The sequence below is a fragment of the Myodes glareolus genome, chromosome 10 (genome assembly GCF_982192425.1).
Source record: "Myodes glareolus chromosome 10, mMyoGla1.1, whole genome shotgun sequence".
NCBI classification, from domain to species: domain Eukaryota; kingdom Metazoa; phylum Chordata; class Mammalia; order Rodentia; family Cricetidae; genus Myodes; species Myodes glareolus.
The window spans coordinates 20,848,902-20,911,445 of NC_142035.1; the positions used below are offsets into that span (position 1 = coordinate 20,848,902).

Genomic DNA, 62,544 nt, shown 5'->3' on the forward strand with positions numbered 1-62,544 from the left:
ACACCCTCTACAGGAGGAAGGCTGGCCTGCAGATTGCTCTAGCACCCCTTTCCTCAGTCAACACTTGGTGGCTTTTGACCCTACACCAATTTCTACTTGGTGGACAAAAAGTTTCAAGGTGTGGTGGTCTGAAAGAAAACAATCCCTAAAAAGAACGGCACTATTAGGAGGCGTGGCTTTGTTGGAAAAGGTGTGGCCTTGTTGGAGGAAGTGTGTCACTGTGGAGGGTGGGCTTAGCTACCATCTTTTGCCTGGTATCTTTTGCTCAAGATACCATCCAATGTTTCAGACCATCTCCTGTTGCCGGAAAGATGTAGGATTCTCATCTATTTCTCCAGCACCGTGACTGCCTGCATGCCACCATGTCCCACCATCATGATAATGGACTGAACCTCCGAATTATAAGTGAGTCACCCCAATTAAATGTTTTCCTTGATAAGCGTTGCTATGGCCATTGTGTCTCTTCACAGCAATAGAAACCCCGAGGCTTAAAATTTATTTTTTAAACATGTAGACCCATGTGTGGTGGCTCATATCTGTAACTCTAGTCCTTTAGGAGGTTGAGGCAGGAGGATCAATGATATTGCTGGGAGTTGAAGACCATCAAATAGACAAAAGAGTGGATGTAGCTGGACCGTGGTGTTGTGTGCCTTTAATGCCAGTATCCGGGCTTAGTCCTCAGTGCCTGCAGAGAATGAGCTCCTGCCTTGTGACCAAAAGGCCATGCCACAGGTCCCATGTCATATTGTATGGTATGGTCCAATGCTCCCAGGTTAACAGATGCTCTTATCAGACAAAGCATCCCAAGGGTTTAAAGATGACCTCCCAGGGTTCAAGAATTACTATGACAGCATGGGCAGGGTTTTACCTATACACAGCAGACCTCTGTACCCAAGGGCTCCATACCCATGGATTTAACCAATTTATGATTGAAAATATCAATACAGTATGGCTATTGCCAATGGTGTTTGCATTGTACTAGGTATAAACAATCTAGAGATGATTTTAAGAATATGGGATGTTACCAGCTGGAGAGACGGCTCAGGGGGCAGAATGCCCAACCACTCTGCCCGAGGACCTGAGTTCGATTCCTGGCCCAGCACCGCGAGTAGTTCCAGGCGGCCTGCAGAATGACCCACACACAACCTCTCACCATCCACTGTAGATCCGCGTAGAGTAGTAGGCAAAAACCAAACACCAAAAAAAAAAAAAAAAAGAATATGGGATGTTATGTGTAGGTCATATGTAAACACTATGCTATTTCACACAACCAACCTGCAAAGCTGCAGAGTTTGGTATCCATAGGGATGGAGACCCCTGGAAACCATTCTCCAGGGATGCCGAGAGATGACTATATGCAGGTACCACCTCTTTGATGGTTAATTCTCACCATCAACTTGATTGGACTTAGAATTACCAAGGAGACTGATGAGGGTGTCTCCAGGGAGGATAGATTGAGCTGGGAGACCGTCCCTGGATATGGGCAACACCATCCCATGTGCTGGGGGCTGTGATGGGGGCTGGGTCTATGCTGCCTGGGCCTTCTTGGCCAGGGAACACCAAATCTTCACCGAGGCTAGGAAGCCCTGACAGGAAACAGGGAGCACGGGTAGGCCACTTTTCTATTCCATAAGGACACAGTTGTACTTCACGCGGTAGAACTCACTCATACACATCCTTTAGGGTTTACCTGTTCTGAGTTCAGCCCCAGACCGAGTGGCATTTGGAGGGATGCTGGATTGATTCTGGCAGACACTAACCAAACTCAGCATGACTGTGAGCGTCTGAACCTTCCGCTCTCTCCTTGAAGCCCCCACAGCAGCCACTGAAAAGAAAGGGGCTGAGGTCAAGGTTCAGCCTCAGACTAGACCAGTGTGTGTGTGTGTGTGTGTGTGTGTGTGCGTGCGCGCACACACAATTGAAAGGGTTAACCAGAGACACAATGAGGAAGAAATTGTAGCGACGAGAGAGGCATGACCCCATGATTCTCAGGGACTCAGCTGACCACTTGACCAGAAGAGCAACACTCAGCTCTGAGATGACTGGCTGCCTTTGCTTCCTGTTCCTGTGTGACCTGCTGGCTGGAGATGGGATGCAAAGTGGTTTATTTCCCCTACAAAGCATGTGCCACCGTCCTGGGTCGCCAGCCCTCCTGAATACACTGTAACTCGAAGACTCGATTCCTGTGGCTGCTCACTGGCATTAGTGGTGGTGGGCAGCAGAAAGTCCACAGTTCTGGTCACCCTTGTACAAATAGGGCCTAATGAAGTGACCAAGCAGCCCTAAGATGTGACTCCTGTCACCATTATTTTCATAGACAAGTAGAGCAGGGAGGGAGTGACCTGCCCAGGGCCATGGGAAGAAGCCTGAGAGCCCCTCCCACTCTTCACAGGGTCGGCAAAGAGGAGGGAGGAGAAGAAGCCATGCATCACCCGGCCACCAGCTTGTGACAGCGCATCCTCCAGTCTGGGAGCCCATCTCTGTCATACGCGTAGTAAATGGGTCTATTCCCCATGAGTTATCTGCTAGCCGGCAGCGCTATCCATCTGCTCATTAACACAATTAACAAAAAACAACTCCAGTGAGCCTGCTGACTCCCAGCCTGGGGGCCTAACTACATAACATGGGAATGACTCTTTATTAAGACTGATCAAAGGCTTATTGTTCGGTAGTTAGAAACCGGGGCCTCTCCTCACAGGCAGTCAGATGAGCTTTTGATTTGGGTCCAACCGAAACCTTCCTTGGATCCCTCTCTTCCTCACTTGCACAGGCCCTGTTGGGGACAGCAGTCAGGGGCGGTGACTTTTGCTTTGCTCTGGACCCGCTGTTGTAGCAAGCAGGTGATGCTGTGAGAAGGAGGCCAGGAGCCTAGACAGGACAAGGGCCTTTGTGCTGGACACCAGACCAAAGGCTGGGAAAGGGGCATGTGGAGTCCTCCATTCACTCTCTGGGTGAGGCCCTTATAGCAGGGACCAACAGCAGAGAGGTAAGCCAAAGTCTAGCCTTGCAGACAACAGCTGGAGCCCAGCATCTAAGATTGGCTGAGACCAGATGGCAGGGTGGGGGGCAGGGAGCAGGGAGCAATAAAGAGTTTCAGCTGGGAATGTCAAGTCATCCTCTAAACATTTATTGAGGACCTACTACGTGCCAACACAGCCAGATATAAAGATTAGATGGTGACTTCAAAATCACAGGCTCTGCTCTTAACCACAGTGCCTGCTTTTAAAGCTATTCCAGGTCAGTGGTGCGGGGGTGGGGGGCCTTCCTGGAAGAGAGAGTCAAGTCCAGGTCAAGAGAGCGCATATGAGGAGGACTATGGGGATGGGGTCCACCAGAGCCAGAAACAGAAGCATCCTTTGTATTCTGGGACTCTCCAGAGTCCAAAATCTCCAGATGCTGCACATCTGGAATTGCAAATGGCAGGTCCAGCTGTGGTCTCCAGGGTCCATCTTCTTGTCCTTAGACTCTTAGGTACTGGACATTGGCACCCAAGTATAGGAAGCCCTAGGGGAAAAAAAAACAGGAAAGAGATTACTCTAAGCCAGACACTGTAGTGCACACCTGCATCCCTGCTCTCAGGAGACTGAGGCAGGAGGACGGATGATTTGAGGCCAGACCTTGTTAACAAAGTGAGAGGGAGGGAAGACAGAGAATATGAATCCTTTACTCCGGAGAGATGAAGCTGCTGTGAAGAGCGCAAGCTCCACTAGAAATAAGAGTCAGGTCAGTGTACACACTTCCAGCTTCAGGTCCCAGGCTCTCCACTGTAGCCTTTGCCAGCCCCTTCTCCCAGATGGCAGCTTCCTGGCAGGCCCTCATAAATGTCCTTTGTACCACCTAAATTTCCCCTCCTTGGCAAAGGACATGAGTTCGTGAGCTCCTGGGCTTCACTTTCTTGCTGTTCTTAAGTTTCCATCATCTGGATGGGGTGGGAACTCAGCCCTCAAGGCCAGCTTGGACTCTGTCCATAGTGATCCACCGTGGTCTTTGGTGGTCAAAAGCATAGTGGGTATTAGCTCCGCCCATGATCTTGGGCTGTCTGGCGGTCCTTGTCTGCCGACTTGGGGAAGAGGGGGCAATAAATCTGATGGTCTCTTCCCAGGTGCTTCTGTTCTTGGCCCCTGACTTTCACAAAAACTCAAGGAAGTTGGAGCTATACCCCGTGTACAGGGGAGAGAGTCAGGGGCCAGATGTGTGAATGGTCACCTAGCCTTGAGCAGCAGTCATATGGATGTTCACCACGGACCACAGCATCTCCAGTGGGGTCTGCACCCCTGCCAGCCCCGTTACCTTATCGTGGAGATGCTGCTTAGAGAGATAACTGAGGCTCGGGGCGCAGATGGGCCACAGAAATGCGCCGTCACAATAATCGTCAGGAGAGTGAGGAGCAGATGGATTTCTTGCTGTATTGATGGAGTCAGTCACCATCCTTGTGTCAAATGGGACTGTATCCAACTATCACTGGGCTGTAGAGGCTAGACAGGAGGAGGAGCAAGCCCAAGGAATGGTTTTTTGTTTTTGTTTTTTAAAGGAAAAGAAATGACGCTCGATTCTAGGAGGAAAGCTGTCAGATACGAGGTCTCTGCGGAGAACTGCAGTCACATCCTGATGGTAAGGCTGCCCCTCTGCAGTTAGGTTGTTCTCTGTTTCAGAAACCGAGGCGCCAGGGCAGCCTCCCAGCCGTGTGCACTAATGAAGGATCAGCATCATGTACTAACCCAAGATGTCTCCGTTATCTCTTGCACAGTGGTTTTGCCTCCCCCTTTTGTGAAGATCTTGGGAAGAAATACACTGAAAAGGAGATCTGGCCTACCATGGTTTTGGAAGGAGGAAGGTTTACCTTAGTCTATGAACGTCGCCCATCTCATATTTATATAAGTTTTCAAATCCACAAAGTAAGTTCCCCTGGTAGCTGGGCACCTTGGGGAAGCCCACTCTGGTCTCTTTGGAGTGTTTATCTAGCCTTTGAAATCATATTTACATTTATTTATTTGGTGTGTGTGTGTGATTAAGCACACGTCACACACACACACACACACACACACACACACACACACACATCCTCATGGTCTCATGGTGCACGCCTTGAGATCAGACAATAACTTGTGGGAATTGATTGGAGTCAACTGTCTCCTTCCACCATGTGAGTCCTGAGGATCCAACTCAGGTCATCACTTGAGGGCCAGTGCCTTCGCCCCCTGGCCCATCTCACCAGCCCTGGCTAAATAAACTGCTCCTCAAACTGTCTGTCTGTTGACTGAATCCAGACAGCTCAGAGCCTAGAACCCTTTAACAGTATGAGAGCTAATACTGCCCATGTCTGAAACAAACAAACAAAAATTAGAAAACCTTAGGGAAAGAGAAAACCAACAAATAAGACCCCAGGGTCCAGGAGACAGGTCCACCGGATTCCAGCCGTGCTTAGGGATGGTAATGCTCCTTCAGACAGTTAAAATAAGGTGTAAAGGCTATAGCGCTTGTTTAAAATAGGGTGCTTTAAGCTGCATTTGGGGTACAGCTCTTCCACTTAAGAATCAATGTGGGGACTGAGGCTGTGGCTCAGTGCTGGAGGGCTTCCCAGCATGTGTGAAGCCCAGGACAGCAGAAAATTAAACAAACCAACCTGGGCAATCATAAAATTTACCAACGATCTTTGGAACATGACCTGCTGGCAAGGCTGGGATTTCCAAAATGAGCCTTTTGGGGCCTCGGGCTGTGTTAAATACCTCCTGCCCAATAGTGACAACATCTGTATGTTTTATCATTAATTGTGTGTGCATATAATTAATATGCTTATTTTGTCTGGCACCTGGGAAGTGACTATAAGATTCATCATACATTATCATGTTTATTAGAGTTTTGAGGTCAACCATGGCCATCTGACTGAGAAAGACAGTGGTGGATCCCTGGAGAAGAACTGAGTTTGGCCCAATTCCCACCTGTCTAGACAACGGAAACTCAAGAACATCAAAAGAAAGTGAGGCCCAGGAGCTCTCGACTTTGTGTCCTTTGTCAAGGAGAGGAAATTTAGGTGGCACAAAGAACATTCATGAGGCCGCCAGGAAGCTGCAGTGGGCACATGCATCTGTGTGTGGGTTTGTGCATGTGAGCCCAGGTATCCAGCAGCCCAGAGGTGTCAGATCCCCTGGAGCTGGAATTACACTACAGAAGGCTGTGAGTCACCCACGATGGGGGCTGCAAACAGTCTAAGGTCCCCTGGAGGAGCAATGCTTGCTCTTGAGCACTGAGCCATCTCTCCTGTCCGCCAACCCCAACCTTGGCTTCCCAGCGTATTTTAACTCCAGAGGACACTTTGTCCTCATTAGTCTTCTCAGCTGCAGGACTGAGCTGGGCCCACTCTCTGAGTGGTGGCTTCCAGACCCGGTAGGTTGCCCAGCTGCCACCCCTCACGTCCCCAGAGCCCCACTGGACCCACTCACCTTGTGGATCTGGAGGTCAAGGTCGTGAAGTTTAATATTCCGTGGAAGAGGCAGGGGGAAGCCCTTGGCCAGCTCACCTGTGAGTTGACAACCCCATTGAAGAGATGTGTTGGTAACTGACAGCAACAGACAAATCTTTACCAAAGCTCAGCGCTCTACATAGGCCTGAGGCAGTGTGTTCCCATTCAGTGATGGCCTAAGACTGTGAGGTGGGTGTTACCACTATTCCCATTTTACAGATATGGAAACTGAGGCACAGAGTGGCCAAGTAACTTGCTTTGGGTTCTAAAACAAGAAAACTGCAGATTTAAACCCAGGATGTCTGGCAGGGCACCTAAGCCCCTAGACATGGCCTGACGGAGGAAGTGGCCCGGACAGGGTAACAGAAAGGTGTCATGGGCAGTGGCAGTTAGTTCTCGGGCTTCTGCCACCTGCTTCCTGTTGTAGCCTGATGAAACTGTACATCATGGATCTGCCCTTGGGCCTGACATCAGTGTATTTGGCTGTGGAGTGGGGCAGTTGCCTGGAAACGCACATTAAGGTGGTTGTCCTGTCTACTGTGACCCAAACCTGGTCTTTCTCCTGTCATCCCAGGAAGTATGGGCATTTCCAGAAGGCCCTCCTTCCCCATAAGGAGTTTGCTGTGCATCAAAGAACTGTCTCAGGAGCTGGAGAGATGGCTCAGAGGTTAAGAGCATTGCCTGCTCTTCCAAAGGTCCTGAGTTCAATTCCCAGCAACCACATGATGGCTCACAACCATCTGTAATGGGGTCTGGTGCCCTCTTCTGGCCTGCAGGCATACACACAGACAGAATATTGTATACATAATAAATAAATAAATAAATATTAAAAAAAGAACTGTCTCAGTCCCAAATCCCCACTGGAGCCTAGACAAACGGAAGATTGCCTTCAATATTCTATCTCACATAGGCCACTAAGGCTCAGTCAGGTGACTTCTCAGGGTCACCCAGCTCTCAGGAGACCCTGATTTCCAATCCAGGCCAAAGTCTCTCCCCAGAAGTGGCATCTACTCCAGACCTAGGAAGGCTGAGGGCCATTCTTACTGTTGGCATCAGGGTAGAGGGTGTTGAGAAGGTAGTAGTTGAGGAACGCCTGAAACAGGTTCACCTGGGGGAGGAGAGAAGAGGTGCACGGTGACCACACAGCCATTCTGTGCCCCACTAAACAGTTACGTGCAGTTTACTTAAGCCCACGTGGTGATGGTGAATGAAGCTCACTACAAATCTTTGCTCCTTTAATCCCAGCACTCGGGAGGCAGAGGTAGGCGGATCTCTGTGAGCTCAAGGCCAGCCTGGTCTACATAGTGAGTTCTAGGACAGCCAGGGATACATAGTGGGACCCTGTCTTGAAACAAAACAAAACCCACACCTAACCTTAATCTAATGAGAATTAGCTTAGGGATTTTTTTCTTCTACAGGAGACTCTGGGGTTGCTACCAATGGAAGCACCTGTCTCTGAATGAAGCCAAGACGGGTGAAATTAGACCTGAGGGATGGGCAGAGGCTGTTGATGAATAGACCTGAGCACCTGGGTCCAGTTCTACCTGAAATGCCCACCCTTAATTTGTGATGCTAGTTGTCATGTGTGTGTGTGTGTGTGTGTGTGTGTGCATGCAGGTGTGTGTGAATGTTTGAATAGATAAGTACACGTGTGTGTGCGTGCGTGTGTGTGTGGGGGGTGCGTGCAGGTGTGTGTGTGCGCAAACGTGCGTCTTTATGAAGGACAGAGGTCAGCCTCAGCTGTCATGTCTCAGGAGCTTTCCACCTTATTTTCTGAGCCTACTCTCTCACTGGTCCTGGGACTCACTGACTAGGCTGGCCAGCGGGCTCTAGGTGTAAAATACGGCGCTAATTCTAATACCAGGGATCCACCTGTTTCTCCCTAGCCCTGGGATTACCAGGCTTGGCTTTTTACTTGTGCACTGGGGAATTTGAACTCAGGTCCTTATACATGGCAAGCACTTTGCCAACTGAGTCATCTCTCAAGCCCTGCCTTTTATTTTTAGTTCTGTGACCCTATGAATCCCACCTCTTTGCTCGAGACAACCTGAGATGGATTTCTTTCCATTGCAGTTAAAATAATTCTGACCCACAGCCAATCTTATACTGGGACATAATTATTCATTGATCCTGTATTGCATTCTTGAGAGGTTTGACAGGGGCCTGGGCAGAGATCTGCTCTTCTATTCCCGGTCCTATTCTAGGTGCCATGGCAACCGCTTCAAAAACATCTCAACTAACTGGCGTCTTAATCACGTCATAACTCAGGACAGTAACTCACGTTGAATATGCCGACTTTGGACTCTATCAGTTTCACTTGGGCCCTGTAACAAAGCAGAATCACAGGGGTGGGCATCACGAGGGGGGCTAAGTGGGTCCCCAGAGAGGAGGAGGTGCAGGTGCCAGAGGGACAGGAGAAACAGACACAATGGTGTTGGGAAGACCAGTAGGGACTGGGGAAATGTCGAAGCACGGTCTTTAGCATTCCAGTACAATACAGCTGAGAGCTAAAATCCATAGACTAAGCAAGCAAGAGCAGTGAGTTAGTTATTCAGACATTTGAAATTTGTGGAGCAGTAAAGCAAAAGAATTAAGCCAACCAGAGTAAGTAATACTTATATTTCCTTCCCAAGTGGCAGGCCCTCAACATTGACAGGGGTGTCACATCCCACCCCGACCCCAATTACGGAGTCCAGATGGAGCCTGGCTAGACACCCACACACAGCTTTCCCCTGCTGTGATGCCATTCCCTGTTGAGGCTCCTTACTTCTCTGGATGCAGCATCCCGGTGACCTTGCTGTTGTTGAAGGTCAATGAGGCAAACACATTGGCGACCTGGTAGAGGCAGTAGAAAGGAACGAGCTTAGCCAGGTGGTGGTGGCACACACCTGTAATCCTAGCACTGGAGAGGCAGAGGTAGACAGATCTCTGTGAGTTCGAGGTCAGCTTGGTCTACAAGAGCTAATTTCAGGATAGGCGCCAAAGCTACAGAGAAACCCTGTCTCAAAAAACAAAAAACAAACAAACAAACACAAAAAGAAAGAAAGGAAGGAAGGAAGGGGGAGAGAGAGAGAGAGAGAGAGAGAGAGAGAGAGAGAGAGAAGCTTTACTGATGGTGGTTGCCATGCACAGGCCGAGGCGGACACCAGCAGCCTCCGAAGCTCACCCGCTGGGCTGCAGCCTCCCACGGCACTCAACGTGTTACTAAGTAAGGGACTGAACTTGGACGTGAACAGCTTTATTTGAAATTGCTGAGAATCACAGCAGTTAAACTTTGATTGGGGTACCAAGAGAAGACCTGGGATTCACATCCCTAGTTAGCTCTCAGAAGTCAGGGCCAGGTCCCCCAGGGCCCTGCTCAGCTCTGGCATTGATAGTGATGAATTCTACTTTATTTAAAAACAAGTTGATATCAGCAATAACACTCGGAAAGACGGGTATGCCCTCTGAGAGGAATTGCCCTTCAGGATTTTGGCCTTGTTGAGTTGAAGCCTGAGAGAAGACAGCAAATTCTTCATCCAGGGTACAGGGTCCCCTAAAGGACTCTGAAATCCATGAGCCAGAGGCCATCAAGAAACGAAAAACACTATTATTATTTAATTTAGAAGGAATCTGGTTCAGGGGAATGGTTATGTAGATGAAGGAACCTTAATAAGCCAAAAAAAAAAAAAAAGAGGAAGAAAGAAAGTGGGTGGGAGGGGGGCATGGGAGCATCAGAACTCAGTGAAAGTGGGAAACCAGATAGTATTCTGACAGTGCAGCTTTTGGCCAATAAAACTGGAAGTCAGAATGCAAGGGAGCTTGGGAAATGTAGTCTTCAGGGACTGGCTACACGGCAGAGGTAACAGGACAAAGATTCTCCCCACGACAGTCCTGACTCAGAGGGAGACATGCGCATTTAATAAACAGATCTCCAAATAACCACACAAATGCCTGGGCAATAAACACCATGGAGAGAGTTAACAGAGTGCCACAAATTTTTAAAAACTCAAATGGTCAGACAGATTGGTGAAAAGAGAAAGCCAGGAAGCCTTTCCCGGGGCTGTAATCCGTCGATTGAGACCTGAGGCAAGGGAGGAGAAAAGCACTTGTGAAGAGGAACAGCATTTGCAAAGACTCAGAGCCTTACCACATCAAGCCGGAAGACAGACTCCGGGGTGGAACCGGGCAGGAGCACAAAGCCTTCAATCTCCATCTGAGGGGCCAAGGATAGATTCCCAGGACTGACATTCAGGAGTGGGGTAGAGACCACTGCTCCACGGAGCTCCAAGTTCATGTTGGGGTACCTTCTGGTTATCTGGGGGTGGGATTTGAAGATCATGTCAGAAGAAGGAAATACATCTACAGAGTCTCGAGGGAAAACATAAAGGGGACACTTTGGGTCTGGTTTTACATTTCACAAAATGTGCGGTACCCTGTGCCTTCCTAACATCGATCTGCCCATGTAGACACCCCACCCCATCCTCCCTGGCCAGTAGGGAGAGGGGAGTACCGTAGCATTTGGACTAGCTTTCAAAAACTGGACCTAACCAGATCTCATCATTGCAAGGGGGCTCAGCATTTTATTGAATTATGGTGGCCATGGAATTTAATCTGGGACAAGACTGGGGAGGGCGGAGTTGGTGGAGGAACAAACTCCCATGAGCCTTTGGTTCTATAAGGGCAGATCCATCTATTACTGTCAGGGGAGTTTGGGAGCTGGAGGAGGTGGGGACACAGTAGGTGGCCGCTTTGCTAGGTGAGTATGGTGAAGACAAGAAGAAGGGGGGGGGGTAGTTGGAGCCAAGGGGTGCTGAAGCCAGGGTGTGACCAAGGATGCCACAGAGCTAGCTGGGACAAATCTGTGACTTTGTGGAGGGACAGGGCCTGACAATGTAGGTCTTGGACATTCAAGTCCTCGCTTAAATTTTAATTTGTTTTGAGATTTATTTGTTCAGTTTTATGTCTATGAGTGTTTTGCCTGCATGTATGTCTGCGTGCCACATGCAGGTCTGGTGGCCAGAGGTCAGAAGAGGGCATCGGATCCCCTGGAACTGGAGTTATGGAGATTGGGAACCACCGTGTGGCTGCTGGGCACTGAATAAGGTCTTCTGTAAGAGCAATGGCTCTTCTCCGCTGAGCCGTCTCTCCAAACCAAACTTTTCAATTCTTGGTCACATTTTGAATTCCTTTCTGCACAGTACCTAGCCTTATGCAGGGCACGATTGGAAAAGTTGAGAGAGGAGTCAATGGGAATGTGGGGGCCGAACTGAAGCAACATACAGAAAGGTCTGGGGGTGGCAGAACCACTGGGTTATTCACTGTGATGCCGGTGTCACCAAGGACTGCAAGCAAACCCATGTGTCCTTCTGTGGAGACTGTACCCACACAAGGGCAGGTTGCCTCACTGTGACCAAAAAGGGGGCGGAAGTTACTTAACTTCCAGTATGGAGGGTTTCCCACAGACAGGAAAGAGGGAGAGTGCAGACCAGGCCTTTTGTTTGTGCAAAAGAACCTGGGGGAACACACACTGCCTCCTGCAGAGATTATGAAAGAGGGGCTGTGGAGGGGGGCGGGGAGAGGGCTCAGTGGTTAAGAGCATATCTGGTTCTTGCAGAAGACCTGGGTCCAATTCTTCGTACCTGTATAGGGCCTCATGACCTCTGTGATCTGACACCCTCTTCTGGGATCTCACACTATTGGGAACCTGGGAACCTTTTCATGGGAAGTGGGTGCCAGGGGCCAGCAGGGGTCAGGAATCCTTGCCTCTAAAACCTTTTATATCTCTGGAATGGTGAGATATGAGAACTTCTTTTCCATTCAGAAAAATGTCGGTACTGGGTATAGTGGTGCACATCTGTAATTCCAAGCTCTTGAAAAGCTGAGGAGGGGGATCGTTAAGTTCAAAGCCAGCCTGGGCTGCATATGAAATCCCGTGTTAGAAAACTGTGGGCTGGGTTGTAACTCAGGGATAATGAGCTTTTGTAGCATATGTGTACCCCAGGTTGTAAGAACCCCTTAAAGCAAGCTGAACATGCCTGGATCCTGGTAAACCTTCTCTGGTTGCTAGGCAATATTAACAAAGTGCCCTTCCCACTATTCCCTTGGGCTCCTTAACACCAAAACCAGACGGGAAAACCTGAAGAAGGCTGAGTAAGGGAGCATAGGGCCATGCTACAAGGACTTTGAAGGGAGTCCTCAGGTCTGCAATTCCCAGGATATCCTCACTAGCTGCTGATTCTGTGTCAAGTGGAGAGGGCCACAGAGGTTCTAGAGAGAAACTTTGGCAAACAAACTGGTGGGCTCAAGTTGTGCGCAGAAGGGGCTTTACCTGGGGAGTGAAGGGGCGGAAAGACTTGGTGTTCAGCCGGATGTTGGAATCAGGTGGTAACTATAGGAAGAAGACACAGTGGAGGGGGGGGGGGGGGTTAGAGTGCTCATTAGACGAGAATTGTGGAGACAGACAAGTAAGTCGCGTCTCACGACTGTAACAAAATATTTGACCAAAGCGACTTGAAGAAGGCTCATTTTGGCTCACAGTTCAAGAGTACAGTCTATCACGGCAGGAGCTTGAGGCAACTGGACACCCTACACCCACAGTCAGGAATCAGAGATGGCCCTGACTCAGCTCACTCTCTCCTTTCCATTCAGCCTAGACCTCAGCCTACAGAATGATGCTGCCCACAGGTGACTGAGTCTACACTCTTGGTTAACCCAACCTGTATACTTCCTCACAGAAATGCCAGGGTTTTGTCATTGTTTCTTTGGTGATTCTAGGTCCTGTTAGATTGACAAGCAATATGAACTATGGTGTGTGTGTGCGAGTGTGTGCATGCATGCGCGCATGTGTGCGTGTGTGTGTGTGTGTGTGTGTGTATGTGTGTGTAGATTAGCTTCTCCCCATGGGTCCAGCTGCCTTGGCTACCATGAAGCCTCTGTATTATAGAGCACGTGAACCTCCTGAAGATGGGGCTATAGCTGTGATCCTGTGGGCATCATTCAGAGTTCTCAGCTGAGACCTGATTAAAGTTCTCAGATTCTGAGTGAGACTTTGGGCCAGGGTTTTCGACCTTGCCTTCAGGGACCCGTCACAAGAGGAGAAGCCACTACCAGGTCAAAGTCACCCATCTGTCATCAGATGGCCTTCCATCGTGGCCAGGGTGATCACTCTGTGTCCCTGCCACCTTGACATAGTTCACAGACCTGATTTTTTTAAAATAAAATGTGTAGCCCAGGCTGGCCTCGAACTCATGACCCTCCTGCCTCTGCCTCCTTTAGCAAATCCTACTGGCGTGCGCCACCACAACCGGCCATAGACCCCAGTTTTTAAGAGATGCTACAACAAACCACCCTTGAACCCTAGAAAACCTAAAAGAACTGGAGTGGGGTGGGGTTATAAGGTGTGATTTGCTGTGAAAGTCACTCTCATCTCTGCAAATCCCACCAGTGACAGTGACATCAATGTGTCTTAGGAAGATCTGTTTCTTCCTCCCACTCCAAATTAATAAATTAGGTAACCTGTTCATGTTGGCTGCAGGGAAGCTCCCAGACACATCTGTGATTTAAATAAATATTACATATCTAGTGTCTTCATAACTGTCATTTACTTTTTATTCGGTCTTTATTTCCTTTATCTGTAATGCGACTTTGCTTCATTCATTAAATTATTTTTAATAAGCCTGCAGGAGATCATGATAACAGAAAATATGAGTTAGAATAGACCTAGACTAGAAGGTCAAACAGAGACACATAAACAAGTCTTTGATAGTTATGAGGGAGAAAGAACATTGGCCTTGAGTTTCTTGGTGACCCAAGAAATAAAGAGAAATTATGCTAATATATTTTGCTAGTCTTGATATTTGCTTAGCTATAACTCACGATTTTTCTGGTGTAAGTACCAACAGAACGGAGGGAAGGATGAGCCACACTGTCCCTGGGGAGCACGGCAAAGCCCGCATTCTCACCATGTCATCTGTGATGGTGAAGTTCAGGTACCCAGCCTGGTGATAGACCCGACTGGCCATGTTGAAGGCATGATTGGAGATGGCAAAGTAGACCATTTGTTTACACTTGTTTTCAGGTAGGCTCATCATCGGAGTGGGGGAGGCAGGCGGGGACCGGTGATTCCGATTAAAGATTTCACCCTGGAGAGAGAAGTGGGGACAGTGGACTGTCTGAAGTCTTTCCCATGGCTAGCCATGGAGCTCAGGGCTTACCTGTGATGATTGATTGATGAATAGCACTGGCTGGAAACATTGTCCTAAACTACCCCTTTAATGAGGAAGTCCTTGGGCAAATTTGTATCTCTTATGGCACAAGGGCCCTAGGAACTTTGCTTTACGGAAACAGCAAGCTGTGTGCTGCCCAGCCCCTCTGCCCCACCTAGTTCTGATTACCCTCCCCCCCATCAGGGTGGGCAAGGTGCTGGAGAATTTGGGGAGAGCAAGTGGGAGTTTTGAAGCTGAGGGTGGTATAGAGACACTCTTGTGTGACTCCCACTTCTGGGAAGGCTACCGACCACTCCATAACTCTGGGCCCTGGGCGGAACAAGAACCCCCAAAATGAGGACAGACTTGAGATTAGGAAGTGGAGTGGGCTGATTGTCCCGTGTCCTGTCGCTAACTCCCATTCTTACACCCTCACCTTAAACATCACATCTAGCATCTGCGCCGTTGCACGGGGAGCCTCCACCAAACTGTAGTCAATGCTCAGGACATCATCGATCTCCGCCGTGACTGTAAGTTAGAGCAGGAAGAGGGTGAGGGGCAGCAGGGCCAGGTGGGGTCTGCAGCAGGTGAAGAGGGGGTGTGCCCTAACTGCTTCCCTAAATACCCTCCTTGTGGCCATTGCAAAAACAAACAAACAAACAAACAAACAAAACAGCAAATACTAGACATCTGTGTAGCTTGAGAAAGAATGACTCTTATAGGATTATATGTTTGAAAGCTTAGTCATCAGGGAGTGGCACTATTTGAGAGGATTGGAAGGATTAGGAGATGTGGCCATTTTGGAGGAAGTGTATCACTGTGGGTGAGTTTTGAGGTTTCAAAAACCCATGTCAGGCTCAGGTTCTCTCTCTCTGCCTCTGGGTCAAGATGTAGCTCTCAGGTGTCCCAGCACTTGCTGGTGAGCCACCATGCTCCCTGCCATGATGATAATGGACTACGCTTCTGAAACTGTAATCAAGCCCCAGTTAAATGCTTTATTTTATAGGCATGGCCTAGATCAAGGCTATCTTTCAGGAGAAAAGCTGAGGAGAAAAGGGGATTTAAAATCACTGCTTTCTACTCTTTTGTCTCTGTTTGATAGGATTCAAATCTGAACTTAAGAAAAATGAAGAGAAATAGAGTCCTGAGGGGTTATGTGGGTGCCCCTACCTGGCAGGGTTTGCAGATAAGGCTGCAAGTCAGAGGTCACGGACTTCTGGATCAGCTCACAAACCTGAGAGGAACAGAAGGGGAAGGTTCATGAGTCTCCACTTGTGCAAGCCTTTGGTGACATTGGCTCAGTAATCATCTACCTGCAAATATCTGTAAATGCTTAGCATGTACTAGGTGCCACCAGAACAGAAGTGATCCCCTATCTAAGTAGGCATAGAGGTCATACAGTGGTCCCGTACTGGCTGTCACTGGGCATGGCAGCTTTGGCCTCCCCTGTTCCCTGGGTACCCATAGGACACCCAGTGGTCGTGCGTATGAAACACTTACACACAATTTATTGCCACCAGTGGAGCCGTGAGCTTCTCAAGAGCAGGAAATATGTGTTTCAAACCAGTTTGCTGTCCTGGCTGCTGTAATCACTTGAGAGATTATTTATTATATAAGCCAACAAAATATGAGCAAGAAGAAATGTGTTCAAGAAAACCAGAGATAAATATTCTGAAAGACGAGGTGCTAACCATGTGGTTCCCTCTGGACAACAGAGAAGCCAGGAGGAGGAAAGGGGCCTAAAGATAGAGATGGGGGCTGGTGTGGTGGCTCAGTGCATGAAGAAACTTGTGAACAGTCCCAGCATCCTGAGTCTGATACCTAGGACCCACAGAGTGGAAAGAGAGCATATCTCTCAGATTGCCCTTTATCTTTTATATGCGCACCACGGCCCATGTGCCCCTCCCATAAATAATAAGTAAATAAGTAAATGTTGCCAACATGGGGATGGTCTGCGAGTGAACTCTTCATTTGCAGCTGGCTGAAGAAGTGGAGCTTGCAAAGTGCTGTGCCTGCCAGGAGCCCATCTCAAAGAACAGCTCCATGTCCTATGTCAACTCACAGTTACTTACATCTGAGCCCATGCATTGTTGCAGGAGGCTGCTTGTTTGTTCCTGGCAGCCCGGACTCAAAATAACCACTCAGAAACTATATTATTTAAATCACTGCTTGGCCAATCACTTAGCTAGATCTTTTTTTGTTTGTTTTTCAAGACAGGGTTTCTCTGTAGCTTTGAAACCTGTCCTAGAACTGGCTCTTAGAGACCAGGCTGGCCTTGAACTCACAGAGATCTGCCTGCATCTGTCTTCCGAGTGCTGGGATTAAAGGCATGTGGCTAGCTAACTGTTATATCTTTGGTTAACCCATTTCTATTAATCTGTGTATCGCCATGTGGCTGTGGCTTACCGGGTAAAGTTCTGGCATCTGGCATCTGTTTCCAGCAGGGCTATAAGGTTTCTCCTTAACTTCATCGATTCTATATATATATATCTCTTCCAGCCTGACTTTATTCTTTTAAGCCATTGGCTGTAAGCAGCTTCTTTATTCGTTAACCAATAAAAGCAATACATATACAGGACTTCCCACACCTATGTATAAGTATTTTCTTTGTTTATATGTGCACAGGAGAGTGGAAACTTTAAACAGCATGCCTTTGCTCTCTTCTGTAGGTGTTGTATGTTGTGTGCATGCGCGCACACATATATGCATGTGTGTACTTGTGTGCAGATGCACTTACCCATGCATGCAGATAAGCCGGAGGCCAGCTTTGGGTCTCTCTCTCTCTCTCTCTCTCTCTCTCTCTCTCTCTCTCTTTCTCTTTCTCTTCCCCCACCTTAGGTTTTGAACCTTGACTGATCTCTCTCTGAACCTGGAGCTCACTATTATCTAACCTAGATGGCCAACAAGCCCCTGGGACCTGCCTGTCTGTGACCCCATAGCTCTCGGTTACAGATGTACCACACTGCTGGCTTTTACATGGGGCTGGACATCTAAACTTGTGCAATAAGCACTTTCTCCACTGAGCCATCTCTGCCCGCCCCTCCCTCCATTTTGACAGATTCTTGCTATGTACCCCAGGCTTGAGATCCTCTTGCCTCAGCATTGAGTCCTGGGATTGAAGGTGTGTGCCACCATACCCAGCTATGGCTCTGATTTGTGAGTTCCCACTGATTGCAACGTATCCATCCACATCTTCAATGAAAGAGAGAGACATGGAAACTTTGCCTCAGTGCCTGGGTACCCTATTCTTTCAGAGACATGAGTGGTTGTGGAGGGGAAACATGAGGTCCTCTGTCCCAGATATCTGGGAGGGTCTTTTGGAGGTATAGCAGCATGGTGGCTAAGGGTGCTGCAAGGAGGAGGAAGCCCCTGCTTTGGGTTCAAGTCCTGATCAGTATCTGCTGGCCCTTTGACCTCTGTATCTCTGAGTTCTGGCTGCTTGCTCACAGGACCCAAGGCCAACCACATCCTAGGTGTTTGGGGGTTCAGGGCAACAAGACAAGAGTATTTTTTCTTAGCTTCACTAGTTCAGAAAGTGTACTCTACCCTGAGCAGGGAAGAGTGTGTCCTGTAGCAGCCAGAGACAGGAGCTTGCGGGGAAGAGATGTCTGAAAACTTATAGACAGCAGGGGCCAAGCTAGATCTCCAACTCCCCCGAGATACTCCTAAGGCTTTGGCATATGGGGCCCCAGGACTGGGAAAATCCCCATCCTGGTCTAGCACCACTTAGTTTTCTACACCCCTCTGAGCCTCCCCAGTCTCTCTTTCAAAGTCTGAGGTTCAATCCCAGTTTGCTGTTGATGTTTATAACCCCAGGAAGGTCTTGAGCTTGAGGCTAGCCTGGGCTATGTAGTCAGACCCTGTCTCATAACATTGAAAAGAAAAAATTGGGACAAGATTATGCAAAAGAACCTTAGATCATTCATTGTTTCTTGCCAAAGCACAGGATCATAAAACAGCAGCTGTTCTTTATACGTAAGAATAGTGTACTCTGTACTAATTATATTAATTGAGCAAAACAATAATTATACCCCTGTATTTTGTGATAATTAGCGTGATGTATATTGCTATAAGACATATTGCTAATCATCATCAGGAGCAGCAGCAGGAAGTGTAAGTCACTTTGGTAAGGTGTCATGGCGGAGGCTGACATGCTTATCAAGTTCACCTAGATCCCAGGACCACACAGCGTGTGGGTGGGTATGTTCCTGAAGTTCCTGCTTCAACCATGGGGAGGGACACAAAACTGACTCTGTGTGTGTGTGTATGTGTGTGTGTGTGTGTGTGTGTGTGTGTGTAATAGGCCCACTCAGCCTGTCCAGAGACAGCGGCCTATGAGGAGATCCACCCGGCCCCTTGGCTTTAATTACCTTGTTCTCCAATACTTTTCGGAGCTTGGACTCGATCTGGTTGTGGAAGATATTCAGCAGCCACCTGGGCAGGGGACACAGTACACAGTCAGCTGTTGGCCACGGGGTACAGGGACAGTGAGGATGGAGAAAGCCAGGCTCTGCCACCTGGAGATGGAGAGGTGGCTCAGCAATTAAGAGCGCATACTGTTTCTTCAGAGGACCTAAGGTTGGTTCTCAGCACCCACATCAGGTGGCTTACAATCAGGGTGCCAGAGCCCTGCCATGGCCAGTACGGCTGGTTCAGTCTCCTATCATAGCTGATAAGATCAGGGGATTTGGGCTTGGAACTAGAATCTGATTTTCTAGCAGGGGCAACAGAGACTGGGAGGCAAAATGACTTGACCATAAACTTGAACTTTGGCCAAAGCTACATGATTCTCCAACTACCCAAAGCTTCCTCCCCTGACAAGATTCCCTAAGTCTGTTGACTTGTGGGAATGGCACCTCACCGTTCTTGCCTGGGCCTGTCCCTGTGTTCCAGCAGGGTCCCCAAGGGATAGTCTCTACCGTCAGTGGGGCGCTAAGCATTTCACCCAGATCTGGACACTTACCAGAGCCCAGCGAGGACCATACCCAGGGGGTCCCCGTGGTGACTCACCCCACTTTTCCTGATAAGTCCACGTCCACGTCATAGATGCGGCTGGTGCACCTGGAGGCAGTGACCGTGGGCCGCCCCGAGGGATCGCTGCCCAGCAGGAGGTTCACTGAGATGGCGATACCATTGACGTTCAGGTCAAAGGAGCCCTGCAGTTTCCTGGAGGCCAGAGGGACAGTTATTCATTGTGGCTAGGATCTGCCGCCACTGGGGCGGAAAGAGGAACTTGGATTCTTACTCAAAAGGAGCAGACATCAGGAAGGATTTACAAGTTAATCAGAAGTAAGAAAAAAAAAAGATTTAATCACAAATAAAAGAGCTGGTAGAGCTGGTCGAATGCCAGGGGTCAAACAAACCCCATATATACACAGTGTGAGCCAGTGGGGTTGGGAGGCATTGCCTCCTTAACATATGAGCACGGGGAGAGCGGGGGCTCATTTCTTAGTCCACACAATGAACAAGGTAGCAAGGAAGGGAGAAAGCAATGAAAAGAAACCCAAGCTCTGCCAAGCGCTGAGCACAGGAAAAGTTACGGAAAATGAACCTACGACAATGCCGGTTCCCACCACAAAGCTGAGACTTTTGAAGATGAAGGCGAATAGGCACTGCAGGTGCCGTGGCCCACAGGGGACACGAGAGCACTTTCTGGAACCACCCGGCACAGCTGTCCGAGTTCCAGAACACACAATCAGGCCAGATACCCGACTCCCAACTCTCTCTGTAATGTGTGTGGGGAGTGGCTCACTGAAGCATCATGAGGAGTAGAGAAAACAAAAACAACCCACAAAGAAGTACCTTCAGGAAACAGCCTGAGGGGACCTGGGGAGACCACAGCAGTTAAACATGTCTACTGCTCCTGCAGAGGACCCAGAGGGCCGTCAAGGATCTGTCAGCCCAGGTCCAGTATGATGTAATGCCTATGGCCACCACGGGTGAGCATGTCCCCCCTCACTCACCTACCCCCATACACATGATACAGAAGAAAACCAACCTTAAAAAAACAAACCTGCCTGGGTGCCTGGGCGCTGGTGGTGCACACCTTTAATCCTAGCACACAGGAGGCAGAGGCAGGCGGATCTCTGTGAGTTCAAGGCCAGCCTGGTCTACAGAGGGAGTTCCAGGATAGCTAAGGCTGTTATACAGAGAAACTCTAAAAACGACAGAGAAAGCGGCAAGAACATCTTCCTAAGATTTACTTCTATTTATGTGTCCGTGTCTGCATCAGTGTGTGTTTAGGTGGCCATGGAGGCCAGAAGAAGGCATCAAGTCCCCTAGAGCTGGAGTTACAGGCGGTTGGGAGCTGCCTCGCGTGAAACTAGGAACAGAACTCAGGTCCCCTGCAGGAGCAGCCAGTGCTCTTAACTGCTGAGCTCTCTCTCCAGTCCCCCAAATAAGTGGAATAATGGGTGTTGCCATTTCAGCGTGTAAGCTTCAGTGGCCTGTGGAAGAATCAGGAAGATTTGTGCGCCCCTTCCCCCTCCCCCAGTTACACCAAAGCTGTAAATTTGGCCATCTAGCACTTCTAGTGGGGCTCAGTTTATACCAGACACTTTGTAAAAACACATTGCTGAGCTGGAGAGACGGCTCAGGGGCCAGAGCGCCCGACTGCTCGGCCCGAGGACCCGAATTTGATTCCCAGCCCAGCACCACATGTAGTTCCATGACCATCAGTCAGCGCCGCCCGGTGGCCTGCAGAACGACCCACACACAACCTCCCACCATCCACCGTAGATCCGCGTAGAGTAGTAGACAAAAAGACAAAAACAAAAACAAAACAAAACAAAAAAAATCTAAAAAAAACCACATTGCTGGAAGCTCCCACCCTAGGTCTTGGGAGTAGATGTGACCAGGCCACCAAGCTGAGACTGGTCCTGGGCTTAATTGTGCCCCCAAATGCACAGGTTAAAGCCCAACCCCCAGTAGCCCTTGGTGGTGACACCACACGGAGACAGCCCTGTCGATGTGATTAACAGAGGCAGGGAGGGCGCCTCGTCATAGGACAGTGGCTCTCAACCTTCCTAATGCTCTGACCCTTTCATTGCTCTTCACGTTGTGGCGACCCCCCCCAACCGTAAATTATTTTTGTTGCTACTTCATGACTGTAATTTTGCTACCATTATGAACTGGAATGATAACATCTGTGTTTTTCAATGGCCTTAGGCGACTTCTATGAAAGGTCATTCAGTCCCCAAAGGGTGGCAGCCCACAGGTTGAGAGCCACTGACACAGGAGCTTAGAATGTAGGGAAGCAGACCTCAGTGCTGTCCGGAGTCCACAAGGGAATGTGGCAAGCACATGCCATCTGCAAGCTGAGGAGAGAGATCCCTGGGGAAGCCAGGCCTGCTCCTCCTTGACCTGCTCACCTCTAGAACCCTTACATCACCCACGTGTGTTTTGTGGGGCTGCCCCATTCAGGGGCTGGAATGCTGGTGACCCCAAATAGCTCTTGATGCTGGGCAGTAGAAGGAGTGAGCAGGCTGAGCTGGGGACTTTCTGGGCATCTCTCAAAGTCTCCAGCATCCTATTCCATGAGCTCCATCTGTCTCTAAGCTTACTCCTCTCATTCTGTGCCTCCCTCTGAGGGAAGGGACATTTGGAAGGTCATTTCCCAAGAACAGCCTTAGCTCATGGGAGGTCCTGGCTTTGGGGTCCAGATCTGTGGGAAACAAACCAGGAACAGGCCGTATGATCTCGATCTCATTTAGTCCACTCCAAATCCTCGGGAAGCAGCCCTGTTCCTTTAAAAGACGTGGAAGAGAGAGAAAGAGAGAGAGAGACAGACAGACAGACAGACAGACAGACAGACTCGGGACACCTGTCTGTCCATCGTGTGGTCTTTTGATGACCCAGGAAGAAGAACTGAAGGCTGAGAGAGACCACAGGCCCAAGGGCAGGTGGGACTTAACTTACACGATCTTGCGTGCCTTCCACTTGCCTCGGAGCCTGATGGAAGAGTCAGAGATGGCAAGACTCAGGCCATGGTCTGGGAGCGGCTTCAGGGAGGAGCCACGCAGCTCACAGTTCTGCACCTCCAGGCTGCAGGGAGACAGGAGGATGGCATCAGGCTGGTTTCGGGACACGACTGACCCAGGAACCATGCTTCCTCCTTTTCAGCCTTGCTTGGCAGAGCACAGGGCAGGCTTGGGACACCTCCTGATGTCACTGGGGCCCCTGCAGCAGGCTGGGTGGATACACTCTGAGGAACTGGCATGCTTTCAGAAACACAGGATTGGGCCCTATGAACTTTAGTGGCCACTGACAGTTTCCAGGGGTGGGTAGATACGTTCTGTCTGATGGCAGATCCTTCCTCCAACCCTGGCCTCCTCATGCCCAGTAAGGGGGCCAGATTTAAGAAAGCCTGAGATAGCCCTTAGAGAAGACTGGAAGGGGCCAGGGCTGTCCATGGGAAACAATAGGTCAATTCCTTTTGGGGTGGAGATGCTGGGGGAGCTTGGTACACAGCAAGCGCTTAATAAATGTACACTAACAAAAAGAATAGCAGAAGAGAGCAGTAAGTACAGAGGGCGTTCACAGGCTACAGGCCCGACTGCCCTCTTTCTGCTGTCCACCCTCCATGCCTCTTTAAATAAACACGAGCCCCTTACATCCAGTAAAGCCTTGAAGACTCAGCTTGGGTGCCCCCTCCTCTGAGAAGCCCTCCCTGACTGTCCCACCCACAAAAGGCGACATTAGTGCGCAGGATACTACTTCATTTTAAGTTCTAAGCCTATCTTGCAGTGACTGGATCCTGAGCTCGCCCTCTAAGGAAGAGAGAGCAGCAGCAGCTCCATCATACAGATGAGGAAACTGAGGCTCAGGCCACACACTCAGGAGGTATTAATACTGCTGCATGTTGAATGCAGGTACCCAGCTCACTCCAACAAACCCCCTCTGAACCTCCACTGCCTGCACCAAGAGGCTCCCAGGACCACTCCTGGCCTCTGGCCCCTCCCCAGTCACCTGTGAAACTCATAATGCCCATGGCCCACATGTTTGATCTTGAAGTCCCCGGTGAAGTCGGGCAGCGTGATCTTCTGCAGTTCTGTCTGCAGCACCAACAGCCCCTCCTTGGCCGCTGCAGACAAGGAAAAGATGGGGTCAGCCCGGCCACCCTGCCTCCTCTCTTCTGCTCTCGTTTCTTCGGTGGCTCCCACCTTCCCTGACTCGAGAGGCCGGTGTCCTTGCTGACGGTAATCACGGCACAGGCTGCCCAGCCCACCTGTGCCAGAGAGTCAGAAGAGCGCCTGCAGAGCCTGGAGTCACAGGCTGGTGCCCACACATAAGGGGATGGAGAGGCCCTTACCAACCACATGACCAGGGAAGGAGTGCTGCCGGCCTGGGGTGTGCAAACACTGGTGTAGGTACACAAGTTCCCCACTTTTCCCGAGACGCCATGCAGGGCTGTTCTGCTTCCTGGTTCCACTGCATCAGCTTGAGGGTGTGGCATAGAACTGCCCTCTCCTGTTATGTTAATATCACCTATGGCCCAAGGGTGTAGCTCAGAGAGAACTCTTCTGTCATGGTAATTCCACCTGCAAGCAAGGTTCTCGCCCGCAGGCAAGGTTCCTGGGTCAGCTTTTCTCTGAGCCTGAGCACGCCCACCTGGCTTCCTCTTTTCTCTGTTCAGCTGCTCTCCCACCTTGGGTGCGGCCCCCTGACTTTTCTCTTTCCTTGATCCTGATGGGGGGCTGGTGTCCTTTTGCCCCACAGTATATATACCCGACTTATGCTTAATAAAGCTGCCATTTGCCACTTGCTCCTTGGCAGATGAGCCGGTCTCTTTGTGTGTGTGTCGTCTGTTCAAACCCCTAGGACATGCGTCCGTTCTCGTGGGCTCGAGTCAGGAAAAGCGCGCGCCTGTTTCGAGGTTCGGGTGTCCACAGAAAAGTGCGGAAGCTTACACACTGGAGGATTTCAGGGCTAGAATCCTGGACATAACCGAGTGGCTTTGAATAAGTCCCCAGGCTCAACTTTCTCTATCGGTCAAACGATGACAACAATGGTACCCTCGTCATGGGTGAGATGGGGCCCGGCCTCTCACACCAGTGGCGGCCTAGACCGAGCAGGTGCTCAGAGCTTGTGGCTAGCATAGACAGTGGGTGCTCTGTAAATTCCCAGAACAGCAAAGGGGGATTAACATTACTAAAAGTGTCGAAAGGACAAAACACCCAAACTCAGGGCACGGGCACACACACATGGCACCTGGTACCAACCTCAGAGCACTGGGCACACACACAGCACCAACCTCAGAGTGCTGGGCACACACATGGTACCAACCTCAGAGCGCTGGGCATACACACGGCACCAACCTCAGAGCACTGGGCACACACACGGCACCAACCTCAGAGCACTGGGCACACACACAGCACCAACCTCAGAGCGCTGGGCACACACATGGCACATGGCACTGATCTCAGAGCTCTGGACACACACATGTCACCCAACCTCAGAGCTCTGGGTACACACATGGTACATATCATCAGTCTCAGAGCATGGAGACACACATGGCACACGTGCCCAGGAAGGGCAGAAGACAAATGCACCCGACTTAGGGTTTCCAAACAAATGCCGTTAGTGGTCCTACTAACTGCAGGACCCAAGCGTCTGCCCCAGTCGGGCTGCGCACACAGGTCTCTATAGGCTTCCCTTTCACTGCCTGCAATGCACCCTCTTCTCTAGAGTGTATACAGCAGAAGCCCTCTGACGGACTGCCACCCTTTGTCCCTGGCTAGTTCTTACTGTCTTTTCTATTTTACTTCCTCCTGAATGCCCTCCCTGATTTTACCCTGCCGTTGCCTGTCTGAGATCCCAGCATCCATACCCAACTGAGGGATGTTGTGATCTCTTCAGAAGACGAGGCAGTCGAGGATCTCCAGATGTGGCATGTCGTGGCTGTGCAAGCCCCCCTGGACACAATAATTCTGTGGCATTATTTCAGTAGCTTATCAAATACTTTTTTTTCCCAAGTTTTTTTTTTAAGATCTATTTATTTATTATGTATTCAGTGTTCTGCCTGCATGTATCCCTGCAGGCGTGAACAGGCTCATTACAGATGGTTGTGAGCACATGTGGTTGTTGGGAATTGAACTCAGGACCTTTGGAAGAGCAAACAAAGCTCTTAACCACTGAGCCATCTCTCCAGCCCCTTTCCCTAGGTTTTAAAGTGGGGACCAGCCCGTTGGCTCAGGACTATAACCCAGGCTACTTTGGGAGGCTGAGGCAGGAAAATTGTAACATGTTCAAGTCCTGTTTGAACTGTAGAGTGAGTTCAAAGCCAGCCTGGGTAACTTAGTTGCTATTCAAAATTCTAAACTGAAAAAGAGAATGTGTAGTCGTTGGCTGTAGATCAGTGGTTAAGTACCTGCCTAGCATGTGCAAGGCCCTGGGTTCGATCCCCAGTACTGCAATAAATAAATGAAAAACAAAACCAAAACAAAGCAAACAAAAAATCCAAAAAAACCAAAAACAAAAACAAAAAACGGGAGCAACACGAGTACAGGCGCAGGAGTCGTGCTTGTCTTGAAGGCACCAAGCATGACGTTTTAAAGTTTGGTAAGCCGCGTACCACCACCTCCCAGATCCCAGGGTGGAACATCCCATTCCCCAGAAGGCCTCCCTTAGTCCTTCCCAGTTTCTAACTGCCTCCAGGAATGACGTGAGGATTTTTTAGGCCACGTTTCAAACTCCACCAGGACTCTTCCTGAAGGAACCATCCCAGGCCCCTGCGTGGGGTTGTTTATCAAGCTCTCCGCTGACATCTGCCACCGCTACCTGCTTTTCTCTCAATTACCTCCTGCTTCAGCTGCGGGGACCCAAACCTGCCTCCCCGTTCGGGTGCAGAAGTCAGATCATACAGGTCGTGGACTGAGGTAACACAACTAGGGAGTGACCTGGCCAGAATCGCAGCTATGGTCACATGACCCATGTAGCAGGCTCCCTACCAGAGGTGCACGTCCTCCCTGTCTTGGCTGTGCCTGGTGTCGGCGGAGTCTCCTAGGCCAGCCTGCAGTGCGGCTTCTTACCGTACTCCAGGCCCTTGTCGGTGATCCGGGCCACCAGGGCGGGGTTGGCACCTCGAGTCCCGGGCGTGGAAAGGAGCAGTAGCCCCAGAAGTGTAGAGAGCAGAGACCCAGTCCCAGCCTCCATCCTGGACCCTGGGTGAGTGGGGACTGTGTCAATGTGGGCTGGCTCTGGAGCTCTTAAAGTAGCTGAGGCCCAGGGTTGGGGGTGGTTCTTGAGGGAGGCGGGCTCCTGCAAGCGGGAAAGGGAGCCCTGTGGACTGGAACCTGCTTGCGACACCACTGGGGTCATTGCTGTTGCCACTGCTCAGGTTAGGAGGGTTGGCCCGGCCCCAAGGATTAAGCCCCGCCCACCGAGGGAACCCCGCACTCTTCCTTGCCTTGGCCAATCTCTTGACCTCTCTGCTAGGGCGGCCTGGAGTCACAGACAGGAAACTATGCTCACCCAGGGTCCCAAGCCAGCCCTGGAAAGCTGGAAGAGATAATAGGTGTGGCTCCATCTGGACTCTCCCTTTTCTCAGCTCTGTTTAAATAACCACTTCTCCTCCCAGTCTTGGCCGTGGCATAATTGTCTGGACGGCAACTTGACAAGTCTTCAAATGTTAGTTTCCAGGACCAAGCCAAGCCAAACACCACCCAAAAGCTCTCAAAACAACCTTGTGCCCCATGAGCCCAGCAATCTTCCTTCTGGAACTTGCTGTGCATAACTCAGACAGTGTGCAAATGTGTCAGCGGCTGCACTGTGTGGCCCAGGTAAGGTGTCAGGGAAGAGCGACTGGTCATGCTGCGTGCTTCTCTCAAGCAAGATTGTAATGGCACGGCTCCTCGAAGTGCTGGACCTGGCAGCAGCATCCTTACAGGATCGTATGTCCTCCCTATTTCCTGGTATTCTTCAAAATTCTTCCTTTTGTTTGTTTCTTTGATTTTGGAGATGGGGGCTGCCTATGTAGCCCAGGTTGGTCTTGAACTCTTGATCCTCTTCAAGTCCTTTCCACTTCGCTAGTGCCAGCATTCAAAACCCCAAGAGGTGGTAGCTTATAAGATAGATTTTAACTGCTAAACACACTCAGATTTATAGAGTAGAAAGCATCAGGGATCTTCACCCAACATCAGAGCATCAGGGACCCCTCACATGACATCAGAGCATCAGGGACCCCTCACACGACATCAGAGCATCAGGGACCCCTCACATGACATCAGAACATCGGGGACCCTTACAGGATGTCAGAGCAGGCAGTGCCTGCCTTCTTCAGTCTTTCATTCTGAATATAAACTAGCACAAACCCCTGAACTTCCTGGAAGGCTAACAGAGAAGTTCTAAGTATGTAAAGAGAATGGAGCAGGACCGTGGCTCCATGGTACAGTACTAACCCAGCATGCACAAAACCCTGTGGGTGTGTGGATATGCCCACTATGAGGAGCTAGCCCCATGAAGCCAAGGCTGCAATGTTCCACAGCCAGAGGATCTCGGAAAATAAGAAAGATTCACACCCAGGTGTTGTGGAATATTATTTTAGCTAGGCAAACGTGTGTTACATTTGTTTATGCTACAAAATATTACTTTAACGTGCAAAGGTGTGTTATATTTGTTTATGATGCATTTGTTTAATTATGCAAAGGTCTGCTGCATTTGTTTCACCTTGCCCTGAATGGCTAATAGCTAGACAGGAAAAGGATAGGTGGGGCTAGAAGGCTAAGAGAATAAATAGGAAAGGAACGAGAAGGAAGAGGAAGAGAACAAGGAAGAAAGACAGGGACATGCCTGGGGCAAGAGGCTAGGCAGCCACCCATCAGCCCGACATGAGAAACAGTGAAATTGAGATATAAGAAGGAAAGAAAAATAAAATGTCCCAAGACAAAAGGTAAATAAAGAGAAACCGGTTAATTTAAGTTAAAAGAGCTAGCCAGAAATGAGCCTAAGATAGGCCAAGCATTCATAACTAATAAGAAGTCTCTGTGTCATGATTTGGGAGCTAGTTGGTAGGTGGTCCAAAGGAAGGAGCTTGGTATATCCAGGGCCGTGAAGACCCCGAGAAGCAGGTAGCCTTCCTGACTACAGCCTAGTCTTTTCATCCCTATGAAGCCCCCTTGGCTACTGAGTTCTGCGTTTTGGAGCGTTGAGAGTGAGCTCTCTGAACCATTCAGGTTGCGGGCTTTTAAATAAACCCGGTTTCCCACCCACCAATTCTCATCTCCCAAGGAACGGCTTCCAGGAGAGGAGTGGCCCGCCTCTGGGTCTGGTTTGGTGACAGAGCTACAGAAATAAATGGAAAGTGTCATTCCAATGATACTATATTGTAAGGTTCTAGGCCTTACAATAATCAAGATTAAAATTATCAAGGAATTATGAAGGTTAGTTGGGTAGGATTGTGGGTGTTTGGGGCTCAAGATAGAACTCCAAGGTAGAGTGCTCACTCAGCACACACATGATATTTACCCATATTTTCCTGGGTATTGGTATATATGATTAAAGTAAAGATAATAAAATTTCACAGCAGGAAGCAAAATTTGCAGCAGGGATGGTCCTGTGTGTTTGGCATCGCCACATCATCCTCTCATTCCCAATATTTATAACTTGTTTCACCTTCGTCTCCAGGACCACTCCCATGTGCCCCTGGAGTCCCAGAATCCTTTGCACCTTCCCCAGCGTGGCGTTAACTACATTCTGCTTTTTGATAACTGTGGTCACTTAGAAACATGATCAAAGATCTTCGGGTATTCTTCATCAAAAGATGGAGCCTGGGTCTAGAGAGATGGCTCAGTGATTAAGAGCACCGGCTGCTCTTCCAGAAGGACCTGGGTTCGATTCCTAGCACCCACATGGTCACTTACAGATCTGTAACACCAATCCCAGGAGCTCTAATGCTCTCTTCTGGTCTCCTCAGGCACTGCACATATGTGGTGCGTAAAACACACATGCAGGAAAAATAACTATGCACGTAAAAAATACTTTAAAAAGATCCTTATAGGTGGAGCCTGCTCACTTCCCATGGACTTGGGGTGTCTTGGAATTGCTGTCGGGCTGATTGCTGTGGCTCACGGGAAGGACTGAAGGCCCCGGGTTAAGATACAAACTCTGGGGCTGGAGAGATGGCTCAGTGGTTAAGAGCATTGTCTGCTCTTCCAAAGGTCCTGAGTTCAATTCCCGGCAACCACATGGTGGCTCACAACCATCTGTAATGAGGTCTGGTGCACTCTTCTGGCCTGCAGAATACACACAGATAGAATATTGTATACATAATAATAAAAAAAATTTTAAAAAGAAAAAAAAAGATACAAACTCTGCATGTGCAACTCACAGCCCAGGACTCTCTGCGCGCCATGTACCACCTTGTTGTTATCGTGGGGCAGCCCCCCATGTAGGGGCCTTAGTCGCCGGCTCATCCCCAGCTTGGTATTTCCTGATGACATATGTCTTCCTCCCTGTGGCTGCTGTTAAAGATTGATGGGGGTTAGAAGGAAGCTATGTTTATTGAGGTCTATACACGCCAGACACTTGTTGGTCAAGCCTGCACTCCTTCCCGTGCCTGCCCAGTACTCTAGGGTGCATATTCTAATCTCTGGTGGGTAACTGGTGGAGCTCATGGCCACCAGCAGGTCCTGAGTCCGGGACTGTGGGGTTCCATCCCGAAACACTGGTCAAGAAAGGCCTGTCTGGGGCTGAAGAGATGGCTCAGTGGTTAAGAGCATTGGCTGCTCTTCCAAAGGTCCTGAGTTCAATTCCCAGCAACCACATGGTGGCTCACAACCATCTGAAATAAGGTCTGGTGCCCTCTTCTGGTGTGCACGTAAACAGAATATTGTATACTTAGTAAATATTTTTAAAATAAAAAAAGAAAGAAAGAAAGAAAGAAAGAAAAAAGAAAGAAAGAAAGGAAGGCCTGTCTGAGGAGGTGATATGCCATGACCAGCACTAGGATAAGAGGAGTTGTTCCAGTGACAGGGACAGATGCTGGGAGCAGGACAGAGTTTATAGGCATGTCCCAAGGGTCCCCAGGGAGCCTCTGCTTCCACTGAACCTGGCCAGAACGGTGTGTTCCCATCATGCCCAGATCCATGCCCAGACCTTGAGTGGCCTCATCTCCGGTCTAAGTTTCTCCTGTGTGAGGTGTTGGGGATGAGCAGGAGACTCTTCTGGGCTCTGCAGCTTAGAGGACAGAGAAGGACCATGGAGAGACTGGCGACTTGGTGGCAATGGGAGTTCCTTCTTCCCAGTTCAGGTGATTTGAGGACAGTCCCAGCTGGGAACTGTTTGCAGAAATGGGAAATTCCCACAGCAATGACCTTTGGACCTCAGATCTGCCAGTCAGTGTGCTACGACCCCAGGTCTAGACACCACCCCCTCCTGCCCACTGATGGCCTTTCTGGCTTAGGTCCCTGCTAATACTCCAAAATTCATCAGAGACCTCAGGGAGCACATGGCCCTGATGCTGATACTGGTAGACCCCGGAGTCTTTCTTCCAGCAGGCCGTCTACATCCACAGGAGTGGTGGTGTGGGGACTGTGGACCCCCAGACCCTGAATTTCCTGTAAACAATTTGTTTTCCAATGCTTGCAGCTGCTCGGAGCATGAGATCCTCAGGAGTTCCTGATGGCAGGGGAGTGGTTTCTGGTGGGTTTGGCTGGGGCATGGCTAGCAGTTAAGAAGCCCTATATAAGCTGCCCTGGAACACAATAAAAGGGGGGCATTCTTCGGGAATTCAAGGATGATCCGTGCCCTCATGTCTCTGTCTCTGTCTCTGTCTCTCTCTCTGTCTCTCTCTCTCTGTGTCAATCTCCAGGCCCTTGCTCGAGACTCGCAAATCGCCACATAGTACAGGTGTGTACCACAGTGCGTAGTGAATAGCACGAAGCAGTGCAGACGCAGTGTTGTGCTTTACATGGTGGCCACGCCTCAGTCCTTTGCTGAGAAAGTTCTCTCTCTCTCTCTCTCTCTCTCTCTCTCTCTCTCTCTCTCTCTCATGTTTGCAGATGTGTAAATGTGTTGGCTGGAAATTCCAGGAATGGGAATTCGCGGTGCTGCAGAGCTCACAGTAGGAAGTAGTCGAAAGATAAACATTATATGAGTCTTATAGTCTCTGGGCCTAAGGCCTGGCTTTGTGTTCTTTATGACTTAGTTTCTTCATCTGAACCTGGACTCAGCCAGAGGACAGAGTGCATGAGGTCAGAGGTCAGGACACTTCTCCTGACCCACAGTCTGGTAGCGGTCATGTTTTCCTGGTTCACTCGGCGTCCACACTCCTGCCTCCTTGGGTTTAGATATCCGGTTACTCTCTTGCTTCCAGGATGCCCCACCCTGTGACAGCACCTCATTCGGGTTCCTGCCTGGACTCTGATGGACAGCTTGGTGCCACTGAGCCTTGCTTCTGGACTGGAAACCCTTGGTGGCAGAGCTCTCAAGCCTTTCCAAAGGCTTAGCTGGTGTTTTGGGAGCAGCAAACACTGAAGACAGAAATGTAAAAATCCCAGCAATTGTTCTTTGGCAGAAGAGTCAGGAGCGCTAGAGAAGGCTTGAGAGGGGTGGCGTGGTGGTACTGCTGGACCTGCAGTGGCTGGGTTTGCTGAGGAGGCACGGACTGGCAGTGAGAGGAATGCTAAGAAGGCAGAGAAGCCCAAGTCCTGGCCCATTTCTACTTCCTTGAGGTTCCCTTTGTGCCCCCTAGAGGAGTCAGGAGCCTGGGACAGGGGCTTGAACCTGTGGTTTATGGCAGACCACCCAGAGAGTTCGTGCAAATGTAGACTCTGACTCTAGCCCACTTCATACTGCTTCTGCTTGGGGAATGGGACAAGTGAGCCCCCAGCCCCAGTCCCAGCTCAGGCCATGACCTCTCTGGAGACTCTTCTAGAATGTGAGGTGCTCAATCTACCTTGGGCATTGTTGAAGGGATCAAATGGAATGAAGAGCCAGGCCTGGCCTCCTCATGCCACCAGTGAGATATGGCGAGTCAGGGGATGGTCTTCTGTGACCAGCCTTGCTCCTCTCCCCACCTGCTGTAAATCAATGCTTGACCCACTGGGGGGCTGCCGCCACAGGGAGCATTCAGTCACCCTGAGAGGACAGTTCCTTCGCTTTTTAATTTAAACCATGAACTGCCTGATACGAACACCTGAAGGGAGGGATGATTTTAATTAGGCTCATGCTTTCGGAGGTGTCATTCCACCATGGCCGGGAGGGTATGGTAGAACAGAGCGACTGACGTCATGGCGGAGGGAAAGCAGAGAAAGACTGTAGGCAAGGCCAGAGACAAACAGCCCCAAAGACATGTTTCCAGTTACCTGCCTCCTCCAAGCAAGGCTCATCTCCTACCTTCCACTCCCATCCCCCCCACCTGCCACCATCACAGTTGGCGGAAACCATTAGGGGATTCATCCATCCACTAGGTCAGAGCTCCTATAATCTAGCTCTTTCTAGAAATACCCCGAGGTGCTCTGTAGCTGTCTCCTAAGTGTTTGTTTATCTGATTAGGTTGATGGCATTAACCGCAACACACCCTATAACATTCACCCCTGCGGAGCAGGCAGTCCGGTGTCCTTTGGTCTATCACAGAGCATCACCGCCACACCGCCATTTAACTTTAGGGGCTGTCAACCCTGGAAGGAATTTAGGGCATGCTGGTGGTTATTTGCACCAGGATGTCCCCACCTGGAGGAGAAGTGGCTCAGACAACCCCTTTGTAGATGGCCTGATTTGGGTCTGTGTTGGGGAACATACCTCTCTCCTCCAGACTCCATGCTGACAGGGGAGAGAAGTGCTTGGGGACTGTGGGCTCCCCCTGCCCATGTAGGGCCCAGATGCTGCTGCTCTTCAGAGGGTAGAGCAGGGTCGTCATGCATGTTTGAGGGTAATCAGAAAGTCTAGAGAAACCTAGGTAATCACAACAAGAATGATGGGAGACAGGGCGAGGAAGCTAGAAGCTGTGTCTCCATGTGTAGCAGTCCCAGGAGAGACTTAAAAAATGAGTTGGGCCAGGTGGTAGTGGCTCACGCCTTTAATCCCAGCACTCAGGGGTCAGAGACAGGCAGATCTGAATTCGAGGTCAGCCTGGTCTCTAGTCTCTAGAGTAAGTTCCAGGACAGTCAGGGCTACACAGAGAAACCCTGTCTCAAGAAGCAAAAAAAAAAAAAAAAAAAAAAAGTATTGGATCCTCTCTCTCTCTCTCTCTCTCTGTGTGTGTGTGTGTGTGTGTCTGTCTGTCTGTCTGTCTGTGTGCACGTGCACACGCGTGCAGGTGCCCACGGAGGTCAGAAGAGGACATCAGGTCACCCAGAGCTACAGTTACTGTCCTGGAGGATGTGAGCTGTCTGATGTGAACTCTGATCCTCTGCAAGAACAGCCAGCTTTCCCCATGGCTGAGCCATCCCTGCAGCCCCGGACTGTGCTGATCTTGTGCTCAACCCCTAGCCCCAAGGGCTTCCCTTAGCTTTGGAGATCAGCACAGCCTTGTCTCACACTGTGCCTTCGTTCTCTCTTTCCTCAAACCTCCCTGGCTGCCCTTAGGTCCTCCACTAGCCATCAGCAGATAGAAGCAGGTGCACCTTCCTGGTGGACAAATCAGAGGAAGGATTTTTGTTTCCTGAGGCTTGGTTCCTTTTTACAGTGTGTGACCTAAGCAACCGAACACAGAATTCCTACCTTCTACGTGCCAAGCCCCCCAGACAGCTTTGACATCTGGAAGGTACAGAAGATACGGGGGCTCTGAGCAGGGTAGGAATGTAGGAACCCCAGTTTTGCTACAAGTGGGGCTCGTGATTGGCAGGGACCCAATCAGAAAGACATGAATGAGTCCCAGCATGAGAGGACGGAAGGATGAATGAGGCCCCCCTAGGCTGGCCCAGCCCTGTGTTTAGTGGCCCTGGAACCTTGGACTCCACGTAACAGAGGCAAGATGTCAGCAGGTGTGTGCACCCTTCTTTAGGAGGCCCATTAACCTGCTTTTCTCCCAGTAAACAAACCTTCTTTCCATCTTTGCCGTCAGCAGCCGGGCTGAAGTCTGAATTCCAGAGGCCCCCTACTTCCAGTCACTCTGTTCCCCTTTTGCCTCTCCATAGCTCTCTGATGTCACTAAAATGCCATTTGAAAAACTAAACTGATCTTGCACCCGGCCCCCACCACCTGCTTCAACCTTTAGATGTGTTCCTGTTTATCATTCTGATCTCAGGCCAAAGGTCCCCAGCCCACAGAGGCCTTGGGGCCACTTGATCCAAATAAAATACATCTAACAGGCTTGGGCAGTCCTGAGATGTTACAACAGTAGATGTCTCAAGAAAGGAAATGCCCCAAAGCTCCCAGTAAGATCCAACACTTGTCCTGGACAGCCTGGAACTGATGACTCCCACACTAGGACAGCTCTCCTGCTTTTTGAGTCATGTGTTCAACAGCGCCACCACGTGGTAGTGAGAAACAGCAGTCTCAGCGCTGGCCACAGGAGGTCAACAGGCTGTACAGGGGCGCCAGCCCAACAGCGACACCAGGTGGTAATGACGGGAACAATAGCCTAGTAGACAAGCCCCCTCTCAAAACTGCAGAACCCTTGCTCATCCCTTCATTTAAGAAAGCCCCAAGGATACTGGCGGGACTTTATGCTAACGCAGGTGTAAGGGACGCAAGAGTACACGTGATGTGCAGCCCCTGTTGGCGACAGCCAGTGAGCCCATCAATGGATGGACAAGAAGCCACACCAACACACAGGATGTGCAGGAAAAACACAGGTGCTTTTGCAAAGTCCAAAGTAATGTCACAGTTCCAGCAGAAAGGCCGGTGCTGGAGGGGCCGCAGTGAAAGAGGCAAGGAGCCCTGGCGTACAAACCTCCCTCTTTTCCTGTGCTCAACTTCCACTGGCTTGGGTGATTTCTAGAGCCGAACTTGGGGAAGTGAGCAAGGGGCTGGGGTTCAGGGCCAAAGACTAAAGGATTCCTGGAGCAGGATGTCTTGTGAGTGCAGTGGCCCCCTTGGGAGCAGCTGCAGGGCTCCCAGGCCCAGGGCCTGTGGTGATCTCTCAGGTCCGGTGGACATCTGCTCCAAGCACCAGGAAATTCTAGGGAGAGACAGACACTGTTAGCTGAACTGCACCCTGGATGCTGGGTTGGGATTTTTTAAGAATTGATATTTATTGAGCTCTACATTTTTCTCTGCTCCCCTCCCTGCCTCTCCCCTCTCCCCTTCAATCCTCCCCCAAGGTCCCCATGCTCCCAATTTACTCAGGAGATCTTGTCTTTTTCTACTTTCTACTTCCCATGTAGATTATATCTATGTAAGTCTCTCTTAGTGTCCGTATTGTTGTCTAAGTTATCTGGGATTGTGGTTTGTAGGCTGGCTTTCTTTGCTTTATGTTTAAAAACCACCTATGGGTGAGTACATGTGGTAATTGTCTTTCTGTGTCTGGGTTACTTCACTCAAAAGTATTTTCTAGCCCTATCCATTTTCCTGCAAAATTCAAGATGTCATTATTTTTTTTCTGCTGTGTAGTACTCCATTGTGTAAATGTACCACATTTTCCTTATCCATTCTTCAATCGAAGGGCATTTAGGTTGTTTCCAGGTTCTGGCTGTGACAAACAGAGCTGCTGTGAACATAGTTGAGCACATGTTGCTGGGTTGGGATTTTAAGAAGGGTGGCCTGGCTGGGAAGCTCTGTCTCAGGATACAAGGTAGAGAGTGATGGATGTCACTTGTCACCTCTGACCTCCACATACATGGGCGCACACATACATGCTCACATGCACACACACGTGCATCCATATACATTCAAATGCGCAGTGTGCAAGCCATACACACATACCCACATTTAAGCATACACATACATACGTTTAAGAAAAGCAAACGTGGGGGCCTGGCTAAGAAGGGGGCGGGGTGAGGCCAGTCTGCTTGAGAAAGGCAGGGTGTCAGCAGTGTGACTGACAACCTGTGTGACTGCAGTGTGACTGACACCCTGTAGGACTGCAGTGACAGCTGGAGACCCTGCCAGCAGCTTCCCTTGTAGGTGTTCTCTCGGCCACCTCGGGGGCCTCTGTGTGTCACTCCTGCCTTGCAGCAGCTCAAGAGACCTGGTTCCAATCAAGACTGAAAAATTACTCTCTGCCCGAGTCTCCTTCCCTCTGTTTCTAAGTGAAGCAATTAAATTTTGCCAGGGGCTTTTTTTCTCTCTTTTTTTAAAGATGACCTTGATAAAATTCAGGACCAGAGATTCTGTGGGGAGGGGGCAGATTCCTCTGCTCTGTTGCTTGTTTTCTGGTCTCGTCTTCAGGTGCTCATCTCCGGGTCTAAAGAACCAGGATTGACTGCCACCATGCATTAGAGAGAGGAACTTGGTGACAAAGGACTTTCTCATAGGGGCTTTGTGTCAGAAAAGCAAGCTGTCAACAGAGGCAGGAACTTGGGGCCAGGTGAGGGCTTCCCTGTGGGGTTATGGGTTTATTGGGATGTTTAGGGATGAAGGGCCCGGGGCATTGGGGTACAGACACTGTGGAAGGGAGGTGGCCAACGTGTACAGCACAGAGGAAAGCTGGGTGCTGCAGGGGTGGATGCTGAGCGCGGCCATGAATGCCAGGGATATGGGGAGAAGATGCCTGGGGAGGAAGGCCTGGATTGCTGGTGAGCAGGGAGCGGACAGAATGAGAAGGGGAGACTGAAACAGTTGAGGGAAAGTCCCCAGGAGCCCGGGAGCCTGGAAACTCAGAGGAAGGTGTGCGAACATCAGGGTGCCACACTCTTGCAGGACAGGCGTGGCTAGAACTCTTTATGTAAATGTACCAAGATGATGCTGGTGCATCAGTGCTATACACCATGCTCTAGGTGATAGTTTCCTGTGGAAGACTACACTTCCCATCTTCCCTTGTGGACTATAGAAGTCATTTCCATCCCTACAGGAGACTGCCCATGGCAGGGCAGTGGTAGCACACACCTTTAATTCTAGCACTCAGGAAGCAGAAGCAGGCGGATCTTTGTGAGTTCGAGACTGGCTCCCGAGTGCTGGGACTAAAAGCATGCGTCACCACCGCCCGGCATCTCCAGTTGCTTTTTAAAATAATCTGATATTAGGCACTTAAACACACCCACCTAAAAAGAACTGTGTGTCTACGTGGTGAGTCCAGGTTTACAGGAACAAGCAACAGCCCAGGTTTCCTAAGCGCCAACTCTCTCTGTGTCCTAAGGATGTTGTGAAGCTAGGAAGGGCTCAGTGCAGGGTGTGGCACACAGGAGGCTTGGCAGCAGTGGGTGGCTATTCTCACGGGCCACTTGGTGACCGGAGACCTTGGGGACTTACCTGGTAGAACTGAAACACGGGGTTGTCGAGCCGGACCCCAGCGGGCAAAGGCAAAGGGAAACCTTTACGCAGCATCTCTATGGTGCGAGACAAGATGGCACATGAAGCAGGGGCCAGTACAGGTTTGCATGCGAGGAAGGAAGGCTGCCCTGGTGTGCGTGCCCCGCCCCCTTCTACTCCACTGACCCCCAAGCCCACATGTAGGACTTCTCTTCTGACGGTACACACCATTGCTCTGTGCCACGCCTGAGTGAAATGGGGGGCTCTATAGGCAGAGCATGGAGCTGGGATTGGGGGTATCTGTACATGGAATCCCTCTGTGTTGCAGATGAAGATGTGAATGGGCAGTAGCTGGGGGAATAACCCCTGCACCCCATAAACTGAGGTGGAGCTGAGGCATGCAAGCACAGGGGATAGTTTAGTAACGTGGGTCAGCCCCGAGGAATTTGTCCTAGACCTATCTTGCCCATGAAGGTGAACTTGGTTAGGTCAGTCTCGGGGCTGCTGGTGTGAATCCCAGCTGGGGATAGATGTTAGTTTTACACCACCCTGAAAAAGTTACTCAACAAACCGCCCCCCCCGCCCCGTCCCCGCCACCTCACAGGCAGAAATGATGTAAGGGATGGGAGTAGAGGAGGAGCCCAGGGCACGCAGGTTCCTTTTGTCCTCTGAACTTTTGGGTCAGATGTCATTTGAGGTCACTTGAGGGGCCCATCCTCTGGCCTCTAACCTAAGCCAGGAACCAGGACCTTCAGGCAGGCAACCCCACCTTTCTGACTGGGGCTGAAAACCATTGGTTTCTTCAGAGCTCCTTACCATTGACCTTGGGCAGCACTAGCGTGGGCATGAGGTAGCTTATGACAGTCTGCAGCAGCTCCACCTTCGGATGGGAAGGGTGGGGGGGACTATGTCATCAGGGCGACCGCCCTTCCTTCACACCTCATCTCCCTGCTACCCGACTCTCCACAGCCTCCCAACCCAGAGAAGCCCCCAGAGTGGGCACAGGACAGACAAAATATGAGGAAACCAGGCATCCGGTAAGGCCATAAGGACACAGAAGGTTGGGAGACTATGAGGGAGCCTTTCTTCCACAGCGGCCAACAAAAGCCTTGCAAATGAGCAAGACACGGGAGGACATGCTTGTGATCCAGAGGCTGGGCAGGAGCATCATGAGTTTGAGATCAGCACAAGACTCCTGAGACCCTGAGCCCTGGCTTGAAACAAATAAACAAGCCAGGCATGGTGGCACGTGCCTTTAATCCCAGCACCCAGAAGCCACAGGCTGGTGGAAGGTGGATCTCCATGAGCCTAGTCGACACGGTGAGTTCCAGGCCAAGGTTACAATGCCTCAAAAACAAAACAAAACAAAACAAAAAACAAACAAAAAAAGCAAAGAAGGAGGAGAAAGGGAGAGAGGGAGACAGGGAGGGAGGGAGGGAGGGAGGGAAGGAGGGAGGGAGGGAAGAAGGAAAAGAGGAAGGAAGGCAGGCCTTTATTTCAAATATGTGTTTTTTAGGCAGTAACAGACCTCATACATCCTTCCTGTTGGGGGCCGGGGAGCAGGCAATAACATGGAGTAAAAGCAAAACCAGAGAAGCAAGAGTCTTCCACAAGACAATTTAACACAAATAATAAACTAGCAAAAACTACTAAGCGCAACAGCAGGGCACTCGCTTGGGGATGTGGCGCAACTTTGATACCGAGCAATAGGAGGGAGCCATTAAACAGGATATTGTCGGAATGTAACCATCAGCAAGGGGCCAAAGTGTGAGGCAGGAAAAGGAGATTCTGCGGACCAAGGAATTCCGAATTTTAACTAAAGAGGCCTACTGAAAAGCCAGGAAGGCTGTATTCTGAATCAGGAGCCGAATGGTAGAAATACACAAATGAGTTTCACTGCTTGGTTTTGCAGAAGTGCAGGTTCCTGGTGCTCAGGGCTGCATATGCGTTATTTTGATGACAATAAAAATAAACAAATAAATAAATGATAACCTGGACCCACATCAAGATGCTTGCCTGGAGCAGTGACTATTACAGCTCGTAAATGTGTGTGCTTTTATTTCTGGAGTAGCCGTTATCGCTCCCCAGGCTGTGCTCCTGTGGCCATCTCAGTTCGGTGCCCTCCTAGCTCTACATCTGGGAAAGCCCATTTTCATTTTCTGCGGGAGCAGAAGTTAGTTACCAGCCGGAGGCAGCCTGGGCAGGGGAAGCCAGAGGAGCCCCAGGAGGGGCAGCCTAGCCTTCTGTTTGCTATTATCCCAGATGGATTCTCGGCAGACTTGGAGGTGGCAGGCTGGGACCATGTGATTCTGGAGCTGGTGGCTCCAAGGCCCTCAGTGGGGAAGGGGGGTGCTCTGCAAAGCAGCGGGAAGCAGGGTCTATCAGTGCTCAGGAGTCTCAGCCTCCAGGGAGGTGCCACACGGATGGGTCTGTCCATACAGAGGGAGGAGGACAGCGCTTGGGCAGCCAAATGGTCAGACCTCTTCTGGCTCACTCAGTCACTTAGCCACAACCCGGATACCACCATGATGCCTTCCCACAAACATCTTCCATCAATTCCACCTAAGCCTCTCCTCCAAATCCCTCCTTCCTCTGTTCCTGGCTTTATACCCTGTGGTCACACTCTTGTGTCCTGTGGCTGTTCCCCTCGTCCGACCACAGGACCCTAAGAGTGGCACAGGTCACAGCTCCTTGTTCTCTGTAAGGACAGGGCTCCCTGAGGCTGCTCACTGCCCTTGAACTCTATCTTCTCAGCCCTAGCCTGCTTCATTGGCCACATCTCTTACATCTTCTCCTCATTGGCCACCAGCCACCCTAGTTCCTTACATTCCACACACGTGCCAAGATGGTCCTGCCACAGGGCCTTATGCCTCTGCTATTCCCACTGCTGCTGGCTCATTCTCATGGCCAAATATCAGCTCCTCAGGGTGAACTTCTCTGATCTCGCTTGCCTCTTTCTTTGAGACACAGTCTCTCTATGTAGTCCTGGCTGGTCTAGAATTTACTATGTAGACTAGGCTGATCTTAGACTCACAGAGATCTGCCTGCCTCTGCTTCTCAAGGGCTGGGATTAATGCACCCAGCTTGATCTCATCGTCTAATACCTAGGAATGGGGTCTCAGTAAAGTAATTAATTTGTCCCATCAATAAACACACCGAATAGCTCTTTGTGTGTGTTTTGTCTCAGTGGAATCCCAGCACACAAGTTCAGGTGAGGAAGGAATGAGTTCTGAGAAGGCAAGCAACTGGCCTGAGGCCACACGGTTTATAAGAGGCAAGGACTCTGGCTCAGGTGGCCTGCCCGCAGAGCAAGCTATGTGCGGGTGAGCCGGGAACTTCCTTGGCAGGGCTCGAACTCACCTTAAAGGAGCCGAAGTCAGACTGCTTCAGTTCCAGCGTCAGCCTGCAGGGAGGGGAGCCGAGGTCGTCCAGTGGCCTGAGTGACCGGGAACCCACCCATGAATACCACCCAGGCTTCTGACTCAGAGTGCTTGCTCAGCATGCCCCAGGCTCTCCTTTGGGGAGAGTCACTTGTTCTCAGAATGGTTAGAGTTGCTGACCAAACCCTAAGCTCTGAGAACAGCCCACCTCCCTGCTCAGTGCTGGGGCGGGGGGGGGGGGGGGGGGGGGGGGGGCGGGAGGGGGGATGTGCTGCCCAGAGGGAGCTGGTTGCAAGGCTTCTAGAGTAGCAAGTGAGTGTCTCTCTCCTGCCACATGGGATGTTGCCTATGGGGACAACCTGCAAGGAATGAAGCCAGCCCAGGGGACAGCAAAGCCAAGAGACAGAATGATATCACTGGGGCACCAGGCTTTACTCAGCCTGAAAGCCTAGGGCTTCTCAGTTAGATGAACCCACAGCCTATTCACTAAAGTCAGGCCATTTGGGTAAACAGGGACATGTGGTCACTTATGTATGAGCCTGGGGAGTCACTTGTCTCTGAGCATCAGTTTGGTTTCTTGTTTCCTTTGGCAGTGCTGGGGAGAGAACCCAGGGCCCCATACATCCCAGGGCCCCATACGTTCCAGGCCCCATACATCCCAGGGCCACATACATCCCAGGGCCCCATACGTCCCAGGCCCCATACGTTCCAGGGTCCCATACGTCCCAGGCCCCATACATCCCAGGCCCCATACGTTCCAGGGCCCCATACGTCCCAGGCCCCATACATCCCAGGCCCCATACGTCCCAGGCCCCATACGTCCCAGGCCCCATACATCCCAGGCCCCATACGTCCCAGGCCCCATACGTCCCAGGCCCCATACATCCCAGGCCCCATACGTCCCAGGCCCCATACGTCCCAGGCCCCATACGTTCCAGGCAGGCGCTCTGCCCCGAGAGCGCTTATATTCTCAGTCCTTTCCAGTTTTGCTTTGGGACGGTGTCTTACTAGGTTGCTCAGGCAGGTCCCAGTTCTCCTGAGTATCCAAGTCACCACCTGTGGCTTGGAGCAAATGGGTATGGAGCCCAGGGCACACCATCTGAGGCCTGGTCAGGTGGACCAAGGCCAGGACTGGGTGTTGAGTGTGCGGAAGGCCACTACTCCCTTGTGAGCCCAGGAATGGATGAACATCCACCTCCTCCTGGCCCCCCAGGCTTACTTTTCTAGCTTCATCTCTCCAACAAGCCTGTCTGCTTCAACGTCCACTTCCAAAGAGGCGGTTGTGTTCTGTAAAGCAAGTGATCCAGATAAATGGCCTGACTCCTGGCAGGGGAGGGCCAGCAGAGTGACCATACTTCTGGGTCATACCCACAGAGCCCAGGAAGCAGGGAGAAAGGCTTTGGCCTTGTGGTTCTGAGAGTCCTGGGCTGTCAGTCTGGGAAGAGGCAAGGCCTGTCATCACAATAGCCACCCACTGCTTCCCTCAAAAGCTACTAAGGAAGAGAAGCCCCACCTCAGCTCCCTGGCCTACCTATGGCCTCAGGGAACTGAATCAGAACCCATTTCATCTGCCAAGTGAGCTGTAGCTTGAAACTGGGCAGACCGGCCACACATATCTCTAGCGCCCCCAGCTGGGAACATTCCTGCAGATGCTCCACAGGCTTCTAGTGTCCCCTACTAGGAGAAATGCTGGACACATGCAGGGGCCATCAACAGAGTGACCCAATCAATGGATACAAATCAGCAGTGGAATGAAAATTTGAGCAAATTAAGGGTTAAGCAAATTCACAGAAAAGCAGTACTCCAAGATATGCATGGACGGATAAGTGATGAAGATGGACCCGCTGAACAAAGGGTTAAGCAAATGAATCCGTGAGTAATTGAATAAGTGATGGGCATAGGGGCCAGAGAAGGGACAGCATATTTCACGTAAGAATGAGTAATTGACTTAATTAAAAACTGGACAAATAGGTGAATGGGTGGATGAAAACCACACACACGCGTTCTGAATCACCGAAGACAGGCAGCTGGGGACTGTTTTGCGCAGTGGAGGAATGAATTATCGAATGAATGAAAGGACAAGGAGGGACATCCACACATAAACAAGCAAGTGCACGGGGGACGCTGGTGAGAAGGGTCTGTGGGAGGTGCAACTGAGGCGGTGTCCCCAGGCTCAGGCTTGGATCAGGGTCCCCACCCAGCTTACCATGTGAACCAGGAAAAGAGGGACCAGGGAGGAGTTGGAGAGCACAGCAAAGGCCTGGGCCTCCAGGCCAGGGTCGAGTGAGAGGCCTGAGGGCTGGATGCTCAGGTGTGGAGGTGAGGAAACGGAGAGCAGCAGCTGCACCTCTGCGCTGGGGAACTTCAAGGCCACCTGCGGTCAGGTACGAGTGACAAGGGACAGAAGAGGTCCCTTTTATCTGAGACCCATGCAAGCCATCCATCCTCCCCCTAGGCCATCTAGGTGAGGTAAGAGCATTGGCCACAAGGCCAGTGTTCAAGACAAACCTCCTGGGCACTTCTACCCGCCACACCTCCTCAGCCGCCACTTCCTTGTCGAAATCCCTAGACACCATTGGAAATGGACTGTTTGTGCTCCTGTTCTGCAGTTCCCATTGGAGCTTAGAGATGGCCGTTTACAGAAGCCAGGCTGAACGAGCTCTGAGCTGAGGGCTCTTCTCAGAGGAAGGGACACCAGCGCATCCCTCTCTCTCCCCGTGGACTAGTGGCTGGCATACTGTCCTCCCAGAACCCCAACCTTGGTCTTCCAGAACTCCTGAGAAATAAATTCCTGGCTTAAGCCATTCAGCCTACAGAAGGAACCTGCCTGTCCACCTCGTCTACAGCAACCTCATCTACCCATTGCTGTCACCATCACAGGGCACACGCCTGGTTTGTTCATGTGCACCTAAATGGAAAGTTCTGTCTTCATAGGACTGAGAGAGGAACATGAAGGAATCAGAGAGAGGAGAGGAGGGCAGTGAGGGAGGGAAGTTCAGGAGTAGGGGGAGGCAGAAGAGATAGGTGGGGGGACGGAGGGTAGGCAGTCTGTTCTGTTGGTCCCCAGTTCGGCAGAGATTTGATGGGTAGGTGAGCCTCCCTGGCATTCTAGAGAGCGAGCGAGGAGACAAGGCTTTCCTACCTTGGGCAGGAAGGTCCCAAGGAACTCGGTGTTCAGTCGGAATTTGGAATCCTTTGGCAACTGCGGTGAGGAGGGGCGAGGACATTGGGAGACGGTTAAAGCTGAGAGGAATAGGTGCATGCCAGGCCGGGAGTGAGACACCGCATATCAGCGCACAGTGGCGCCTCTGTGCCAGTACTACCTGGCTCTACAACTTGATTAGTTATTGGCGAGGAAGGGTGGGCGTGGTCAGTGATTGCTGCTGTTGCACCAATCACAGGATGGCCCGCTTCATCCAGCCTGCCTCCGTGCTACCCCTCCAATCCCGCGAGGCCCCACTCCTGCCCACCTTTGACTCCTGAGGTACACCAGCCATGGGGCCCAGTCTTGCTGTGTATAAGCAGCCTGGCTGGCCCCCATGGCTGGTCTGTTTGCTTCCATAGTTAGTCGTGGCCATTCTGCATGTCTTCCTATACAGAGAGGAGAACCTGATGGTTTTGAGGAGTGCTGTAAAAGGGGCCCAGCATGTAAGTGGCCTGGCTGGGATGGCTGTACCTCCCAGGTTGTAGAGAAGGGGGTTACTTCATCATGTACAGATGGGGAAACTGAGGTCCAGAGTGAGTCCAGCCATGAACACGTGGTAAGAGTCAATGATGCTAAATCAAGGGTGGGAATAGCATATAGTGGGGTGTGGTTGCTATGCACTGAGGTCTGGGGCCCCAGTCTCTTGCACTGTTCTTTCAGTTAAAACTCACAGTGGCCTCTGAGGAGGACACTAGTGTGGGTGACTTACAGTGGAGTCTGAGGTGCAGGGATACGTTAGTGACCTAGAGTACCTCGGTTGAGACACTTGACCCTGGGGCTCTACACCTGGGAACGAAGCCTCCCACCTAGGTCTGCTGGACATGGAGTCCATGCTTTTCTGTGCTAGTCAGCCACACTCACCATTTGGTCCCTCAGGGTCATTTGCAATGTTCCAGATTCTTGATATGCAAACCCGGCAGTGTTAAAGAAGTAGTCGGAGATGCCCAGTTGTACCATGTAGCTCTTGTTGGGGGAGAAACTCATTGCTGGTGGGGTAATAGGGAGTGGGTCGTGGTGTCTCCTCCAGAAAAACTCCCCCTGGGTGGAAAGCACAGAGCAGGTCTGGGTGTCCTAGGTTTGCAGGTGAGCAGGGCACAACCAGGAACTGTTGGTGTCAGCGTAGGGCACCGGAGGGCACTTTCTGGCATCCTGGGACACGAGACGGTCACACAGCCCAAAACCCCCTCCCACTGCACCATTCCCTCCCTCTTGCCAGTCAGCTCAGCAGCCATCAAAAGAACAGTGGCCTCCAGGTTGCTTCCTCTGTCCCATTAACAGATTCAGGAAGGCTGAGGTGTGCATTTTTGGTAAATGTCACATGCTACCGAGAGGACACCTGTCCCTTATGTCTCTAAGAAGTGATCTGACAACGTGCGATGAGAACAGATTGCTTATTAGGAAGAAAAACAATGTCTAGCTCCGGAAAGCCACTTGTAGACACATATGGTAGAATACCACTTACATAAAATTTAAAGAGCACCGAAAGTCTAAATGTGTACAAAAGGACAAACGTCATTTCAGTGTGGTGCCTGGTGTGGGCAGGAGGGCAGTGGAAACACTCCCGGAAGCTTTGGCATCATACATGCAGGTGACCCTGTGCCACTGAGATACAGACCAGCCATGTTCTCTGAACCTTTGAACCACGCTGCCATTTAAATTAAAGTTAATGTCCACATTGCCCACACAGTGGAAGACCATATAGTTCCTTTCTTTTCCTTTTGCCTTCCTTCCTTCCTTCTTTCTTTCTGAGACAGGGTCTCTTTGTAGCCCTTGCTGACCTGAAACTTGCTATGTAGACCAGACTGAACTCACAAAGATCCTCCTGCTTCTGCCATTTGAGTGCTGGGATTAAAGGCCTGCATCACCGCACCCAGCCGACCAGGCAGTTCTTAAAGATAGTGGACACTAGCTCAATATGCATCCTTAGGAGAGAAATACGAGCAGGACAGCACCATCCCCCATGCAAAACAGGTCACCAGCCAAGAGCAGGTGAATGCATTTGCATATGTGTATATGTATATATGTGTGCAAGTGTGTACATATATGCATGTGCATGTATCTGTACATGTATGTATGCCATAGGCATGTGCATGTGTGTGCACTATGTGTATGTGCGTGCATACATGTGCACATATGCATGTACCCAGATGTGTGCATGTGTGTGGAGTGTGTGTGTGTGCATGCATACGTGTCCATGTGTATGTGTATGTGTAGGTGTGTGCACTGCTTTGTGTGTATGTGGGTATTTCAAGCATTCAGTCTTGTCCGGTACCTCTAGAGAGTAGTCTTGAGTGGACAGAGAGCTTTCAGGATGATCCCTGAGGATGCAGCTGCCTGCTCTTTCTTCCTAGATCACCACGCAGCTTTGCCTGCCCCAAGTTCCTTGTTTTTCTATCTTCTATTTGCCCAGTTAACATCCCATCACCTCTCCCCAGGTCCCAGCCCATAAATGCTCCCAAGCTCGTCCTTGGGGATAATTAGAGACCCAGGCTCCCTACTCACACTTGCCCATCACATGAATAACTCTTGTCATTTTAGTAACCAGCATGCCACACACTGGACAAAATGGCCTGGTTTGGTACCAACTGCAGCTCTGGTTAGCTGCATGGGACATCTGAGAAAAGTCCAGCTGCCCCAGGTAGGGCCCTGCTGTCCAGGGTGGGACCTTATTCTGGCTGTTCACTGGAGGACAGAGCCATCAGTGGGAGGCCACAGGAGACATTTTTGTGGGTGTCTTAGGAGCTGTCCATATTGTACTCTTCTGGCTCAGTGATGGATAGCGGTGCTTACGAGAGGGTCATGAAGTGTGTGTGTGTGAGTGTGTGTGTGTGTGTGTGTGTCTGTGCTTGCATCTGTGCTGTGTGGGTCTGTTTCTATGCCTCTGTATGCTCTGTCTCTCTGTCTCCTTGTGTCTGTTCCCACTCTTGCTCTCCCTGTGTATGCTGTATCACCGTAGAGAAGTTTTGGAGGCTCTAAATCAGTCTTGAGTGTGCTTATTTCTGCATGGTATGATTTAGGCCAGTAGTTCTTAGTCATGAGTTGCTACCCCCACAGGGGACACATATCAGATATTTACATTATGATTCATAAGAGTAGCAAATTTACAGCTATGAAGCAGCGATGAAATAATTTTACGGTTAGGGTCACCACATGAGGAACTGTGTTAAAGGTCGCAGCGTTCAGAGAGTTGACAACCACTGACCTAGGCAATGTCACTCCTTTTCTTCCCTCTGTCTTGCCAACCTTTACCCCGGTCCAACACATTTCCCGACACCTACCCTGCACCAAGCATATTTCCAGGTGCTGTACATACAGCAGTGGACAATGAAGTCCCTGTCCTCTCTTGACTGTGTGTGTGGTGGTGGTGGGGGGTGTAATTAGCTCTGCTGAGATAAAGGCAGTGTTGGGGGCTATTTCAGCAAGAGTGGCCAGGGAAAGCATCCCTAGGAAGACTTCCCTGGGAAGGCCCAATTTGACCAAGAACTGGAAGGAAGCAGGGAGAGCAATGTCCATATCTGCTACAGAGCACCCTGGGCAGAGGGGAGAGTGAACACAAAGGCCCCGGGCCGGGGCAGGCACAGTGAGCTTCTGGAATGTTGGTGACCAACATGACTGGAGCAGGGGAGCAGGGGAGTGTGGAGTGGGGCAAAGCAGAGAGGAAGAGGTCAGTTTCCATGGTTACAGAGCACGTATTTGAGCAGGTACCCATCTCTGTGGAAGCCTCACCTTTAGCTGCCCTTCCAGGAACTCATCTGTGGTTTTAAGATTCAGCAGACTGTAGTCAATTGCGGCCATTTCATCCACTCTGGCAACCACTAGACACAGAGAAAATGGGCTGTGAGCTGGCTCCAGTGGCAGTAGGCTGCACGGCTGCAAGGGGAGCTGTGGTCTCTTTCCATCACCCCTGCAGGACCCCTGCAGGACTCCCCGAGGTTCCCAGAAAAGATGTGAAGTCTGGCAATGGAGACTGGGTTGGAGCACCCAGTGTGTCAATGTCAGGCTCTGGGTTCAGTCCCCAGACTCATGTACACATGTATACACACACACATATATACATTCACACATGCATGTGTGCACAGACACACATACATACATACACGCACGTATTCGCACATATAGCAATGGCTCAGTGAGGGGGCAACATGTTTGCAATCCCATCATGTGGGAGGCAGAGGCGGGAGTTTGAGGTTAGCCTGGGCTGCAGCGTGAAATCGGGGAAGAGAGAGAAAGAGGAGGCTGTTCTTTGGTCCTGCATCAGAACATGCGTTATGGGCCAGCAGTGCGCGGTCCACAAGGGGGCAGTCCTATCTGAGGTTTTTAAGACCCCCAACTTCCAGTGGGTGTGATCGAGACACATCATATAAATGTATGAAATTGCCAAGAATAAAATTTGATCTCCACACTGGGATCTGGATTCTTCTAGATGGCTCTGGGAATTCAAACAAGTATCTGTCCCGACTCTCTGAGTCTTAGTTTCTCCAGGAGTGAAGTGAGGAGGCTAGGGCAGGAGGATGCCCGCCAACAGGAGCTGTGATCATTGTCATTTGCTGTATATAGAGATATCGTTCCTTTTCAGGGCGTGGGAACTGAGGTCTAGAGAGAAGTGGGCAGTCTCTCATCTCAGGTTGTGTGTGTCATTGGCCTCAGAGAGCCAGGGTGTGTGCGGGGATGCTGGGGTGCCAAGGTACAGGAGTACTGGGGTGCTGGGGTTCAGGGTGTTTGCCTTCTGCCTGACTGGAGGAAGGAGTTGGCTTCCACTTCACTTCTGAATGCACAAGAAACTGGCCCAATGCTAGCTGTGGAGGATTGCAGCCCGCTTTCCCCTAGCCACCAGGCTCAGGCCTGCCCCATCCACTCTGTCTCCCTTCTAGCCCCCACCCCGATCTTCTTCCATCCTCAGCCCACTCCCAGCCCTCACCTGGAAGAGTCTGGATGTAAGGCTGCAGCTTGGTGGACACGGAGATGGTCACAACTCTGCAGATCTAGGGACAACCAAAGACATGCCAGTGAGCTTCAGGAGTGGGAAGTGAGAGTCCAGACACGCCGCCTCCATCTTCTCTCTGTGGTGATAGCAAAATACCAGAGACCAAGTGATTCACAGGGAACACAGGTTTAGTTAGCTCATGGCTCCTTCAAGTCCATGATGACACGACGGCAGAGTCTGCCAAGAGGCTTCCAGATTATAACGAGGTAGAGAGTGGAGCTTGGCAAGACAGGGGCTTGCACTAGCTTAGGAACTCCTGCCTCTGCCTATACAAAGCCACCAAGGCCATCATGGGGCTCATTTAACCCTAGTGTCACCCATAGACCACACCTCTAAACACCATTAACAGATTAATTTGGGGATTAAGAGATTAAGATTTCAGTACATGAACTCTGTGGAGATAAATCCAAACCGCAGCACACGCTTTCTCTTCCTTTAGTGTCTTGTTAAAAACCACGCAGCTAGCTGGGTGGTGGTGGTGCACACCTTTAATCCCGGCACTCGGGAGGCAGAGGCAGGTGGATCTCTGTGAATTCGAGGCCAGGCTGGTCTACAAGAATAGTTCCAGGACAGGCTCCAAAGCTACAGAGAAACCTTGTCTGGAATCCCCCCCCCCCCAAAAAAAAAAGAAAAAGAAAAAAAATCACACAGCTAATCAAGTTTCCTTTTTGTTTTTGGCCACTGGAAGCTCAGAAACAATTAACTGTGTAAGACTACATTGCCTGCATATCTGTACCCCGTGTCGTTTCTGCTCGGGAACCTCCCTAACGGGTATTTATGGGACCTGGGCTATAGCGCCATGTTCTCTGATGTTCTCAGTTGTCTGACTTTTCGTCTCTTTATCTGTTTCTCGTCATCTCAGCTCCTTCATAGCATGAGGTGGCCAACAAACACAGGGTGGTCCGTGTTCAGTCTTCCCTTCCTCTGGGTTTGGATAGCTGGGCACCTTCTAAGGTTGGTTGTGTGTAGGCGCCCTCACCTTAGCCTGTGCCTTACAAGGGAAGACACACTGGTCTGAGAACTGGCTGACCTTGTTCTCTCCCTTTCTCTAGAACCCTCTTCTCTCTGCTGCGGTAAGGAACAGATCAATTGTGGCAGCTTGGATAACCAAACCTCTGCCTTTGGCAAAACTGGGGTCACCTATGATCAACCACGATTCAAAACTATTAAGGGGAAAGTTCTAGAAATAAAGAATTTTCAAGTTTTAAGTTGTGTGTCAGTTTGAAGAGATGATGCAACCTCCCTCCACCCCACCTAAGACACAAACGACCCCTTTGCCCTTCGTATCCAAGCTGTACACACTACCTGCTGTCAGTTACTCAGTAGCCACACGGGTCCTCAGATTGACCTCCGTGTTTGTGCTCGTGCACCCGGGCGTGACTTGATACGGACTCTAAGGTCGGGCACGCTGCAGCAGGAGCCCTTACAACGGTCTCTTAACAAATCTGAGCCACGGTGTATGTTCATTTAGGATGTGTTTCATCCTTGGGCTGATACAGTGCCTAAGATTTGTCCCTAAAGGCAGGAAAAGGCTGGAATGGGGTGACAGCATTCTCTGGGCTGGGTCCCCAGCTGGATAAAAGGAGATGACACCCAGCATTTGTCTCTCTGCTTTGTGACTGGATGTGCTGTGACTGGTCACCTCAGTGTCTTGCTGCCCTGTCTGCCCTCCCATGATGGACCAGGCCTGCAAACTACAAATTAACCCTCCCCACCTTTGTCAGCTTTTAACCAGCAATGAGTTGAGTAGTTAATGCAATTGCTGAGAGACTAGGCCAAGAGGAAAAAGGAATGTTGGGAACTGAAGTCAAGGTTGAGTGGCTACTGCACATGGAGAGTAGCAAGGGATCAAGAGTTATCATTGAAACATCCAGGCTCTGGGTCATAACGACGAGATGAATGAGTGAAGAGGGAGCCGAGACAGAGTTAGGGCGAGACACCTACTCAGTTAAAACAAACAAGCAAGGATGAAATTCCCTCGATCTGGGGAAAGAAATGACATTGAAGTACACTGAGTATTTGGAACCCCGTGTTGACTCTACCGGAAGAGAACCATCTCAGGTCATATTGTACCTAAAACCAAGAAGCTAGCAGGTGAGAAAGCGCTTACAAAGGCAAAATGAGCAGAGCAAAGGCATACCTGACCACCGAAGCCCTAAGGCAAGGAGAGCGGTGATGCATTTCAGTCCTCAGACAGAACTTCCAACCAAGAGCTCTGCCCCCAAACAGCTATCCTGGGACAACACAGAGGGAAATAAAGATCTACAGCATCCATCCGCAAGCTAAAGCTACAACATCCATCCGCAAGCTAAAGCAATTCTTTCTACTACACCAGTGCTGCGGGCGATACTTAGAGGAACTGAGGAGGGGGTGCATGACACAGTAGAGACACACATCAGCCTGAGAGCTCGGGCAAGCATACCTCTCTCACATTCTCACAGTAAACCAGAAAGACTTCAGGAGGAGGAAGTTAGTGTGCACCCCTCAGTGATAACCCTGAATGTGCAGTTTGGTGGTAAAAATGCTTGCCATGCAAGAGTGAGGGCCTGAGTTCGAATTCCCAGAACCTATGTGGAAGCTGGGCAGGTAGCACAAGCACCTGGAACCCTGGTGCTCCCTATGGAGAAATGGAAGGTGGAGACAGAAAGTGCTCAGAAGAAGCCTGAGGGTCACTTTGCCTGGTGTAGGCTGCAGAAAAGTGACCAGGAGACTTTCATGTCTTAGACAAGGTGAAAAGTGAGGGTGGGTACCTGAGTTGTCTTCTGACCTTCACACGGACAGAATGGCACAAGTGTGTCTACATTCACACTCATGAGTGCACACATACCCAGTGTACACACACACACACACACACACACACACACACACACACACACACACTCCGCTAATGTAAAAGGCCTTAACTCAACAATGAAAAGATGCAGACTGTAATCCCAGCACTGAGGAGGCAGAGGCAGGCTGATCTCTCTGAGTTCAAGGCCAGCCTGATCTATGAAGTGAGTTCCAGGACAGACAGGGCTACACAGAGAAACAAAACAACAAACCAAACCAAACCAAAACAACCTTTAAAAAAAAAAAAGATGCAGATTGACTGAATGGATTAAGGAATAAAGTGTGGTTATTTGGTGGACCTTGGTTTGCAACACCTCCTAGGTCTTCGCAGCGGGTGGAGAAGGTAAGGAGGGATGGAAGATTGGGGAAGGAAGAAGGGAAAAAGGAAGGGTGGAGAAGCTGCCCCTGGAATGTGCTTCTGTCACAGGAGGCTCTGAAGTTCCAATAGGAACTGGACCATCCTCTGTGGCTCCTGTGACACGTATCTCACTGGCCCAGACTAGGAGGGGTAGGGGATGGCAGAACACTCTGGCTGCTTCTCGGATGCTGCCTGCTCCATTGCCCCAATGCCCACCCAACAGGCCAATGGGGGGCTCCGAATCTGCCAGTCTTGTGAAGTTTCTGCGGCTCCCCAGCCCACTCCAGCCTGCTCAGGCCCACGTGTAGCCTTGTGCCACCTGACACCTCACTTCCTTAAGCCAGGGCTGCTGCCAAGCAGGATGCCCTGCTGGTGATGACCTTCAGGGACCCAATGCAGAGGGTTCTTGCAAACGTGCTAAGCTATGTCTGTCCTCAGCATGGGGGACACCTTGCCATCTGTACCCTGCTATCACCCTGCTCCATACACCACAGGGGTCCCTCCTAGTCGCAGCAAGAAATCACAGAGATGCAGTTGCTTCCTTGGCGGTGTGTATTCTAGGGCAGGGCCCAGCAGGGGTGAGCAGGGGAGGGGAGGGCGGCTAGGGGGAGACAGCAGGGGCTGCAGTGAAGGAGCTAGGGGGAGGTAAACAGAAGCCTCTTGGCAGTTACAGGAAGGCTTGCTGACTAGGCCTGCCCTCCCCTGCTCTGTTTGTGGGGCTGTCTGAAAAGCACACAGCTGGGCTCTGTGGACGCTGAGGGGTTGAGATGAAGGCCAAGCTGCCCAGCACGATTAAGATGTCACTCTGAGGCCTTGGCTCTGCCACCACTGATGCCCACCTACCTTTTCATAGATGCTGTTTCTCAGGGCAGTCTCGATTTTCTTGTGGAACAGCTGAATCAGCCACCTGGAGGGGATGTGTGGGGACATACAAGGGATTTTCAGGTGTGCCTGGGAACGCTGACAACTAGCCCTGGCTCATGCAGCCTTCACTAGACATTTCTCCCCACTTGCAGCAACCTGTTTATGGAACTATTTTCTTTTTCTTTTTTTAAATATTTATTTATTAAGTATACAATATTCTGTCTGCATGTATACCTGAAGGCCAGAAGAAGGCACCAGACCTCATTACAGATGGTTGTGAGCCACCATGTGGTTGCTGGGAATTGAACTCAGGACCTTTGGAAGAGCAGACAATGCTCTTAACCTCTGAGCCCTGGGACTATTTTCTTAACAGCTACAGACACCTGTCCCACCCCGTACCCACCTCCCCATGCCCCCCACCCTGTAAACCAGCCGCATTGGCTTGCTCTGTTCCCTGGTACCTTGGCTTCCTCTCACCACCGTTTGCACATGTGGGTTCCCCCTCCCCCGTTCAAAACACCCCATCGCCAACTTCTACCTACTCACCCTTTTCATCTCTGTTCAAATGTCATTTTCTCCAGCCCCCAGACTGGGCCAGGTCCTCCAGTTCTAAGTGTCCAGGGCACGTTGTACCTTTTTAAGTCTAGGTTCTTACCGCCCTAAGTGAGCCCTTCACTGATGTGATAACCTTGCTAAGGTCCCCCACCCCCAACCACCACGTCCTGCCCTGCTCACACCCAAGGCTCTGAAAAGGTCTGTACAGAGGTGAGTCTACAGACAGACTTTCTGAGGAAGGGAGATTGGGGGGACAGTCTCCTCTTGGGACTGCAGCCCCAGGAGACCTACCCCAGCATGCTGCCCGAGATCTGGAGATGAATCCTGTCAATGTAACTGCTGCAGGTAGAACATTCCACAGTGAGGCGGCCTGGGGGGTTCCTGTGCAGCTGCAGGTCAGCAGAGATGAAGACGCCTTCGATGCTCAGATCAAACTTGCCGCTGGCTTTGCTGATGGGGAGACAGAGAGAAGCAACCTGGAGCAAACCCTTTCCTCCTCACACTTCTCCTGTCCAGGTTCCCTGTCAGCACTGCCCTGGGGATAGGGGCGTGTCAGAGACAAGAGGCAGATGTGCAAACCTCACAACACTGGATGTCGGGGTTCTAACCTGATATCCCAACCTGATTTTCACTTGGCATTCTGCCCCCCCATGTCCCGTCCCACCAGAGCCCTTGCTTTGTGAAGGTTTCTTAACCTCTCTGAGCTTCTGTTTCTTCACTAGCAGCTGAACATGCGCGTGTACATCTCAATTTCATCACTCAAGATTTGAGGGTTTCGTGTCACGACTTTAGGCAGTTACTGACCCAGTAATTGATTAATGAACTTAATTAATCACTTCCCCTGTAGGCATGACAGGGACACAGTGTGCATGACCAACTCTGCCTTTTGCACTTTTTCTGTTGCTAAGACTGTGCTCTGGGTGACACACAGGACTTCAGAGAAGAAGCCACGCCTCCCAGCTGGGCCTTGTTGATACACAAGATTGAGACAACGCATCACGGTTACTGTTTCAAGTCACTGAGACTGGGATGTTTGTTACACAGCAGCAGTAGCTAACACAGGAAGAAACCAAAAGTCCTGCTTAGCTTTCCCTCCTGAGCCACACTCGCCGACTCTTCACCCGGTCTGCCTTGCCATGTCCTGCACTAGGGTGTGACCCGACTCAGCTATTCATGCAAGGTAGAGTGTTTTTAAGTGACCCCCCCACACCCATAGACATAGAGGCAACACATGTCTATGTCTCTAGACAAGGCAGAAGTGGACATGCCCGACACCTGGGCTCACAAGTCTCCAAGTGTCACCAGCTCACCCAGCAACCCTTGCGCCTGAGACTCACAGGAAGTTCTTCTTTGATTTCCATCTCCCTCTGATCTTGATGCTGGCATCCTTGATGGACAGCTGGAGCCTGTCCGTGGGCAGCAGACTGATCCGGGGATTAGGGATGTGAAATCCATCCACTGTCATACTGCAGAGGAAAAAGCACCCAGTCAGCATCCTGGGCCAGGAGGGCTTCGTGAGGCCCTTCACCTACGTGCCACCCTAGGCTTCTTGGGTTCACAGCCGACAGGCGGTCTCCATCTCGTAGGGCAAGTGACTGTCAACAGAGATGGCCGACGCTGAGCCTTGACCACGGGCTCTGTATAGGGTGTTAAGTGTCCGCCCGTTCTCACTGTTGGAAGCGTGAAATATGCCGTGACACATAGTAGGTGCACCCAATGTCTGCCAGAGACATACAGTAGGTGTTTCAGATGTCTGCTGAATGGACCTGGCATGGAATTCTGTAGGAAACACTTGGGGGTTTTCTGTCCAGCAGCCACACCCCCTTTCCTGGAACAGCAGACACGCAAGTATATTTAGGGAGCCCATCTCACCCGTTCTGTGCTAGGAACCCACCTGTCTTTCAGGTGGGGCGGGGGGGGGGGGACTTAAGCTTAGACAGTTAGGTTTTTTTGTTTTGTTTTGTTTTGTTTTACTCCTCTGGCACAGTGATTGGTTTAGGGGCATGTACATTATTTAAACTGGCCTATCAGAGTGTACCTCAGAGCTTTGGCTGGTGTTGCAGGAGAAGACTTCTTCCTGGACAGAGAGCTGAGGGGGCTGCGCTCTTAGAACTACCTGGTGACCCTCTTGTCTCTGGGGGACTGAAAGGACCTGATGCTGAGGTGGTAAGAGAGACCGATGTCCAGTGACTCAAGAGCCTGGCTCAAGCAGGTGCTGCAGCTAAACTACCCAGTCATGTGAGGCTGCGCCTCAGGCACAGGCTGTTTTCCTGTCCCTGGAATCCACGTGTGTAGCGCAGGTTTAGGTTTCATGATGTCTACTGTGGAGTGGTGGAGGGTGCTAGAAAGACAACCTCCAGGCTCAGCTTGAGGCGCGGTAAACCTTGGGCTGGCGTGCATGCCTTGGGCTGGCGTGCATGCTGGGTTGGGAGGGTTGAAGTCCATGAGCTGAGAACTTGGCCACAGGACTCAGGTCCCCGCGACCTGTGTCGGGAGACCTAAGCCTCAGCAAGCCTCACCTGTAGAACTCATAGGAACCTTTCCCCAGATGCTTCGTCTTGAAGATTCCAGAGAAGTTGGGAACTTTGATGATTTCTAGCTCCTTCTGCAGCACGGTCACGCCCTCCTGGCATGCTAGAGGGCAGAGCAGAGACAAGCTCAGCTTAGGAGCAGGGCTGGAGGATCCCAGCAGTTCCAGACCCCTGGGCCTGGCCTCAGCGGGAAGGGCAGGGCTGAGCAGGGCTCTGTCTTCAGACAGCCAGGATCGTGAACCTTTGGCTCACCCACTCCTCCCGCACCGTGTGCCATTTTGATATCACTGAAGCAAAGACAGAAAGGTGTCCATGTCCCAAGGCTGCCCTGGGAGCCCTGGGATAAGTCATTCACATGCAATGGGCCATTCTTCTTTTGAACTTTTCCCAACCATTTGAACCCAAAGACAGTCTTTAAGGGGTGTGTGGGTGCACCTGTAATGCCAGCACTGGGGATGTTGAGGCAGGAGAGCTTGTATTTAAGGCCATATAGCAAGACCCTATTTCTAAGAAACAAAGCAACTGCCTGGGGACATGGCTTAGTAGTTAAAGTGATGGCCACACAGTATAAAGAACAGAGCCCAGATCCCCAGGCCCCATATCAATGCTGGATGGTGTGGTGACTTGTCTGTAATACCAGGGCTCATGAAGGAGGTCAGGGGTCCCAGAGTAATGCCTAGAACAGCTGTACCACTGAGCTCTGGGTTGAAGATTTGCCTCGAAATGTAAAATGGAGTGTGCCCAAGAAAGACACCTGGTGTCAACCTCTGGCATCCACACGACTCTTGCTCACATACAACCATGTGTGCCCACACACATACATGAACATGAAGAATCCTCCCCCCACAACAGTGCATGGTGCCCGAGGGAGAACATCTGAGGTTTCCCCTGACTCCCAGATGTACCCACACCCGTGTGTTCACCCCATGATCATGTACACATACACCCCTCCAAACAAACACCCCTTCTTACTAGACCATAGCTCATACAGAAATACAAAGCAAGCCACAATGAACCTGTGGGCTCTAGACTGTGAATCCTGGTCTGATATAACCATCCCAAACGTCCAGCCAAGCATCTTTCTCCACACCTTGCTCTGGGCTGTATTCCCACTGACACCCGCCTCTACAGCCTCCAGGCTTTCTACAGGGCCTTCACAGAGACGGCGCTACCTATAACTACCTATAACTTCTACCTATAACTTCCTTCGGGAAGCTTCCTGGCACAGATATTACTATCCTCACAGTCTTGAGTGTCTCCTTCGAAGCACCCATTTTTCTTTGTAATTAGGCATCTATTCACAGTGACTCTGATTGATGTCACTCCCCTTCGCTAAATGAAAGTCCCCAGAAGTTGGCGGCAACCTTGGTTGTTATGTATTAACGCAACTCTGGTATTTACCGGGGAGCCTGGCACTTACTGTTTGTTGGGTAAATAAATGAATGCCCCAAAGGCAGGAATTCTGCCACCAGTGTGGATGTGGCTAACAGCATCAAGGATCCAATTAACCAGGCAAACATGTCGCCTGAGGGGAGAGGAGGGAGGCAGAGTGGCGAGCCGAACAGGCTTCTGGCTTCCCAAGAACCAAGTGGGATGGACAGAAATAATAAAACGCACGGGGTCTTCTTGTCCACTAGGCCCTACTTGCAGCAAAGCTGAGCACTCCGAGAAATCCTTTCACCCCTCCCATCCCCCACAAGAGGAAACAGGTTGGGGGAGGCCAGTGCTTTGTTCAAGAGCCCACAGCTGACCTGTGGTAGATAGAGGCAGGATGGGAATGCAGGCCTCTTGTTCCCTGAGCTCAGGCCACATCCAGGGCCAACCTTTGGGTGTGGGGAACACCCATGAATAGGCTTGTCGCACTTTTAAAACCCTACTCCATTTGCCACATGGGACACCAGCAGAAGAGAACAGCGAGGCAGCTGTGGCAGCATGAGGAGTTCTGACTGAGTTTCTGACCCCCCCAAGCTGTCAAACATGCACTCCTGTGAGGACACACACACACACACACACACACACAAACACACGTTCTGGGTTTAAACACAACCCTCAAAGCTCAGTGAGGGAATCTTTCCACATCCCTGAAATTCCGAAAAGTCCTGCCTAGGCTAGAACTTGAGTTTTGGGGTAGAAAAGCAGATTCCCCTGGGGCCTGTGCACACTGGTTTTGTGGACCTGTCTGTCTAGTCTGTTTTGAGCTGGGATCACCCAGAGTGCTGCAGTTCCGCTCTATGTCACCAGGGGACAGCACCAAGAAGCTCTGCGGAGGGCCTCAGAGATGACCTGAGCTCAAAAGCGGGTGTGCACTACCCAGAGCCTCTGGGCAACTCCGCTGTGCTTACCTGCAGGAGTGGACCTGAGTAGTGTGTCCCACCCGGTCCTTCGGTGGAAGAAACGGGACCCGGTGGGTCAGTGAGGCACCTGGCAGCGAAGCAGGTGAGCGGAGTTGTTACCTGCCTGAACTTGGGGGAGTAGTCTGGGGTAGCTTTCTCTGGGTCTACCAGCGGAGTTTTAAACATCTCACTGGTGAGAACCCCTCTCCCAGCCTGCTCAGCCTCTAGCAAACGAGGCAAGGCAGATGTCAGGCTTTGGAAAGAAAGACCTAGAAATTTGCGCCAGGCGACAGTGTAGAAAGAGGGGGATCATAAGGACCTTTGGGGCCCGGGGACATTTGGAATCTTTAAGAATAGTGATCAAGTCCCAGCTCTACCACTACGCAGCCCTATGAGTTTGTGCCTTAGTTTCTTCCTACATAAAACAAGGGAAAGGAGATCTCCTTAGCAGAGCTGTGAGCTTGCCAGCCGCCAGATTTAAAGGGCTGTGCACCCTAAGTGATCAACAAGTGCTCCCCCTGCCCACCCCAGGATAAGGGAGGAAGGGAGAAAGGCAATTACCGAAGTCCAGACCCTTCTGGGAGATTATGGCCGAGAAGCCAGGGTTGATGGCCGCTGTCAGGGCTGTGCCCATGAGGGCCAGCAGCGCCAGGGTTGACCATTTCCGCACGTTGTCAGGGGCCCAGGCCATGTCCTCCAGGGCAGCCCAGACCTCACGGCCTCGGAGGGGAACCTGAGACCTATAAGGAATCCGCCTGGGGAAGGGCAGGGCAGTAGTAGAAAGAGGAAGGAGGAAGGCACCCGTGGGGGCGGGAGGGGGAGGGCAGCTGCGGTTCGCCATCAACGTTGGGGACCAGTCTAGGGACTGTCTCGGTGGAGCCTAGAAGTCTGTGCGAGCATGGGCATGTGCGCATGTGCTGCGCACGTGCGCGCGCGCACATGCGTGCATGCACGCGCGAGCCTGTTGAGGCCTGTGGCTCTGGGACTGATCCCTCTTCCTAAGTCCCCCATCCCTTCCCTGAGTCCTCCTCCCCACCTCGTTTAAGGCTTTCTTCGAAGTGGGGTGGAGACCACACTGAGAGTCGCTCTGTTTTCTATTCTTTTGATAGTTTCCTTAGTAAGATGTTGAAGAAAACAGGATCTCGGGAGCTTTATTTTCCCCACCCACCACCCTGGGGAGGCCTTAGGAGATTTCTAAATGCTCTAATTCTGGAGTCTTGTCCTTGATTTCTCTGCTACTCTCTAAGCTGAGCCTCGGTTTCCTCCTCTACTGCGCAGGGAAGACTATCACCCTTGCCCCAGGACTGAGGACAGATGGCCTTCCAGCAGGGGAAGCAGGCGATGTGCCTTGAGGGAAAGAGAATCCAGATGGCAGCGTCAGCCAGAGCTTTAGAAATAAACACGAGAATAAGTTTGGACTCTTCTCCAAGAAACAAGACCAAACATATTTTAATTTTCTCCTGTCCTATTTTTTTTTTCCTGGCAAGTGTGTGTAGTTGGTCCTGCCTGTTTGTTTTTCTGTCAGAAATGGGATCACACTGGGTAGCTCTGTAAAGTTCCCTTTTTCTGAATAATAAGCAGCGGGTGTTCTCACCCAGCATTCAATATTCCATCATTTCCTCAGCCCACAGTTTTCTTAACCATGTATCTGTTTTCTCACATTTCGTCCTCCCTCTGACCTCTGACGGGAAGAGGACTTGAGGCTTCTTGCGGGGACAGTAGGCTACTCTGAGAGCCAAGATACTTCTAACGCCATCGGAACTAGGGGTGCCTGGAAGGAGGGGCGAGATGGGGACCACTCAACCCCTTTCATCTTTGCTCGCAGGGCAGGGCAGTTCTACAGTCCCTACCCTGGGGCTGCAGTAGCCTCAAGGCCCCTGTGGGCATGGCCCTGTCCGTCTCCGTGGTCACCACAGGGGGCTGGGCTTCGGAGGCTCAGGGGTTCTCACCCAGTGGATTTTATGGAAATTTAAAAAGCCTGGGTCTTCCTGAGGTTTCCTTTTTTTCTCATTGCCTGGTTCTAAGCGACCCTGTCCCGTCCCGTCCTGCCCCCCCCCCCGCCCCCCTGTCTGTCCCAGCTGGAGTCTCCCGCCCTGCATAGGAAGGAACACAGAGCTGTGTGCACAGGGCTTGCCAGATGTTTCTCAGGGATCCTCACCAGGGCTCCAGGAGGGCTGGCTGCTCCCACTATGTGACCATACCGAGTCAGGTAGTGGTCGCTGCTGTCTTTCAACAGGAGGTGAGGGGGAGTTTCCAGGAAGACTTGGCACCAGGTATTCCCCCTTGCGCCTCTACACCCAGAATCTTCCTTCTTTACCCACAAGCAGCCGGGATCTATGCTCTATCCTAAAAATGCCATGTTAGAAAACAATCTTGGACACTTTCACATACAGACATACGCTCAAGCAAAGCACCCATGCAAAGTGAAACTGAACACGTCTTTAACAGGAGAAAACTGTAAAGCGATGCATGAACACACAGATGCCCCAGGCTTATGAAATCTTGACATTGTGCATATACCCTGCGGTCATTTCTTTTATTCCTATGGACTTCTGATTTTCCTAAGTTTTTTTTTTAAATTATGTATATGCCTGTGTGCCTGTGTGTCTGTGCACACGCACACATTAACGCAGGTGACTTCGGGGCATCAGATCCCTCTGAGCTGGAATTACAGACAGTTGTAAGATGTCTGAAGTGGGAGCTGGCTACCGACTCCAGGTCCTCTTCCTGAGTCGTAATACATTCTTTCAACCACAGAGCCCTCTCTGGCCTGGACTTTTATTCTCCTCAGAATGTATCCTTGCTTCATCACCACCCCACAACCTATTCTGCCATCCTGACTCAACATGGCTTCAGTGATGATCAGAACCTGTGATCACATCAGGGCTTCATGCGGACGGTCAAGAGTGGGCTGGTCCGGAGGCCCGTTCTGTGCTTTCTTACGCTCCTGGTCCTTACTCTGTTGAAAGGTAAATTAGGGTGGGTGAGAGTCATACAGACCTGGGTTCCTGGTCCCTCCCTGTCATTTCTGCTCCTGTGAGAGTCTGGCTAAGCTTCAGGCCCTGTCTGAAGTTGTGTTTCCTCATTTATGCGTGAGAGACAGTGCCTGTCCCGTCCTGGGGGTGCACTGACGAAAGAGTGAGCCGTCAGGTATGAGTGTATTTGCACACGCAGATGCCAGCTTAGTCATGGTTTGGCTCTGAGCTGGCTGGGAGGCCCAGACTCCCTCTCTGACAGCGCACTAGGGCCCTACTGAAGAACTGTGGGACCTCTGGCTTCTGGGCTTGTCCTGAGTGAGTGCAGACAGAGAACTCCATGGCTCTTGTGCACTCCTGTGGTCAGCAGGCCCCAGCAGCAGCAGCAGTTGAGAATGGGGGTGGACCCTCATGGTCCCAAGTTCTGGACGTACTGCTTGTTTGTTAGTGACTTAATTTTGCTGAATCTCATCTTTCTCCTTTATTTCCTTACTCCATCCTTAGGCATCATGCCTCTCATTAGCCCTGAACACTCAGCTTTCCTGTGAGGCCATCTTGTGGCCAGGGAGACGCTACAGGCCTCTCCCCTGCC

At 50.9% G+C, this 62,544-nt stretch overlaps 2 protein-coding genes across 2 annotated transcripts; both read right to left on the reverse strand.

Annotated features, from left to right (window-relative positions):
* Positions 1-3,106: 3,106 nt before the first annotated feature.
* Positions 3,107-26,922, reverse strand: Lbp (lipopolysaccharide binding protein). Its single transcript, XM_087911051.1, has 15 exons — positions 26,676-26,922; positions 23,614-23,728; positions 22,564-22,689; positions 19,657-19,812; positions 19,017-19,080; positions 15,817-15,880; positions 15,083-15,174; positions 14,404-14,583; positions 12,771-12,830; positions 10,590-10,757; positions 9,228-9,295; positions 8,742-8,784; positions 7,505-7,568; positions 6,441-6,517; positions 3,107-3,504 (listed from the first exon to the last, which is right to left on the reverse strand). Exons 1-15 carry the CDS (start codon positions 26,797-26,799, stop codon positions 3,460-3,462), a joined length of 1,446 nt encoding a protein of 481 aa, XP_087767177.1. The 5' UTR covers positions 26,800-26,922; the 3' UTR covers positions 3,107-3,459.
* An 8,443-nt stretch (positions 26,923-35,365) lies between these two features.
* Positions 35,366-59,818, reverse strand: Bpi (bactericidal permeability increasing protein). The gene is made up of 15 exons (XM_048440909.3): positions 59,539-59,818; positions 56,633-56,747; positions 55,451-55,579; positions 54,405-54,563; positions 53,538-53,601; positions 49,439-49,502; positions 48,247-48,335; positions 45,382-45,558; positions 44,458-44,517; positions 43,522-43,689; positions 42,535-42,602; positions 41,296-41,338; positions 38,752-38,815; positions 37,936-38,012; positions 35,366-35,707 (listed from the first exon to the last, which is right to left on the reverse strand). Exons 1-15 carry the CDS (start codon positions 59,816-59,818, stop codon positions 35,669-35,671), a joined length of 1,596 nt encoding a protein of 531 aa, XP_048296866.3. The 3' UTR covers positions 35,366-35,668.
* Positions 59,819-62,544: the final 2,726 nt, after the last annotated feature.

What these genes read in the sequence shown, in the direction of transcription:
- Bpi (XM_048440909.3), bottom strand. Translation starts at nt 59,818, where the DNA reads ATGGCGAACCGCAGCTGCCCTCCCCCTCCCGCCCCCACGGGTGCCTTC. An exon ending in ATCTCGGGCAGCATGCTGGG is followed by an intron (nt 53,602 to 54,404) that starts GTAGGTCTCCTG and finishes CATCCCCTCCAG; the next exon opens with GTGGCTGATTCAGCTGTTCC. An exon ending in TCCTGGAAGGGCAGCTAAAG is followed by an intron (nt 45,559 to 48,246) that starts GTGAGGCTTCCA and finishes CTTTCCACCCAG; the next exon opens with GGGGAGTTTTTCTGGAGGAG.
- Lbp (XM_087911051.1), bottom strand. Translation starts at nt 26,799, where the DNA reads ATGGAGGCTGGGACTGGGTCTCTGCTCTCTACACTTCTGGGGCTACTG. An exon ending in TGCTAGATGTGATGTTTAAG is followed by an intron (nt 14,584 to 15,082) that starts GTGAGGGTGTAA and finishes TTCTCTCTCCAG; the next exon opens with GGTGAAATCTTTAATCGGAA. An exon ending in CCTCTACCCTGATGCCAACA is followed by an intron (nt 6,518 to 7,504) that starts GTAAGAATGGCC and finishes GTCAACTCACAG; the next exon opens with GTGAGCTGGCCAAGGGCTTC.